The sequence below is a fragment of the Silene latifolia genome, chromosome 8 (assembly GCF_048544455.1).
Source record: "Silene latifolia isolate original U9 population chromosome 8, ASM4854445v1, whole genome shotgun sequence".
NCBI classification, from domain to species: domain Eukaryota; kingdom Viridiplantae; phylum Streptophyta; class Magnoliopsida; order Caryophyllales; family Caryophyllaceae; genus Silene; species Silene latifolia.
The window spans coordinates 96,484,354-96,556,442 of record NC_133533.1 but is presented as its reverse complement, the minus strand read 5'-3'; the positions used below and the strand labels follow the sequence as shown (position 1 = coordinate 96,556,442).

Sequence of the window (72,089 nt, the reverse complement as noted above, 5' to 3'; positions counted from 1 at the left end):
CGAGAAGGCTATAGGTATTTCATCACTTTCACGGACGATTTAAGTAGATATGGCTATGTCTACTTGATGAAGCATAAAAGTGAGTCCTTTGAGAAATTCAAAGAATACCAGAATCGGGTACAGAACCAACTGGGTAGAAATATTAAAACACTACGTTCAGATCGTGGTGGCGAGTATCTTTCTCACGAGTTTGATCAACACCTTAAGGACTGTGGGATTGCCTTACAGTTAACTCCACCTGGAACACCTCAGTTGAATGGTGTGTCCGAACGGAGAAATCGAACACTACTTGATATGGTTCGATCCATGATGAGTCACACCGTGTTGCCTCGACTCATTGTGGTGTTATGCTCTTCTGTCATTTGCTCTAATACTTAACCAAGTCCGTCTAAAGTGTTGACAAGACTCCATATGAACTATGGAAGGAACGGTCCCTAACTTGTCCTTTATACGGGTTTGGGGCTGCGAGGCTTATGTCAAGTGGAGACACGAGGATAAGCTCGGCCCGCGATCGGTCAAGACATACTTTATAGGTTATCCTAAAGGAACGCTTGGTCATTACTTTTATTCGCCAACCGAACAACGTGTATTTGTTGCGGCTAGTGCGACATTCTTAGAGAAGGAATTTCTCGAGAATGCAAAGAGTAATAGAACCTTCGAACTATCGGAGATTCGGAACCAAATACCGAGCAACCATTGGAGGAACCAATTCCTTCAATCCCCATTTGCGGTTAATATTCTGAGGAACCTAGGAGGTCGGGAAGAGTCTCTAATCCTCCGGACAGATACATTGGTATGGTCGAGGAACATGACATAGATGACATTCTACTCTTAACGAGTAGTGAACCCGCAACCTATAAAGGTGCCATGACTAGTTCTGACTCAAAGCTATGGCTTGGGGCCATGCAATCCGAGATGGACTCCATGTATGAGAACAACGTATGGGATCTTGTTGACTTACCTGCTAAGGTTCGTCCCCTTCAATGCAAATGGCTTTACAAGATAAAGCATTCTGTGGAAGGTCAACAAGATATCTATAAAGCACGACTAGTTGCTAAAGGTTTCACCCAAGTGCCAGGTTTGCACTACGATGAAATTTTTGCACCCGTAGTCATGCTGCGTTCCATTCGGATTATCTTAGCGATTGCCGCTTTTCATGACTATGAAATTTGGCAGATGGATGTGAAAACCGCCTTCTTAAACGGTTTTTTGGAGGAAGAGTTGTACATGGTACAACCCGAAGGTTTCATCGATCCTAAACATCCTAAGAAAGTCTGCAAACTTAAGCGTTCCATTTACGGACTGAAGCAAGCTTCTAGGAGTTGGAATCATCGTTTCGACCAAGTGATAAAAGAAAATGGATTTACTCGATCGGTCGAGGAACCATGTCTATATATCAAGTCGAGTGGGAGCAAGATTGTCTTCCTAATATTGTATGTTGATGATGATACCCGTCGCTGTGAGTACTAAAGATAAATTTATATTTCCTATTAAGACTAACCTAGGCTAGTGGTAACAGGGTCGAACCACAAGGAGGCAGTTGTAAATTCTAGTTGTCTAAGTTCAGTCTAAGGTAGCAGATGTGAGGGTTGATTTGAATTGGTCTACAGCTAATAGCGAATAAAGACAATAAACTAAATTAACGATTTAAACAGATAGAAGAAGGGTACTAGGATGATCGGTTCATTATAGCTTCGACGACAGCAAACTAAGTCGGTCTGAATCAAACTCAGGTAAGGCGGGAAATAAAGAGGTCCTCTCGGTCCACTCTTAACAAATAGCATCTCTCGATCTCGCTATAGGTCCCTAATGTCACTAATACTAACTTTCGTCCTGAAAAGTGACTAACGGTCTAAACTATACCTATATTTCGATCTTAGCACAGTTTAGTCGATTTAATTGATGGTCAAATAACTTTCCCTATCTTTCGATCTATTGGGTCAGTCGCAAATTAAGTATCTAACTGGTCGCATGCATTCGATTCGTTAAATACAACATTAAAAACAATTAAAACGAAGGGAAACCTTACAAGGTCAGTCGATCGACCGACAATGTCAGTCGATCGACCAACACGCGGGTTCAGGCCGTGTGTCATCTAATGCCGCCTATGCCATAAATCGCCTACATCCTAGCACTAAAGATTTAGCTACTCATGCTAAGGGTGATAACAACAATAAGATTCATCAATAAATCTACGGAATTCATGATTAAAGCGGTTGAACAAATAGACAACATAAAATAATAAAATCGGCTTTGGGAAAACTAGCTAGCAATTCCTATACTATCATTGCAATCAAAATAAACTGAAATAGAACAGAAGGAATACCGAAATTGCAGAAGAATGATTAAAAGCTCGAACGAAAAATCCTTTGCAAAACAATATTTCCGAACCCTAATTATTGATAAACTAAACTGAATGTGAAACTAGGTAAAAACTTTGATATCTAAACTGAAGGTTTGTGTTACGTTATATAGCAAACAAGCGTAACAATTATTCCAAAACCTAAACTTCACGGGCTTCAAGATTCACGGTCTTTTGATTCACGTCTGGAATAGAAATCTGGTCGATCGACTGATGGGACTGGTCGATCGACTGGTCCTCAGCAAACAGTAGCTTCTGGAACCCGAACATTGGTCGATCGACTGATGGGTCTAGTCGATCGACTGCTTGAGCTGCTACTTGACTTCTTTATTCTCGTGGATTTGTCTTTTGGGCCTTGGACCGCGCACCAAGCTCGTTCCTTAAGTGATTCCTTTACGTCAAATGCAATGCAGATTACTCGGGGACGGATTTAGCTCGATTTCCGCTGAATTCTTCACATTTCTGCAATAATGTACAAAATACGGAAGTATACGGAAATAGGGAGAAATGTAGCATAAACTACAAGAATGAGCTCTGAAATGCGTGTAAAATGGGATGTAAAACATCATATAAAAGACACGCATCAAACTTCCCCAAACCAAACTCTTGCTTGTCCCCAAGCAAGAACTAGACTCGATCTAATGACCTAATGGAACGAGTTCAATCTCAGAGCGAATTGACAACTGTAAAGCCTAAACCAGTTTAATGCATAACCAACAATCAACTAGCAATGTGAATCATGCAAACGAATTATGAAGTCGTTAAAAACTGCCGAACTGTTGACTATAGAGACTTATCAAATTGGACTCTCGCGGGTCGCTCAAATCACTCAATAAGTACAGGTGAATATTTGTAAGATAGAAAGAATTAATTTTGTAGTGACTCTCACCTAACTGCGACCTATGACGACATGCCAGCAATAAAATATGAAAATGATCTCTATAACCGTGCATATGCATTCCAACCAACAAAAGACCATGACACATGCCGAGGTAAATATGGGATATGTGAGGTATGGGTAAGAAGAGGCAAAACATTTTATGGAAAAGTGGAGGTACAGGTGATCAAGTTAGTACCAAAACGGATCCAAATGGCAACATCCAACTTCTTTCTCATAAACAAGTGAAACGGTGCTATAGCAAGCACAAATCTCACAATCTCCAGGTATAAAAGTAATCAACTAACTCCCCATAAGAAATAAAACATGGGAGCAAAAATCGCCAAAAGATAAGGATTAAATTATGCGAATTGATTTCTTCCTCGGATCATCAGTCGATCGACCAAAAGGAGCAGTCGATCGACTGCTTTGAACAGTACAGGACATTTTTTCTTTCTTTTTCGAATCATTTTTTTTTTCATCTTTTTTTTTTTTTTTCTCATTTCTTTCTTTCCTCCTTTATTTCATTTCCCAACCATCATCTCAACAGAGCATATGCCACCAAAAATGAGTAACAACCCCAAGAACACAGACTACTAGCTTGACAAAGGACAGGCTAAATGTAGGATGTAGTAAATGGGACAAAAAGGGATATTTTTGGCAGTGTGAAGCTTATGGGCAAAATAAATAAAGGAAAACCTCCACCACATGTGTCAACAAACCACAGACCGAATGCATATAGGTATTAAGTAGATTAAGTTCATATTTATGCAAATTAAGGAAACATGTCTCATAAGGAGTACTACTCACATTCCTAGATAAACTGGTCATGAATGTCACCAGTTATAGGCTCTAATTCTCAGAATATATGACGTAGCTTGCTAATTTTCAAAGTCAAGTTTCAAGTTCAGCAAGAATGTAACGAAAACTCGTAGATATGCATTTACGATTCTACTAATAACATGTTAATCTAGCAAGGCTCAGGAAAAACAGGTGCAAATGCAAAATCATCCTTGAAATACTACCGTTCCGACTCGACCTATATGCTAAAATAAACGTGCATTTTATGGAAATTTTTGAAATTTTTCAATTTTTTTTTGGATTTTGTATATAAGGGAAAATAAACAACAATGCAAGACAAAATGTAAACGTGAATGCAAGCAAATGAAATGCAACGCAAAACCCTTCCCCAAACCAAATCGCACAATGTCCCCATTGTGCAAAATCATGTAATGAAGAAAAGAGAAATGGGAAATTGCGGGAAAATAAATAAATGAATGCAAGACACAAAGGAAAGATATGGAACTCACAAGACTTTAAGCGCAGCAAAGGAAACCTCCCCAAACCAGCGTGAGCTAGGAGGTTTCAGTAGCTAGCAGTGCTACTAACAAGAGTGCCTGAAAGACAGAAAACACCACGCATAAGACCGAAGAAAACCATTTTTGAGGCGGTAAAAATTGTGCATAAAAGAAAAAATTTGAAGAAATAAGTAAAATGACGGAAAGTAAAGCGGAGTGGAAAACTCCCTTAGGTTCGCATATCGACCAAACACAGCAGGGGAGAGGTCGTTAACGAATATAGCAGCAGCAGTGGTCGATCGACCACTCAACTCAGTCGATCGACCAAGTGAGCGTGAACAGTGGCTCCTGTAAACCTGCAGATCAGTCGATCGACCATATAGGCCAGTCGATTGACTGAAAACACTGCTGCAACGTCTTATTTCTTCGTATTAACTCAATAACTCGAGCTATCGAGGTCTAAAAACCTGCAAATGCACAATAATACGCGCCCAAAATTGCGCAAAACCCACAATAAAGCCTAAAGTGCATAAAAATCCTAAACAAAACGAAATAAAGGCGAAGTTTTTGCGCACACAAAAACAATAAAAAGAAAATAAAATAGTTCGAAAGCAATGAAATGAAGTTTATAACGAACTTGATCAACTAATAGTTGATCAAGAAGGACCATGGTATGGCCCACTTCGTCGGCTTCTGGCTACTAGAGGTAGCCTCATTGGTGCTTATGTTATCAATTGCACCCTTCTTAGCTTCAACAGTCGGAGAGCTCAGCTGATCAACTTCGTCATCTCCCCAATCAAGGACTTCCTTGGAATCGTCAGACTCCAAATCAGACCATCTCACCTTGGCTGGCTCATCTTCCACTTCCTCATCAGTCCCATAGCTTAGGCATCCAAGACCGCCTCTTGAAACAATCTGCTCTGTCGCAGCTGGAGCATCCAACGGCTCTTCCTTCCCCAAACCAGCTCCTGCAATGTTTAAAGCAACAAATTCTTCCTCCTTTTTGCTCCCAGTCTGGGGCGGAGGTGTTAATACAGAAGTAGTAATAGAGACAGGCAATTCAGGAAGCACAAAGTACGATTTCTTTTCAGAAACCGTGTTACAAGTGACAGGCCACATAGGGTCCTTTTTCTTAGCAGGTTGGGCAAAGACAATATAGTGCTTTCCCACTTTGAAAGTCAAGGTTCCTAGACCGACATCTATAACTGCACCAGCAGTGTGCAGAAATGGCCTACCCAAAATAATTGGAATATGGTCATCCTCAGGCATGTCAAGGACAACAAAGTCAACAGGGAAGAAAAACTTCCCTATCTGGACGGGTATGTCCTCTAGGACTCCTATAGGCTCGACCGCAGATCGGTCAGCCATCTGAACTGTCATTTCAGTTATTGCAAACCTGGTCAACTTAAGCTTCCTAGCTAGACTCAAGGGCATGACACTTATGCTAGCTCCTAAGTCACATAATGCCTTTTCGATAGAAAAGGTACCTATCTTTGCAAGGAATGAAAAACTGCCGGGTCTTCTAACTTATGGGGCGCAGTGTGAGACAAGTAGGAGCAAGACTCTTTAGTTAACGCAACAGTGTGAACATGTTCAAGCGATTTTTTCTTTGACAACAACTGTTTCATAAATTTAGTGTATGCTGGCACTTGGTTAACTAACTCAAGGAAGGGTACCTGAACGTTCAAGCTACGAATAACTTTCTCAAACTTACTGAAAGATACCTGTTCCTTTGTCGGCATGAGTCTCTCCAGATATGGGGCTGTAAGGAGTACCTTAGCCCTCTCCTCCAACTCGCGCGCGCCGGCATCCTTGGACTTTGGCTGGAAGTCCGTCACCTTTTCTTTGTTGAAGCTAGACCCTTCCTCAGACCGTCTCAATTGAGAACCATTAACCGTCATTGGATCGAACTTCGGAGCCGGGACTGACCCCTCAACACTCGGGTCTGCCCCCAAAATTTTCGGGACTGTGGTACCCCGAAACAAGTGGTCTCTTAGATTAGTTGGCATTAAAGGACGAAATTCCTCGACATCAGCAGTAATCTTGGTCGATCGACCACCCTCCTCAGTCGATCGACTGGGTTGTACAGTTCCAGAAGCTCCTGAAACCCGTAATTCAGTCGATCGACTAGGTACTTCAGTCGATCGACTGAAATACCTGGCATACGCCTTTTTCTTTGAGTTATTCGTTACAGCTTTGTTTTGACTCGGATCTGCCTCATTCTTTTCAACAGCATCCTCGACCATGGCAGGACCTTCAAGGGTGGACCCGCTCCTCAAAGTAATGGCGTTTAGGGTCTCCTTTTGTTCAGGTTGAGTCGGTAAGTGTCCGGGAGCTCGAGTGTTACTTTTGCTAGCCAATTGAGCAATTTGGCTCTCTAGTAACTTCATCCCGGCCTCTCTTGCTTGGGACTCCTTCAGCAACAGATTCTTTAGCTCGGAAAATTCAGAATTCTGCGATTGTTGCTGCTGCGGCACATAAGGAGGTTTCTGATATTGCTGTTGCGGCGGAGGTTGAGTTGGGTTCAGGACATTCTGGCTTCTCCAACTCAAGTTTGGATGCGGTGGCTCGTAGTAGGTGTTTGTCTGCCTATAGTGTTGAAAGGCAGCACAAGACTCAAAAGGACTGGGACAATTCTTCGAAACGTGTCCCTCAGCTCCACACCTTTCACAGACGAAAGGACCGTCTGAAACCGCATTTACTTGGTATATCCCACCTTTAGAAGCTCCTCCTAGCTCATACTTGTCAAATCTCGCAGTGAGAGCCTCAAGCGCAGCAACAGAGGAAGATTCAGCAGCTCTCCTCTGGTTCCCTCTGGAATTCCCATACTCGGCCTTATGGGTAGCTAGATCGTTAATGATCTTCCACCCCTTTGTTGCTCCCAAATTGTCAGCAAATCGGCCATTAGCTGCAGCATCCAAGATGGCCCTCTGGTCGTCGTACAACCCATTGTAGAAATGATTGCACAAACTCCACTTTTCGAACACATGGTGCGGTATGGTTCGCACCAGTTTCTTAAATCGGACCCATGCCTCGTAGAAGTTCTCATCTGGCCCTTGTTTAAAGCCCGTGATTTGAGCTCTAATAGCAATCGTCCTTGAAGCAGAAAAGTACTTCTTGTAGAATGCCAATGCTAATGAGTTCCAGTCGACGATCCCCTGAGCGGTTCGGTCCAGATCTCTATACCACTCCCTTGCAGCATCACGAAGGGAGAAGATGAACATGGTCTCCTTGATCTGATCTTGGGTCACGCCAGCTGGTGGGGGTATGGAACAACAGTAGTCAATAAAGGTCTCCATGTGCTTAGCTACATCTTCATTTGCAGCTCCCCCGAACTGGTTTCTCTCGACCATAGTGATGTAGGCAGGCTTTGGTTCGAACTTCCTGGCATCCCCTGGTAATTCGAACCCCTTATATAAGTTTTCAGCTGTCGGCTCAGAATAACTAGCTATACTTGCTTCCTCGGCCATGACTGAAATTTCTGGAGAAGTAACTGTCTCGGCTGAAGAAGTGGAAATGGGTGAAGATGGTGGATTATCTTCGAACAGTTCGTTCTCGTAATAGCTTGACAGAGTACTCAGCTCTTCCTCTGTCTGTTGCTCTTGAAATAATCTCCTCTTTACGTGCAAGGATCTTTCAATATCAGGATCGAATGGTAGTAATGGACCACCCTGTGACCTGCGCATAAGAGGAAACTACAACAAAAAATAAGAAGAGTTTAAGGAACGGATGTTCCTTAAACTAAGAAAGACTAAAATTAAAACAACTAAAATTAGGACTATTGCCTCCCCGGCAACGGCGCCAAAATTTGATACCCGTCGCTGTGAGTACCAAAGATAAATTTATATTTCCTATTAAGACTAACCTAGGCTAGTGGTAACAGGGTCGAACCACAAGGAGGCACTTGTAAATTCTAGTTGTCTAAGTTCAGTCTAAGGTAGCAGATGTGAGGGTTGATTTGAATTGGTCTACAGCTAATAGCGAATAAAGACAATAAACTAAATTAACGATTTAAACAGATAGAAGAAGGGTACTAGGATGATCGGTTCATTATAGCTTCGAATTACAAACAAACTAAGTCGGTCGAATCAAACTCGGTAAGGGGGAAATAAAGAGGTCCTCTCGGTCCACTCTTAACAAATAGCATCTCTCGATCTCGCTATAGGTCCCTAATGTCACTAATACTAACTTTCGTCCTGAAAAGTGACTAACGGTCTAAACTATACCTATCTTTCGATCTTAGCACAGTTTAGTCGATTTAATTGATGGTCAAATAACTTTCCCTATCTTTCGATCTATTGGGTCAGTCGCAAATTAAGTATCTAACTGGTCGCATGCATTCGATTCGTTAAATACAACATTAAAAACAATTAAAACGAAGGGAAACCTTACAAGGTCAGTCGATCGACCGACAATGTCGATCGATCGACCAACACGCTGAGTTCAGGCCGTGTGTCATCTAATGCCGCCTATGCCATAAATCGCCTACATCCTAGCACTAAAGATTTAGCTACTCATGCTAAGGGTGATAACAACAATAAGATTCATCAATAAATCTACGGAATTCATGATTAAAGCGGTTGAACAAATAGACAACATAAAATAATAAAATCGGCTTTGGGAAAACTAGCTAGCAATTCCTATACTATCATTGCAATCAAAATAAACTGAAATAGAACAGAAGGAATACCGAAATTGCAGAAGAATGATTAAAAGCTCGAACAAAAAATCCTTTGCAAAACAATATTTCCGAACCCTAATTATTGATAAACTAAACTGAATGTGAAACTAGGTAAAAACTTTGATATCTAAACTGAAGGTTTGTGTTACGTTATATAGCAAACAAGCGTAACAATTATTCCAAAACCTAAACTTCAGGGGCTTCAAGATTCACGGTCTTTTGATTCACGTCTGGAATAGAAATCTGGTCGATCGACTGATGGGACTGGTCGATCGACTGGTCCTCAGCAAACAGTAAGCACGGAACCGAACATTGGTCGATCGACTGATGGGTCTAGTCGATCAACTGCTTGAGCTGCTACTTGACTTCTTTATTCTCGTGGATTTGTCTTTTGGGCCTTGGACTGCGCACCAAGCTCGTTCCTTAAGTGATTCCTTTACGTCAAATGCAATGCAGATTACTCGGGGACGGATTTAGCTCGATTTCCGCTGAATTCTTCACATTTCTGCAATAATGTACAAAATACGGAAGTAGACGGAAATAGGGAGAAATGTAGCATAAACTACAAGAATGAGCTCTGAAATGCGTGTAAAATGGGATGTAAAACATCATATAAAAGACACGCATCAGATGACATACTCCTGATTGGGAATGACATACCTCTCTTAACTTCGGTAAAAGTATGGTTGAAGAACCATTTCCAGATGAAAGATCTGGGTGAGGCACAAAGAATTTTGGGCATCCGTATCTATCGAGATAGATCACGTCGGATGTTATCTCTCGATCAGAGTCTTATATAGACAAGATACTAGAGAGATTCAAAGCATGACTAACTCCAAAAAGGGTTTCTTCCTATGGCTCCAGGGGTGCATTTGAGCAAGTATCGGCACCGAGACACCGGAAGAGAAAGAGCACATGACACGGATTCCTTATGCCTCGGCTATAGGATCAATCATGTATGCCATGATATGCACACGTCCGGACGTGGCATATGCATTGAGTATGACAAGTCGATTCCAACAGCATCCAGGTGAATCACATTGGATGGCTGTCAAGAACATTCTTAAGTACCTACGAAGGACTAAAGATTGGGCATTGACTTATGGAGGCGAACAAAAGCTATGCGCAACCGATTCTGCAGATGCTAGCTTCCAAACGGATCGAGATGACTCGAAATCTCGGTCTGGATTCGTTTTTACTCTTAATGGCGCTGCGATCGGTGGAAGAGTTCCAAACAAAGTGTTACAGCAGATTCTACGACTGAGTCCGAGTACTATGCCGCGTCTGAAGCTGCAAAGGAAGCGATATGGATGCGTCAATTCTTACAACGACTATCTGTAATGCCTAGTTCGAATGACCCGATCACCATCTATTGCGACAATAGAGGTGCTATCTTCCAAGCTAAGGAGCCTAAGTCTAGAAACAAATCTAGACATGTACAATGGAAAGCTCATCTAATCCGCGATTACGTGGAGCAAAAGGAGGTAGTGATAGAAAAGATTGCTACAGATGATAATATAGGAGATCCTCTCACTAAACCATTACGACAAGATAAGCATGAAGGGCATGTTAATTCCATGGGAATTAAACGTGTTCCTGAGTTGTAGTACTCTTTTATGGATTAGATTCATTTTCTTTTGTACTCTATACGACATCATCGTTTTGATATTTATATATTTTGTTTTTCATGTGGATTTGTACGACAATTTTGAACACCACAAAGTGAACTGAACAAACATTATATTTTTGGTCCTTAATTGCCCACATGAGCTGATAACTCTGGCAATTATTTTGTGACGTTGGTTAATGGTGGGTTCAACGAGCCATAAGTCAAACGGTTGACTGACCAATCACAGAGGCGAGTTATACGGATATCTCGTAGGACACAATTGTGACAACGACGTGGAGTCCTAAATGTTTTATAACATTCGGTGCCAGGTCGTGGATAGGACCTCCATGGTGATCCTAAGAGTCGATTCTTTTGACTATCGACTGTCTCTTGAGATTAAGGCAGATTTTGGGTGACTTTGGTTTCTTTCTCACGGTCATCCGTAACAGGGGGCCAAGTAGATTTTTTCTGGGTCATTTCATGCTGTGCTTATATCGGCAGGGGTCGAGTTGAAGGAAATATTCAGCCTTTATCAGGTACTCGATATTTCTCAGGGCCACTCGAGGAGCTGTAACTGAAATGCATGGCCATGCTCGAATACGGATTCGTTTTATCAGTTAAGTTACTCTCTAGTCGGGGAAACCACTCTAGATACAGATCGATTGTAAAATACGACCTTTGCGGATCCGGATCTGCAAATTGTTTTACATTGAGTGGGAGAAATTTTAAATGGATATGAGAATCGGTTATCGCACATACACTTGTACGGACAAGTGGGAGTTTGTTGGAGCTTGTGTCCTCCAGTATAATGCGGATAACGTTATTGCACATACACTTGTACGGACAAGTGGGAGCTTGTTGGGGCTGGTGTCCTCACAGTTAGTGCAATAACATATAAATCTCTAAAAGGATCAAAGGGTATACTTTTGTATTATTATCAGTTGGTCCACGTTTATCAATAACGGTTGGCTTGCTAGATAAGTTTGACGTTATTGTCATATAGATGGCGGTGATCAACTGGTCCTTAAAAGTCACACCTATAGGATACGTTTGAGAGATGTGACGGTATGAAAATACAGTCATGTTGATGCCTAATTTGACTAAGCAGTTAGTCGGAGTTATTGACTAATAATTAGTCAAACGCGATGTTGAGATAATTATTTAATACGGATTAAATAATACGGGCTAAGGCGAATTAAGCGGTTAATTCGTAAATTAAATATAAACGGTTATATTTAATTAATGTATATTGAATTAATTATACAATATTGTCTTTGTCGGACAAGTATTAATATATCGACTGAGTCATGTTACTAGTTGATGTTTTAATAACCGATAACCGATGACAATTTATAATAAAAATCCCGTCATATACATTTTAGCAATTTTAGTCGGACCACGAGTTAAAAATAAGGAGAAAGTGGAAAGCCCACTCCCTCCTTCATGCTAACCCACGGCCGAATGGAACAAAAGGAAGGGATCTCTCCTTTTGTGACCTATTGATCTCATTTGAAAACAAATTAGGGTTTTGAGAGCATTTTTCTCTGAAAATCCTAGATCTCACATCGAAAAACCTCACAACAACTCTCTCAATATTGCAAGTCAATTAGAGAGTAATTCTAGCACAAGGGGCATAGTCTCAGACGGTCTTGGGTGCAACGATTAGGAGGAAATCTCTGTTGATTTCTGTTCTTAGGCCGAATTCTCAAGGACCCGAGGTTGATTCTTCATTCCTTATCGTTTCTCTTGTATTTATGTTTTATGACTATAATCACATGTTAAAAATATGTTATAGTCCTAATATTTAAGGGAATTTTACGGATATTTCCCTACAGCATGTTCTTTAATTTGATATCATGTACCACTAAAATACTTAGCTAAGCAAGATTTTGATTCAACAAACAATTCTTGAGATCGATAAACCACTGCGTTAGTTGAGAAGGTCACTAAAAATGATATATATTGAAATTGATGAACCATTGCGTTGTTAATAAGAAAATAAATAGCTTAAGATGACTATAATCATTAGCAAACCTTGTGGTATATATCGAAATTAATGAACCACTACATTGTTAATAAGAAAATAGTTACCTTAAGATGACTATAATAATTAGCAAACCTCGTATGTCAATCTACCTCGTGTTTATACTTTTATCCACGGAAATTGTACTATGTTTTTGTTTCACACTTTTACCCGACCTCTACGTAAGATGGTCTTATGAAAGAGTAATGATAGGTGTAATAAGTACTTGTCGTTTTTTTTTTTTTTGATAAGGTAAGAAAACTAGGTTGATCCTCTGGGGTAGGACCAACCTATCTCATCCTTTCGAATGAGGGAGGTAAGTTGAAGCCACCGGCTATCAAACCACCTCGAAAGAGTTGGACATGAATGTCCAATAGAAGCCATGAAGTCAGCAACCTTGTTGGCTTCACGAAAGCAATGTTTAATTATCACTTCATCGAAAAAATGAAGGTCTAATTTCACATCCTTAATAATACTAGAAATTTCCCAAGGAATTTGCCAGGTACCTCTAATCGAGTTAATCACACCTAAATTATCACCCTCCACAATTAACTTTGAGATTCCTAAATATTTAGCTGCTAAAATGCCTTCTTTTAAAGCGAGAGCTTCCGCAACAAGAATACTATTGGAACCGCACTTTTTTGCTCCTAACAAAACGACTTTACCATTGTGATCTCTTATTGAATATCCTAAGGCAGCTTTACTACCTTCTATTCTCGATCCGTCAAAATTTAGCTTTAGGAAACCGTTTCTAGTTTTTTCCCACCAAATTTCTTCCTTCCTAGGATTGTTTCTAGCTGACTCTTCTATCTCGGGATTGTTGAGATCCTTAAATCTCGTCACATTCCAGGTCTTAATGCTATTATTACATAAAGTAATAAGTTTGCTGATATTTAAGTTAACATTATTAAAGATAATGTCATTTCTATGAAACCATGCATTCCACCAAATAAAGATAATCTTAGTGAAATCATCTCTTGAAATTAAATCTTTCAGAAAATTAAGTTTCGTTAGAAAACTTTGACTTGTAATATTATCATATTTTGACACAAACTCATTGAAACTAATAATGTTCAGGTCTTGAATGACAGATCCAATCAAGGGACATTTGTAAAAGAAATGATCCTTGCTTTCAATAGGATTGTTGCACAGAACACAATGAGATGGGACATCAATATGACTCTTAAGAAGTCTACTTTTCGTTGGGAGACCGTCAACACAGGTTTTCCAAATAAAAAATTTCAATTTTGGAGGAATATTCAATTTCCAAATCCACTGAAATTCACATTTGTCAAGAGCTTGATCGAACAAACCTTGCGATAACCAAGTTGCTGGCTTGGTAGAGAAAGTTCCGTCACAGAACAACCCCCAAATGAGGGTATCTGGAATATCATTATGTGGTAGCGGAATGTTAGTAATCTGATTAACTATATCGTTATTCACTAAACTGGATAATTTACAAACATCCCATTGTTTGTCTGAGGTTATGAAATATTTAACCAAAAGGTTAGGGTCACGGTTACTATCATCATCAATCATAATGCTTGTAAGTGGGTGTGAAAAAACCCAATTATCAGACCAAAACTTAATGTTGCTACCATCACCTACTTGCCATCTTAGTCCTTTTCTAAAGAGATTTCGAAGACTCATAAGTTTACGCCATTGCCAAGAGGATACTGAGTTTGGCTTATGGTCAAAAAGTGAACAATTTCTCAAGTATTTTTTAGTTATCACTTTGACCCATATATTTTCCTTGTCCATAAGAATTTTCCATAAAAGTTTCATTTGGAGAGCTTTGTTAGCTGCTTCAGACGTTTTAATTCCTAATCCACCCGAAGATTTCGGTAAACAGACTTTTTGCCATCCAATCAAACTAGGGGATCGTTGAGAGGGATTCTTGTTCCAGAGAAAATCTCTGTTAATCTTGTCCAATCTTTTATGGATTTATGAGGGAAGCAAGAAGCTTTGCATTTGAAACGTTCCTTTCGAGGATAAATTTGCATTAATTAGAACTAGTCTACCTGCTTGTGATAAAGAATTCGCTTTCCATTTTGATAGTTGATTATGAGAAGAAAGAATAATACTGTCGAAAGTATTTTTAGTAACTCTACTATCAATTATGGGACAACCTAAGTACTTACCTAGGTGAGCTTCCTCGTTCATATGAAGAATACCTCTAAACGATTCTCGAAGAGGCCGGTCAATATTTCTAGTGCATTGAAAGGTGGATTTGTCAAAATTGATAAATTGTCCTGATATCGTGCAAAAGTTATTTAAAATAGACTTAATGGTTCTACAGCTCTGATTAGATGCTTTAGCGAAAATGATAGTATCATCCGCAAAAGTGAGAAAAGGGATTTTCTCCACCCGAGATCCAATTCTAATACCAATATCACTAGAACTAAGATCACTATTTTTTTGTAGAGATCTTGCTAGAATCTCGGCGCACATAATGAATATATATGACGAGAGTGGGTCTCCCTGTCTAATGCCTCTAGTGGGTGTAAAAACATCACCCGGTGTCCCATTTACTAACATAGAGAACGAGACAGTTTTTATACATTCCATGATCTATGAAATCCAAATATCATTGAAACCCATTTGTCTAAAAGTTTCCTCAATAAAGTTCCATTCTAGTCGGTCATATGCTTTCTCCATATCAAGTTTAATAGCAATCCAGCCACCTTTACCTTTTTTACGCTTAAAAGAGTTGAAAATTTCGTGGGCAAGAAGGATATTATCTTGAATAAAACGATTAGGTGTAAAAGCACCTTGAAAAGGGTGGATAATCTTATGCAAGACACTACGAAGACGAGTGGCCAAGATTTTCGCAATAATTTTATAAATTGTTGAGCAAAGACTAATAGGGCGAAAATGGTTTGCTGTTTGAGGATTATCAATTTTAGGAATTAATGCTATGAAAGTATGATTTATTTCTTTTAATAATTTACCCGAATGGAAAAAAGCTAGAATTGCTTTAGTTACTGAATTTCCTACAATATCCCAATATTTTTGAAATAATTCTATAGGGAAACCATCCGGACCAGGACATTTATTTGCGGCTAAATTAAAAACTGTTTGTTTAACCTCTTCCATACTAACATTACTTGTAAGAAATTCGTTATCTTCGTCAGTAATTAATCCACTAATCGACTTAAAGTCTTCATTTTTGTCGAAAAGACAAAGATTATTTCTTGTGAACCTAATTTTAAATTCGTCAGATATTTCTTGTTTAATGAGTTCTCGGTCAGTAATACAAGCACCGTTCTTATTTATGAACTGTTTAATTCCATTCCTACTACGTCTAATAGTGGCATGGTTTTGAAAATACTTGGTATTATTATCTCCAAACTTTGCTTTATCTATACGAGTTTTCTGTTGCCAATAAATGCGTTTATAGTCAAGAAGGGCATCTCGTTTTTTCAGCCATTTCAATTGCGCAACTTCTAAAACCGTAGCATGGGATGAACCAAGTTGGTTTTGAATATTCTCTAACTTTTTTTCAGCAATTGAAACTTGTCTAAAAATATTTCCAAAGGTAGATTGATTCCATTTCTTAGCCTTTTGCTTTAGTAACTTGCATTTTTGAGAAAGACAGAACATATAAGATCCACGAAATTGGTACTGCCAACTACTTTTAACCATCTTAGTGAAGTCATTTCGAAGGGTCCACATGAGTTCAAAACGAAACGGAGGCGCTTTTTTATGAGCTTGCTCGTGAAATTTCACGGAGATAGGACAATGGTCGGAGCTAGTGAAAGCATGGTGCATAAATTGTAAGTTTGGATAACTATTAATCCAATTTGGAGAGGCTACGGCTCTATCAAGAATTTCAAAAACATTTTCAGAGCCATTTTTCTTTTTTCTCCAAGTAAAAAAATTACCGGAAAAGGGGAGGTCTACACAATTTGTATCGTTTAGGAACTTATTTAGCCTCACACAACGCGCATTGGTAACTTTTGCACCACCTTCTTTTTCACTAGGACTTTTAATCTCGTTGAGATCTTCTAGTAATAAGAAAGGCAAGTCAAGGTTTAGGACAAAATTTTCCAACTCACTCCAAAAATCCGCCTTTTCAGACGGTTGAGCGGGAGCATAAACGAAGATAAGGCAAAAAACCAAGTTATTCTGTAAGTCACATACTTCACAAGCAATGAATCTAATTGACTTAAAAAGGACATTTATCGAAAAAGTCATGGAAATAGACTCTTTCCAAAATAACCAAATACCACCCGATAACCCAATACTCGGAATAAAATCGCAGTTATTAAAGCCAAAGGGCAAAAGCGATCGTATACGGTTCGGGCTTTGATGTTGATTTCGTATCACAAATAGCTAATATTTTAATACCATTGGACGAGCCAAAGAAATTAATCTCCTCGGCAAAATTCTTTCTTTTAGTACCCCTAACATTCCAAAAGGCAATATTCATGAAAAATACACTGAGACGATAAAATTGGTTCTAATTGAGACGACAAGACCCCAATGAGGCATAAGAAAAACAGACAACTGAAAGTCTACCCTGCTCAAAGCAATAAGGCAATGTCTAAGCCAACAAGCAAGACCTGTTTGAAGGACCAACAACTGGTGAAGACTGACAAGTATCGATAAAGATGGCCAATAAAAATAGACAAGATTATCAAAGAGATAGATAATACTTAGAGATGGAGATCTATTACCATACAACAAGCTATTAAACCTTAGATGCGTATAGGTATACATATTAGACAAGAATAAACCTTCAGCTACAATAAACCATCTTGACAAGATAGTTAAATAAGCATAAGACATAATCCGATTGGATTCACAAAGAGTGAGGGAAACAATACCATAACACAGGTGGTAAGTACAATCACCTGATTTGCAAAAAATGTTCTAGACGAAAGTTCTAGCAGAAGCTATGAAACGATTCGAAACTCAAAAATCAAATGCTAAATTTGGTACAACAAAATATACCACCAACTGCTTATCAAAAATAAAATGAAACTTTTCACTAATCAAAATTTCAAGGAACCATCTTGAACAATAAGCTAATCGAGTAAGGTAGAAATCATCAAAGATGATACTAAACTCAAACAAGGGCACAAAATTATACATTTGAGAAACACACATGTATACATAACCAGCCTCAACAATCACCAAGATATAGCAATAAAGGGAAAGTCGAGTAATACAGAATGATACATATAGTTCTTGAGCTAGACAAAACCATCTCAGCTGAAAGGAGAAATTGATGACTAGAGCATTAGGCTGGACAAATTTGTCATAAGAAAAATACATCATGAAGTGAAGGCTCAAACAATTGGTATTGCACACCACAAATAGCTCGGTAATACAAATTAGTACTAAAAAAAAGGTACTAAAAATAGGCTGGACAAAATACTTCTAAGAAAAGCTGACGGACTTGTGACAGAGAGATCCTCTTGATCGACACTTTCATCAAAGCAGACACAATGCTGGATAGAGCTCTCCTTGGCTAAATAGGAGAGCAACCAAGTGTCCACTAAGAAGGAAAGTGATAGATCAAGACCCAAACCGGAATACAACATGAAGATAATCACAAGCACGAAAAAACTAGGAGAAAATTGATTTACCCCAATTGAATCCGATAGCAACGAAGGAGCTGATAGAGGATGCTCGACAGCAGCAAACCCAAAGCAACATTTGGTTTTTAGCTGAGTAAAAAATCCCCAAATACATGGTGAACTACCGAAAGACGGATTCCAACAGACGAAACTCAACTTCTCTACAAAGATCTCCTTAAAAGAGAGAAACTTGTAAGATCTGGAGCGATTAATAGAGATATTAATCAAAGGAAAGTTTTTATCACAAGACTTTTTTTCATAATGAACAACTTCATAATTTTCGTATGGTAAGGAGAAAAGGACTGGAGACGTTTGAGAGTGCACAATCAGGAAACTTGATTCCTGTTTTCTAGAGTTTGGTTTTTTTCTTTTTTGATTTTTCATGGTTTGAGAGAAAATTATCTCTTATATAAGTACTTGTCGTTGGTTTTGTAATAGTTACTCCGCACATTATTTAATCAATTGAAATGAATGGCTTGTTCATCTTACGAAAATTTCTAGTGCTCCACTTAATCATGTTAATTCACATGCTCTATCTCACCCCCCCCTCCTCCATTATGAAGTCCTTGTTGACTTCTTGTTCCCGTTTGTGAGTCTAATTTTCCATGGAATTGGTTATCTGACTTGTCTCTCTTCAGAATGATACTTCTCGCTTTATCTAGTGATAGTACTCCACTATTATTGGCCAATTTATGTTTATAATTGTGATTTCTCATTTAGATCCCCAATTTAATATATTAAATAGTATTTCGAATGTAAGGCGTTTATTTTTGTTGTGCTAAAATTTTAAGACTCACAAAGAGAATTCAACAAAGTATGGATCAAATTAGGGATCATGAGGCAATTCACTCACATATATACGGAGTAAGTTTTATTCTAATAGTGCAATTTTGGATACATACTCTTCGCTCCAGTCTGTTCTCTATGTACACAATTATCAGCTTATCACTGTTAAGCTTTCTTCCCATATTCTATTCTTTTTGTTTTACCATGCACCTGTTAATGTTGTTCTCAGTACAGAGGCAACCTCACAAAAGAATAACTTAGTCCAACGAATAATTTATCTAAAGTTGAACTCGTCGAACAACAAAACAAACATAAACAACTCAATGAGAAAAATAGTCATCAAACCCGTCAAACAACTAAACAAAAATATAAACAACTCGGTGAGAAAGCGACAATAATAAACATACAATAACATGAAACATAAGAAACAATCATTACAACTAACCTTGATTTTCTTTTTATTTAAAAAAAAATTAGTTTGAATGCACAAACCTATACAACATAAAAGAGGTTATTGGATGAACTTTTTTAAAATTTACCTTAAATAGGCAAGCGTAATAACCTTGAGTGCACGACTATTATTATAATATAACCTGCAAAACTTTGAAAAAAAATCATGTAAATATCATAATATTCCATATAATAGAAACTATATAAACACCAAAATTAGTAGGGATAAAAATCACATGTTTTAAATAATAACAATCATTATAGGGGAAGGGGAATGAAATTTAGGGTATACACAAATCATGTGAGGTCAAGATAGTTTTAATTGTAAGATAAATTATAAGGATCATTGTATAGAGTACATACCTTTAGCGGAAGCAGCAGTCGGATCGTGCCCAGATTGTCTCTCGGCTCCCCACAAATTTCATGTAAACTTTTATCCTTCTTTTAATGAAAGTTGTGCGCATCCTTTTTTAACAAAAAAAAATATAATAATAATAATAATAATAATAATAATAATAATAATAATAATAGTGATTGATTAGTATACTAGGATCTTCTCCCCCCCTCTTATAGGTTTTCTTATGATGACAATCAATGGGGCATGTCAACCCAATAACCTATTTATATAGGTTAGAGGTATTCTAGACAGGAAGAGAGACCTAGCCATAATAGAACTGTATTTAGCCCCCCCCCCCCTCCCCCCTTCCCCCCTCCCCATCAGGCTGCCCACTGTATAATAAACAAGTCCTACACTTATCAGTACCATCACACTATGTACTTAACCGTACTGACTGAGACAGACCTAGACCCAATGGATCATAAAACTGTAGTCATACAAGATCTCCCACTTGGGCGACATTTGTTGGTTTTATTAAAAGAGGTTTTATTTTACGAAAATATTTCGAAAAGAGGTTTTATTGTAAAACGACTCTCGGGTTGAACAACATGGCCATAAAAAACATCTCAGTCTACAGAACTCGAAGTCATACAAGATCTTCCATGATCACAACACCAAAAGCTTACCGGCATGAGTCCCAAGTGTGACAAAGTGTAGTGTGGTTTTAACATAATAGATCCAAACTTTAAGATGAGCATGCTTAACCACATTCGGTCACAGTCTCAATTGAGACCCACTTCTAAAGAAGTATTCCCCTTAATTACCTTGAAAGGTAAATACCACTTAAGGTATGTTTATAATCATTAGAGATTAAAGCATCCAATAAAGGGTAAAGACACCAAAACAGGCAATGGCTAAACAGCCAACATCCATTAAAGGATAACTCCACCCACTAATGGGCAAATAAACCACAACTGGCAAGGGCTCAACAGCCAATATCCATTTCAGGATAAATCCACCCACTAAAGGGGAAGAGCTTTAATGCACAACATCTCTTAACGAGACAAGAACTGAACTATAACAATAATCATAAATGCATTAAGCTTATATTTAACATGCATACATTTAGTGAGAATTAAAACATCAACCTTATTACTGAAAACATATATACAGTACCTCAAGTACCAAAATATCTCAATTACAACTCCCACTAATTCAATGCATCATAAAACTCATATCTTTAACATACTTTTCAAAACTCAGTAACCATGAGTGCTTTATTCAATGGGTCTGCAATCATCTCCTTAGATTTGACACATTTCACAATATCTCATATCCTTAGCATGATGAGCAGTTATATATATATAACAAGGTATAATCTTTGTCTCCTTAATATAGGTGGACAGCTGGACAGTACATTATGTTTGACACACTTTCAAGATATAGCACCAACAGCTAACATAAAACCGAATCCTATACCGGATTTCATATCATCAAACATAACCTCCAAGGTCTAGTAAACTTCAGCATACGTCAAATTACCAACAACACTATCATAAGGAATATCCTACATAGTGTTCTCATCAAGTCTACTTTAAGGACGACATTCATTCTTACTTAAATTGTCACTTTTAATTATGAGAGTTACACCAGATTTACTCAACATTTCTCCCTTGAGATAATCCTAACATTCTGTTAGACAAGTCACACACAATCTTAATACCAAGCACAAAACATGCTTCCCCCAAATCGTTCATGTTGAAGACAATGAAAATATTTGCTTTTGTGTTATGCAACAAACCAAGATCATTACTACCAAGTAAAATATCATCAACATAAAGAACAAGGAATATAAATTCAATATCCACCCACTGATCTTGTAATATATGCAAATATCATTAACATTTTCAACAAGTTCATTAGACTTCACAAACTTATAAAACTTCATATACTACTGACAAGAAACTTGTTTCAATTCATAAATTGATTTCTTCAATCTACATATCATATGTTCTTTACCTTCCTCAACAAAATCATTCAAAAAAGAACAATGAGAATATCCATTTTAAGATAACATTAAATCATGGACAATGAAAGACCTAAGAATCCTTTGAAGTAATAGGTGAAACTGTTTCATTTAAATTCACACCTTCTCTTTAGTATAACCCTTTGTCACAAATCTCTCCTTAGGTTTCTTAACAACACTTTTAAAATCCCACTTTATTTTAGAGATTCACTTTACACCCAACTAGATTAAAAAACAAAAACCCACTTGAGTGACAATTAACTCCTAAACTTTATTATGTATCTTATCGATTGCATCTCATCATACATATATAACATCCTTATGATTTATCTGCTTGCACAAAATAAATACCTTGTTTATAGGTTATAATCTTAACTATTTCACTCAAGTCATAATCAACTTCCCCGATATAGACAACAAAATCACCATAGTTAAATGTTTAATGCCTTTTTGAAAACACTTTAAAATGTGCAACAACATAAGGGTTGTGAAATAACATTATTGGTCATCATACTTCCCCCATTAGAAAAAAAAGAATAAATATTTTTCTAATGCATAAATAAAAGACCAACAAACTCATGATGAGTCAAATGGGCCTTCTGTTACAACAACAGGTCTCTAAGCCATTCTCTAGAAATTTAACTGTTATATACTCTACAAATCTTAAACTTTAAAATCTACAGGATAAGTAACAAAGAATTTAGGAGTGGTTTTGAGATCAAAATTTTCCAGAAAGATTATAAATATAAATTCTCAACGTAACTGACAATCCCACACCCTAAACTGTTTAAACTCAATTTTTTTTTTTTTCATCCATAATTCAAAAAACACTTCAAAAAACAAATTAAAGTTGTCAGGTAGGTATTGGGTCCAAGATAATATAAGGCAGATGTAAAAGCTTTACTTTAGCTATAAACTGTTAATTTGTATCTCGAATCAAACTCCTCACCCTATCCTTATAAGTACAATTACAACGCTCAGTCACACCGTTTTGTTCAAGAAGACTTGGCATCGTATATTGTCCAACAATAAGTATAAAACAAAAAACTCATATACAACCACGAATCACCATGTTTAATTTGACATAACAAATTTCCAACTCGGTCTCATCTTTCAGTCTTAACGGTCATACAAAACAAGCTCTAAACCTTGACAATAAATACTTTAAACTTAACAAGAGCCTTAGAGTTACTACTTATAAGGTAAACATAACCACATCTAGAATCACCTTTAATGAATGTCTTTCCACAAATAATAGTGGTTCACTAATGTTAGTGTGAATATACTTTAAGAGTTCCTTAAAAAAAAAGTCCAAATACAATTTCACATTTGACAAGTCCATGAATACGCTCTTTAGAGATCTAACTAAGTCTCTTATGCTATAAAATTATAAATTTTCATAGGTCAATATTCTTTTGGTTCCAAGACTCTCAACATTCAAGAAAACATCACCAGAAATCAAGTCCAATCCAGTTAATACAAATCATCACAAAAGAAATCATTTCCAATCATATGAGAGTTATAAAATAATTCAACCTTTTAATTACAAGTGACCAAATGAAATCCACACATGTCAAATTGCGAAATAGAAATCAAATTTCGTCTCATATAAGACACATACAGAATATTTCTAGAGTCAAAAAAAAAAAAAAAAACTGAACTAGGCTTTAAGACAATTGTTCTTATGAAATCCACATCAATTTTCCCTCCATTCATTGCGGACACGCTGACTATAACCTCACTTAGTGTTTATGTTTATTTATTTTGGAACTCGTTAAGGAAAATACAAATTTAAACAAATGATTCACTCTATAACCATCAAGAATAAGGTGACACATCTAATACTAAACATGATTCAAAATAAACTAAAGCCAATAAATTACATGTCTTTATTATCCTTGCTAACCAGATTTTGTATTTTAAACACTTTCTCAATTTATGGTCAGTCTGGTCGCAAAACCAACAAGTAAGTCCAGTAGTAATACTAGATTCTTTATTACTCTTAAGTATTAACATCAATACTCTTTACAAGTATTCTTGTATAAATGTTACCTGACTACTCTTAAGTCTTAACCTCAAGACCCTATACAAGTATTCTTGTATAAATGTTACCTGACTTCCCCTTCGAAAAAAGTTGCTTAATGAATAAGTTCACTACTTTTTCCTTTATATCATTCCCCTATTTTGTTTTCAATACTCACCCATATAAAATAAGTCCTTGTCGGTCCATGTATCAGTTTGGGGCAGTAAGCTATTTTGAAGTGACTCCTTTCCGGGAAGAGAATTAAGAATTTAACCGACAAGGAATAATCTCAACAACGGGTACTTTGTCTTTAGTAAGATGATATGATATGCACTTCATTACTACTAATCACATCATACATGATTTAAATTAATGAGACAGTCCATTAATTCCTTGAAATTCCCAGACATCGAATTCTTCAATATCAACATACACAATTCATGTACCATTTCCCACCTATATATTAAGGTGAAATATTTTAAACTTGAATCCTCTCATGTACTTGGAGGAGGTTTGTTCTCAGTTAAATCTATATGTACATATCTTAATCAACTAAAACAATGACCACCTGAACAACAATTTCCACTCAACAAAAAATATTCTCATTTAGTCTCTCAATAGAACAAATTTGATTACTCAAAGGAAATTTGTTAACCAGAAATAACAGTTAAGGAAAAATATTAGCATGATATGGGTATGCTTTACTTATAACTTTGCACAAGAATATGCTAGGGGAGTCGCAATATTCTCACAGGAATTCATATTATATTTTATGCATTCCCCTTTGGGCAGAATACACAAAACATAATAACTACCTCCAACAGGAATTCATATTATATCTTATGCATTCCCCTTTGGGCAGAATACACAAGACATAATAACTACCTCCAAGTAAATAGACAAGTAAATTTCTCAAAAATAAATCACCTTTGGGCAAATAAATTTTCAAGAAATCAAATTATTACACTTGTATTTACTCAACCACTTACTTAAATTAACTTATACAACTTCCCCCTTTGGGCAGGAAATTATAGAAACTAATTCAAGAAGCAAAAACATTCCGAAATCCTTACGAATTATTTTAAATATTATTAAACAGCCCGCTTTGGCCAAGCTAACCACCGCAAAATAAAATAGATCACCGGAACCTTACCCGTATATGATACTCATGCTATTTACAATTTTCTGCAATTTATCACTGATATACACGACATATACTTTACCATTAATGATTTGATTACATGTCTTATATTATGGGAGACAAATTGAGTATAAGCTATCACGTTTAATTTCAAAACCCAAGGAAATAAGAAAAACCTACATCTCAACAAAATTTCTTTATGTTAGAAGAATGGTTTACCCATACTATAATCATTAGCGGCAAGAATACATGCGAGTATATGTGCGAGATCGTGGTAGAAGGTATAATGACGATACTATGATACTTAAACGCATGAATGTGCCTAAAAGCAAAACTTATTGATTGATCATGGTTGATTAGTGACAATAATTGCAGTGAAGGGGCAAATAACACACATTCATACAATGCCAAATTGCATGGTCACTGATTAGATTGATAATAAAGGACAAAACTGTAAACATAAATTTAGAGGATCTTGATTGCAGTGATAATTACAGATGAGTACTTACGTGGAGTAGTCATTAGATCTGATAAGGAGATTCCTTGAAATCAACAAGAAGATAAACTCCAATCTTTTGCCTTCTCCTGCCTTCCTTATTCTCTAATTCACTTCTTGTGTGTTTCTCTTAATGAATATAAATTAGGTTAAAACCACAAACAGGTGTAGCTTTTATTATATAGGTGGCAGGAGGGGCATAATTAGATAAGTGGGCCTAATATGTTAATGGCATGTAAACATTAACCGTAATCCACTTAGTCTATTACTCCGACTAAAAACCCGAAACATCATATTTAGCTATTATCTATTAGAGTGACTGACGTCAGTAATTAGGTCCATATAATAGAGAATTAATATGATAATTCTTACATTCTCCCACTTGGACCATATTACTGACCTAAACATAATGTCACGTGCAAACAGAGTCATAAGTCGCGCAGAAAACTAAATGAATACATAATGGGTTTATCTTAATTACCCCGATCATTCCGAACAATTGGTTGAGTCATGGCGGAAACACTACTATACAAGAGAAGTGGTCCTTCCATGTACTACGGACCAATCATTTAGAATAATCGGTTTTGTACAAGAAGCAAACATAATCCCCGATAATGTCCTTGAGGAAAAGGACCGATTACGTTAATCGTGCAATAATAATGTATACAATAACAATAATACGATACAGAAAATCGTTCGGAAACCATCATCATAAGAAAACATAAGTTGATTAATCAAAACATAAGTGTCATCATTACAAAACACTAGCATGATCCAAACACAAACGAAAAGCCTTAATGATTTTCCTCCAGACCCATATCAGTAGCATGCTTTAAAAAGGTCTTTGGAGGTAACCCCTTAGTTAAAGGATCTGCTATATTGGCACTAGTCGTGATGTGCTCAATTGACACAGTGTTTTTCCGAACTTCCTCCTTAACTGATAGGTATTTCATTTCCATGTGTTTTATACCTTTAGAATACCTATCATTCTTCGAAAAAAAGACATTTGCAAAGATTATCACAAGTAAATTTTCAGCGGCCTTGCAAATGTAATTCATAATGCTAATCCCCGAAAGAAAGTTCCGCAACCATAAAGCTTGAATAGTAGCCTCAAAGCACGCTACAAATTCAGCTTCCATAGTGGATGAGGCAATAATTGTCTGTTTAGCACTTTTCCAGGAGATTGCCCCCCCAGCTAAAGCAAACCCATAACCAAAGGTGCTTTTCCTTGAGTCCACACATCCTCCAAAATCTGAGTCAGCATATCCAATAACCTCAAGCTGATCAGTATGTCTATAAGTGAGCATTTTGTCCCTTGTTCCCTTTAAGTACCTTAAAACTTTCTTAGCCGCACTCCAATGACCCATTCCGATTGACCGATATCGACCAAACATACCCACCGCAAAACTTATGTCATGTCTTGTACAGGACACTGCGCATACATTAAGCTTCCAACTAGAGATGCATAAGGAAAGTTTTTCATGGCATTTCGTTCTAGTTCAGTCTTAGGACACATACTTAAGCTGAACTTATCCCCTTTCTGAATAGGAACATCATTGAGATTACATTTTACCATGTTAAATCTTTCTAAGACCTTCATGATATAGGCTTTCTGAGACAACCCTAATGTCCTTTGTGATCTGTCTCGAGATATTTCCACCCCGATCACATAGGACGCCTCTCCCATATCTTTCATCTCAAAGTTGCTTGATAGGAAATCTTTAGTTTGATGTAATAGTCCCAAATCACTGCTTGCGATGAGTATATCATCGACATATAAGACCAAAAATGCAAACTTACTCCCACTGATCTTCAGGTATATACACTGATCAACAGTGTTTTCTTGAAACCCAAAGGAGGTGATGGTGTTATGGAACTTAATATACCATTGCCGAGAAGCTTGCTTAAGCGCATAAATGGACTTCTTTAATATACAAACTTTGTCCTCTTTGTCATCAATAATGAAGCCTTCAGGCTGAGCCATATAGACTTCTTCTTACAAACTCCCATTCAAGAATGCCGTTTTCACATCCATTTGATGTAGCTCTAAGTCAAAATGAGCTACTAAAGCTAAAATGATCCGTAAAGAATCCTTCTTAGAAACTGGAGAGAAGGTTTCATTATAATCAATGCCTTCTTTCTGATTAAAGCCTTTAGCTACCAGTCTGGCTTTATGTCGTTCAATATTACCTAAGGAGTCGCGCTTGGTCTTAAAGACCCACTTGCAGCCGACAGCCTTATGACCTACTGGTAAATTGACCAACTCCCAGACCTCATTCTTAGCCATAGACTCCATCTCTTCTTTCATGGCATTAATCCATTTATCGGAATCATCACTATTCATAGCTTGTGAAAACTTAACCGGATCATTATCCACACTAATGTCAAATTCTCATTGATATACTTCATAGTCATCTGAAATAGCTGGCCTTCTAGGTCTTGTGGACCTTCTTAATGTTATTTCAGGTGCTGTATCAACAACCTCAGTGGCGATGTTATCATTCGGGAGTGGAGGATCATCAACATTAGGTTCCACAATATTGACCGAGTCAACATTATCATTATGTGGAACTTCATCAATAGAAATTGGGGGCAAAGGAACTGGAATTGCCACCCTAACCTCATTGACGACGACATCCCTTACCTGATCACTCCCACTAACTTCGCCATTCTCAAGGAATTTGGCATTTCCGGTTTCAACAATTCTTGTCTTGTGTGTAGGACAGTAAAACCTATACCCTTTGGACTTTTCTGGATAGCCGATAAAGAAACCACTAATGGTTCTAGGATCAAGCTTCCTTTCAAGTGGATTATAAATGCGTGCCTCTGCTGGGCATCCCCATACATGTAAGTGTTGAAGACTCGGTTTCCATCCTTTCCACAGTTCAAATGGTGTCTTTGAAACTGCTTTACTGGGAACCCGATTTCCAACATACACAACAGTCATAAGGGCATGCATCCACAACTTCATGGGTAGATTGGTATTACTCATCATTGTCCTCACAGCCTCTAATAGGGTTCGATTACGCCTCTCAGCTACACCATTCATCCATGGAGAACCAGGAGTTGTGTACTGAGGGACAATACCCAAACTTTCAAGGAGTTTTGCAAAAGGACCAGGATGTTGTCCTGATTCATCATATTTGCCATAATATTCACCACCCCTATCTGACCTTACGATTTTCACTTTCTTTCCCAATTGCCTTTCCACCTCCTTAATGTAAACCTCTAAAGCGTTTACTGATTGAGATTTTTCATGCAAAAGGTAAAGATAACAATAACGTGAATAATCATCAATAAAGGTGATGAAATATTTCTCTCCGCTCATGGAGGGAACATCAAATGGACCACATATGTCTGTATGTATAATTTCTAAAAGAGCAGTGCTTCTTGTGGACCCTTTCTTGGTGTGTTTGGTTTGCTTACCCTTAATGCATTCCACACACGTCCCAAAATCCGTAAAATCAAGAGAAGGTAGTATATTGTCTTTAACCAATATGCTCATTCTTTCTCTTGAAATATGGGCCAAACGTTTATGCCACAAGAAGGAGGAACTTTCATTAGACCTTCCACGTTTCGAACTAACATTATTATGCAGGGAAACATTATGAGAAACACAAAGAGATTCTGAAAACAATTTATCTAAATAAATTCGATACAATCCGTTTTCCAAAATTCCAGAACCAACAAAAATATTGTCTCGAAACATACTGAAACAACCTTGTCCAAAACTTAATTTAAAACCATCATTATCTAACTTAGAAACTGAAATTAAATTGCGTCCGAAGGAGGGAACATAAAGGGTATCCTCCAACTTCAACTTAAATCCAATGCTTAATTCCAAGCTAAACCTTCCAATGGCTTCTACGGAGGCTTTATCTTTATTCCCCATGTATAAGGAGGCCTCATTTGGATTTATGGTTCTTGTCGTAAGGAATCCCGCAAGGAATTGAAACATGTACATTAGAGCCTGAATCTAGCCACCATGTATTAGAAGGAACTTCAACATAATTTGATTCGAAACATACTAAAGCCAAAGGCTTACCCTTCTTTTCGAACCAATTTTTACGCTTTATGCGATCATTCGAAAGTGCCGGGTTTCTTACGGAAAAAACAACTTTCCCGCTTCTTAATATCCTTCTTTATGCCAGATCCAGACAGCTTATCGAAGGGCCGGACTTCATGCCCTTTCGTTTCCAAACTTACCCTTAGATTTCCGCTTACATGATGCACATGATGTGCCGGGATAAGCCAAGATTTTACTTGAGGCATCACCTCATCTTTCTCTTTGATTCTGCACGCTTCTGAACCAGTTTATTGGTCAATTCATTAACACTCCAAATTTCCTTAACAGTGTTGTAATGAAGGTGGAAAGCATCAAACTTATCGTGCAAAGAGTTGATGATAAATCGGGCGAGGAACGGATCCTCAACTTTCATGCCCGTTTTCCCAACTTAGCGCCAGATTCGTCATGTGTAACACATGCCGCCGCATGGTGGTTACACTCTCATTATACTTAGCAGTGGTAAGTTCGGACATAAGCCTTCCGCCTACCGCTTTATCGGTAGTCCGAAAACGTTCTTAATGATTTCCATGTACTGGCCGGTCGTGTTACGATCTGTCTCGAAATGGAGGACTTAATGTTTGGTGCGGTGGTAAGACGCAAAAACTTTAGGCAAAGACTATCAGATTTCTTCCACCAGTTATACTCTTCAAGTACTTCTTTACTCGCATCAGAAGCGGGTTCAGCTGGAGCTGACCCAGTAAGCACTTGATCGAGTTCAAGGATCCCTAAATAGAACTCGAGATGCTCTTTCCATTCTCAGTAATTAGTACCATCAAGTTGTGGAACAGACTTGGACACGATTATTGAGAGAGCTTTGCAACGGATCGCATTATGAACAATGCTCAAAACATTAGGCTTTGAGTTTAACACACAATAGCAATTATGACTAAGACTTGAAACTTAAACGAGTAACTCATAACCATTTATCAGGCAAGTATAGTATCTGTGGACAACCTACACATGCTTAATTACATAATAGAGTATACTCTCCTTAATGAGTGTTTCACTTTAATGTCAGGTTACCTGTGGGTAAAACCTTAATACAAGTTACTTTACCCCATTAGATGCTTAGTCGGAAATTCACTACATAATTTGAGTCCTTTGTGGCTTAACCTCAACCTAATGTTAATGTTCAATATGATTCCATTATGAGATTTGATCGCGTACGAGATGAAATCACTGTGGTGAATTTCAACTTGTCATAATGCGAAAGTCTCTTACATTCGATATCAAATGATATATTTACACAAATAATTATGTAGGCTTACAACAACAATATGATAATTATATTAAATTATGTCCTTAATAACATAAATATCACACGAGCATACATAATCAAACATAAGGTATCGTAAACTATAATGCGAGAAGGAACTTATTCATGCTTAAGAGCTTCGATCGAGTGAAACATTAGCTCGATCGAGAACTATTATGAATAAAACAAAAAAAATCATAATTTTTAACCAAAAACGTCCTGAAACTCAATGAAGACGTAACTTTCTGCGTGAACAATGCTCGTGAATAGTGCTGTCGGTGAACAGTGTAGATGTGCGATTAAGAACCATAAACAATAAAATACAAACATCATACGAATTGAAATAATTCGATTAGGACATCATAAGAATTTAAATAATTCAATTAGGGCATCATAAGAATTGAAATAATTCAATTTGTGCATCATAAGAATTGAAATAATTCAATTAGGGCAGCGGAAACAATCATAATCAAATGAGTAAATAATCAAACATGAATGAAAATAATAACATCATAATTAAACATTAATTTCATTCAAAAGACATAATTGAAACATTAATCAGAACTATAATCGCAATCACAATCCCCGCTCGATACCACATGTAAACATAAATTTAGAGGATCTTGATTGCAGTGATAATTACAGATGAGTACTTACGTGGAGTAGTCATTAGATCTGATAAGGAGATTCCTTGAAATCAACAAGAATATAAACTCCAATCTTTTGCCTTCTCATGCCTTCCTTATTCTCTAATTCACTTCTTGTGTGTTTCTCTTAATGAATATAAATTAGGTTAAAACCACAAACAGGTGTAGCTTTTATTATATAGGTGGCAGGAGGGGCATAATTAGATAAGTGGGCCTAATATGTTAATGGCCTGTAAACATTAACCGTAATCCACTTAGTCTATTACTTCGACTAAAAACCCGAAACATCATATTTAGCTATTATCTATTAGAGTGACTGACGTCAGTAATTAGGTCCACATAATAGAGAATTAATATGATAATTCTTACAAAAACTTGATGAAAGCACATGATCAATCTCAAACAACTGATAACAATATTAAAAGTCCATCTACAAACGCATGTTTCGCCAAAATTGTAATACATGAACAGTCGAGCAAACCAAAACCTACTGTAATATTAGAGCAAGATGGTACTATTATTATCGTTGATCCAACGAAAAAATATTAATTGTATACCCTAATACAATCCTGCTCTGATAACACATGTAAGATAAATTATAAGGATCATTGTATAGGATACATACCTTTAGCGGAAGCAGCAGTCGGATCGTCTGAAGGGCACAATAATAATAATAATAGTGATTGATTAGTATACAAGGATCTTCTCCTCCCTCTTTTAGGTTTCCTTATGATGACAATCAATGGGGCATGTCAACCTAATAACCTATTTATATAGGTTAGAGGTATTGTAGACAGGAAGAGAGACCTAGCCATAATAGAACTGTATTTGCCCCCCCCCCCCCCTCCCCCCACCCTATCAGGCTGCTCACTGTATAATAAACAGGTCCTACACTTATCAGTACCATCACATTATGTACTTAACCGTACTGACTGAAACAAACATAGGCCCAATGGATCATATAACTGTAGTGGGCTTTACCGGTCACATTCAACCCGTTTTCATAAATAAGAAAACCGACTAATGGAAGTACAAATCCAACATTAATATGGGAGATGATTATTTGAAGCTCACGTATATGTATATATACACTAACAGACTTGCATGTGTAGTCTTAAACTCCAACTAAAAGAATGAGGTTATATGTAATTACAATTATACTACAAATAAAATAATGAGGTTGTATGTAATTAAAATTCTTATCATTTTGTTACATTATGTTAGTTGTGTATAACAATGCTACATATATGTGTTTTTTATTATTTAATTTACAGAATATTAAATTAATTTGCATTAAATAAAGTCAAGTATTTTACATTAAAATATCGCTCGAAAGTCTTATAAAAATTGGACTCTCTGTAATCGCTCGAAAAAAGTTTCCTTTATTAATATAGATAGATTAGGAATATTCTACGATGTACACCGTGTTTTCTCAAATTCTACCATATGCCCTCGATTTAGAATGATCTCATAAAGTCATAACCCCTAAACTCCCAGATTCGTTCCTAATATACCCCAAATATCCAAATTCGTGTTTTTAATGGTTAAATATTGTCACAAAAAATGTACATTGATGAGTAAATAAGGTTTATATTGATTGTTCCGCGTATTCTAGATGAGTAATCAATTAAAACCGCCCAAATGTTATATTGAAAACGGAAAATTCACGTGGTACCCTCAAACTTTGCTATTTTTCACGTGGTATCCAACTTTTTTAGTGTGTGCACATGATATCCTTGAAATTTGATTTTCAAGCACAGCATATTCGTTTTATCGTTTTTAAACTTTTTAATTGAGAATAAATTATAGACCAGAAATCGAAATTGACTAATATTTTTTTCAAATTGATTAACTCTTCAAGATCTATAAATTGATAAAACGAAAATGGTCATTCGAAAATTTAAGATCGAAGATATATTTGATTTGAGATTTTCATTAAAAAAACCCTATAAAATGCAGTGGCGGACCCAGGAGTTTAGTAACGGGGTGCACTTTTTTAGAAAAAAATTGCCAAAAATAGACTAAATTTATCAATGAAAATAATTCACCAGCGTCTTAACATTGGAAACATAACGTTTAGAAAATTGAAAATAATGGTTGATTTTTATGTCATTTTTAGCATTTCAAAACGACTATTATTTTGCATTTATTTATCAATCTTATATAAAACCTAACATATATAGCCTATTTGAAATTTTTAAAAACAATACGAAATTAGGGTTCTTAACTTGGTGATTAAAGGTTACCTTAAGATAGACAAAAAAAATAAGAATCCAATTGAAAATTTGAGTTTTTATAATTGACGAAATGAGTTAATACAAAGTAATTAACATTCTTACACACAAATAGACAAGAAAGAGAATTGTCCAAAAAAAATTAGAAAAACATTTACTCGACTGAAAAAGAAATTAAAAGGAAAGGAAAAAAGTCTTTAGAAGTGTTGGTAAAAGAGTGAAAATAACAAAAAAATGAGTCCAAGGAGGATTGAACCCCCGCCTCCCTTCCCGTAGTCAATATTCATGACCACTAGAGCACTGCCTGGTTACTTGCTAGTTGCTACAAGGGCACTCTAATTGTAGAAGTCCTTTATAAGACTTCTTTTTATTAAAAAAATAATTAGAAAACGCAGGGTGCGCACGTGGGGTGTTGTGCGCACCTCTGGTCCGCCCCTGATAAAATGTCGGTTGACAATTTTTTTCCTCAAATCGTAGATTATGACGAGATAATCATATAACGAAAAAAATTGGCCGATTCTGATTCCGAACTAGGAGTTATGTGCAACTTAGTTTTTTTTTTTAGCGACAAAAAGGATATATTGTGCATGAAAATCAAACATGGATGATATAATGTACACAAACTTAAAATGTTGGGTACCATGTGCAAAATGACAAAGTTCGAGGGTACCACATGAATTTTCCGTATTTACTGAGTTTAGGGGTATTTGGTGTGATTTTGAAAAGGCAAGGGTATATTGTAGAATCCGAAAAAATACAGGGGTACATCATAAAAAAATCCAGAATATTATAAAATATAATTTGACCAGAACTTATTATTCACTTGTCATTTAACTTATTATCCACTTGCATTTAAAAACACCATTCCCAAGTAGACCTTACCTAAATAACATGACTCGTACTCGACCCGACACTCAAACTCAAGATTCGGGCTTGACCCGAAATTCGAATTGACCTGACCCAATATACCTAAATCTAATGTTTGATGTTGCAAATTGATTATTATCCCTGAATAACTTGATAATATAAAGTAGACCTGAATCCGAAATAACCCGGCCGAAGCCAACAAACCCGAATTTGAACTGACTCGAGCTGACCTGACTCGAATACAACCCGCTTGACCCGTTTGTCAGCTCTATTTCCAAGTGGTCCCCTCCCCTCTCCTTAACTTTTATGCCAAAAATAAAGGTAAAAAAATGACCAGGATAAATGAATTATTGTTTTTTACTCGCCCGTTTAGCAACATTATTGTATGGTACAGAAAAGAAAAGCATAAAAGCGAAAAAAAAGGATCAAAGCCACCGCTCCTTCACCTCACGTAGCAGCTTTGTCCGCAACATAAAAAAAAATACTTAAATGCTTCAAAATTTCAATTTAAATCAAATATTTATTAGTTATGTTACAGAAATAATCCGAACTATAAGTTTTATTAAAATTTATCGATTTTCATATACGAGTACTCCATAATCTATACAATAACATGAAAAACCTAACTTGAGCATTCTAATACGACATGTGGCATTGCTACAAGCACTTCAAAACTTCCATATACTATGACGTGCTTTATTAAGAAGAGAATTCATTACTAAATTTATGTAAATGGGATAGATGTCCAATTAATCTCATTAAGTTATATGTTTTTTAATAGAGAAAATGAAGAGCTGCTTCAACTAGTATTATTATAATCATTTCAAATACCCCATATACTATGATGTGCTTTATTAAGAAGATAATTCTTTATTGAATTCATGTGCTAGCATAAATGAGAGATAAATGTCCACTTAATTTCATTAACTTCTATGTTTATATTTTTAATAGAGGAGATGAAGAGTTACTTAAATTATTCCTCCGTATCTTTTATAAAAATCCACATTTACCTAATCATGATTTTAGTTTGGAATCTTCAACATACGGTGCATCCATTTTCTGCTAATCTCATAGTATAGTTTATAATTGTTGTTATTTTGATTTTGATTTTACGATGCGTTTATTTACCGCTAATCTCATATAATTTATACTTTTGTGGTTTTGACTTTTAGGATAGTTTCTATATATTTCATTGATTATTGATTTCTAAATAATATTATTGGGTACTTGAGCTCCTGATTTGACTTATTCGAGATTAATATTTGTACGAAATTGTTACTAAAGTATTTCATTTGATTAATTTATATATTTTCGTGTTGAATTCGAAAGCAGGTTAGCATGGCGTTATCAAGAAGATTAAAAATTTATCTCGTAGTATGGTGGTTATAGAGAAGACTTCATCTTATTGCATGATATTTGACAGATGCATAAATATATATTTCCCTATGTTTCTCCCTATTTATCAAATGAATAAGGAGATGTATTTTTCTTAAGCTACTAAAGGTGGTTGACCAAAGTTTCAAAATAAAAGAGGTGATGAAATTGTGGTACATAAAATGTAAAACGACATGTTTACTCCCTTATGAGAATGACTATCCTTTGCATTTGGTAAAGTGAGTATTATCTTTTAAATACGTATTTTATGGGGAGAAAAATTGTGATTTCAAACAACTCTAATTATTCTATATTACTATTCTTGTTGTGATTGTTTGAATATTTAAACAATAACTTATTTGGTATTAATGAATTTCATTTCAGGGTAAAGTGTTCAAACGAATGATTTACAATTTTTTATTTCTCTAAAAGAGTAGAAAATTTATTGTAGTTTTATTTTGTTGGGATATTATCATTATTTTTATATATTGATCTTTACTGAACTTGAATTTCTCATATATATTTATAACCTATAAAAATGAATTGTTGTTAATGCTTGAATATTGAGGAGTTTTGACAAGTCCTAAACTTGAGTGAATTTGTTAAGCCTAAGTGACTAACAAAGGTAATGAGAGTAGCGGTCGTATTTATAATTATTTAATTGTAGCCAACAAATAGGAAAAATTTATTTTATTTATGCTCAAGAGAAAAAAATAAATAAAGAAATTGCTACGATGTGTATTATATTAATGTATAAAAGAGTTTTTGATAGTCTGTGATATTATTATGTACAACAACTCTTCTATAGGACCGTCCTATAGCATAGGACGGCCCAATAGGGAAGGCTAGCCCAAGTAGGATATGATAAACCAAAATGAAATAGAAAAAAAACAGGGTTATTTCACGGAAATAATCCAAACTATACCTCGTCTTCTCAAATTAATCTGAACTTCAATTTAACTCAAAATAAACCATTTTATTACCTTCCTTCTCTCATATTGCACTTGGGTCATTTTTTACCTACAAAATCAAGTTACCCATCCGGTAACCCCATATTTTTCCCCTTTCAACCTCCATCATCCTTCTCCTTTAACCTCCTTCATCAACAACCAGTCCACAACCGCTCCAGTACCCTCAAGTCCTCAACCCAGCTAACCACATTCCCCTTCATCAACCATTTACATTTTACACCACCATACTTAAACTCATATATTCGCAAATCAATTTCAAAAACAAAAACCCGAGTGGCGAAATATTCGAGAACTAGTATAGATCCCGTATAATTTGTACGGTTTTTTTCTAGTCAAAGATTTTAGAAAGTTTAGCAATTATGGTGAATATATAAGACCATTTTATAAAAGTAAACAATCTATTTGCATTAGTCTTGAAAAATAATTAAACAAATTAGTGAATATAATTATAAAATTTAAGATACATGTATTGATGGGGCATATTCTGCACCCGCTGACCGAGTCAACATATTGACCAAGGTCAAAGCTAAAAGACAACAAGTCAAAAGAAAGACGGCCTAGCCGATTTAAGTCGGCCTGTCACTTGGGTCTCGGCTCGGCAACAGCCGGCCGAGAGGCATATCCGTGTACTCACATCCAGTCCCCTCGGCATGGAGTCAACCAGCCCGCCGCCTGTCATGGGTCCCTCGGCCGAGGGTAAGACAGTCTTTTCACCTGCTACGCCACTTGGCAACTACGTGACAAAAGGTGAAAGTCTATAAATACTCCACATCTCTCATTGAGAAACCTAACTGAAATCACAATACTAATCCAATAATCTGGTATAAACTCCCTTATCTCTCTACAATATACTTTGCCAAGTTAACACACAACTTATCTCTCTAAGTTTACTGACTTGAGCGTCGGAGTGAGTACGCTTGGCCCCAAGCCGAGTCCTCAGTTTGTTAATCTTTACAGAAAAGAGTGAAAGGAAGAGACGAGCAACGACATCATTCCACAAGCTCACGTGGTCACAATCCTGCTTCGGAATTACACCCGGAACAATTGGCGCCGTCTGTGGGGAAAGATACTAAAAGCTAGTCACCTCCATTACCAAAACAAAAAAAAACCATTCAGCGAGCTAAGAAGATGTCAAAGCAACTAGAAACTGTGAGTGAAGGAACTACGTTCTTCCAGGATGACACGTTCCCTAATTCTGAGATCGGGCAGTCCCCCACCGGCCGAGTCACTGAACCGGCGTATGGGATGCCGAAAGAGCCAGAAACACCGCTGCCTACCGGCCAAGTCACTGTCATGGGACATGTGGTCGATGCGGCCGAATTAAAGCTATTCCTGGACCTGATGGGTAGTACACCGGTCACTCCTGTCACGACGACGGTGACGGCAGCGCACCCACAGGTGACCAGGGCCCATAGAGTGATTCCGAACAACTTGTCCGGAGCGATACAAGGAGTCGGGCATGCTAGAACGCCAGCAGAGCCCGTGGTGCCAGTGGCAGACCTGAGTCCTTCCCCCACTCGCGGGAGGACAGCGTCGCCGCGGCAACAACGAGGCCTGCCCCGAAGGAATGAAAGTAGTCCGACTCTCCAAAGTCGGACAACAAGAAGCCCTTCCCGCGCAGGGAGGTAAGCCGGACTAAGGGTGCGAGGAGCGATCGCCGCGTGTCATTCGACACGTGGTCGACAAACCCCTCGGTCCCTATGTCCTAGAAGATCCCGTGCCGACTAAACCTAAGCCGCCGCCCTTATCATACAAAGGGGATAGCGACCCGACCGACCATGCCGAGGCTTTCGAGTCGTACATGTCGGTATGGGAGCAGCCCGATGAGGTGTGGTGTCGAGTCTTCCCAACGACCCTGCATGGGATGTCTCAGAGTTGGTACAAGGGGCTACCTAATGGCTCGGTGATATCTTGTTATGCCGACCGAGAGACAATTTCATAGCCCAAGATGCTTACAACAAGAGAAGGGCCGTGGAAACATCGTGAGCTCTTAACTATCCGACAGGGGGAGGACGAGTCCCTCCGAAGCTAAGTCAAAAGATTCGACGCTAAGGTTCAGCAGATCCGTGAGCTGAACACCGAACTGGTGGCCTTCGCGCTGATGAAAGGCCTCCCGAAAGGCGATTTCAAAAACGAGCCGATCAAGTGCGAAGACCTCAACTTAGACTCCGCTTGGAAAAATGGCCGACCGAGCCGTAAAGGTGGAAGACTATCACAAAACCTGGGTAGGCCACGGTGAAGCTGGGCACCCAGAGAGGAAGAGCGCGGGACAACATCGATGAAGATCGCCGTGACGGGAATAGGTCACGCTCGAGAGATTTAATAGGAAACGAGAACTCGGCGGGCGCCGGGGAGTTCGGGACCATACTACCGAAGCGGTACAAAGTAGTCTCACCCCCGGTCGCCTCTATAGCCGAGGTCTTTACCCTAAGCAAGAATGATGGACTGAAGTGGGCAAGGCCCCCCAAGGCGAGGGGGGACGGTGACGCAAGCCAGTTTTGCGAGTACCACGGCCACACCGGCCATAAAACTGACAACTTCCGGCACAAGGAACGCCATCGAGGAGCTAATCCGAAAGGGGAGCCTCAGCAAGTATGTAGCTGGAGGCCCAGGAACAAGCTCCGACGGGGCGAATAGAAAATCCGTTTTTCAACGGATGGGAGTAATCCAGGTTGTCATCGGGGGAAACGAGAATGGTGGGTCAGCTAATGGGCACAAACGGCACCTAAATGAGTTATACCAAGCCATCAACTTTGTGCCTAAAACAGCGATCCCCGCTTCCACCATCCCCGATATAACCATTGGAAAGAAGGACTACGAGGAGTCGTCGCCCGCACAAACGACCGCTTGTCGTCCACCTGGATATAGCCAACCACTTGGTCAAAAGGTGCCTGATTGACACAGCGCCTACACAAACATCATGTTCAGGGAGTGCTTTCTTAATCTCGGTCTGAAGATTGGAGACCGAGCCCTCGCACTAACCCGTCAGATGGCTTCTCCGGGCGCTACTGGTACCCCTGGGGTCAATCGGGGATCATGCCGGTGATGTTCGCCAGGCGGATGCGGCTAAAAATGTTTTATCTGAGTTCGTAGTTATCGATGGTTCGTCTGCCTACAATGTTCTCATAGGCCGGGTCACTTTGAGCAAGGCCGATGCAGTGATGTCCATCTGGGCCCTGACATTGATGTACGTCTCGGACCGGGGGGAAGCACAAAAGCTCGTCTCAAAGGACGAGAATGATGAAATAGTCAACATCCAAGTGTCTGCCAGAGGGTGCAACATGCAATCCCTCAAAGTGGCGAAGAAATCGGAGAAAGGGAAGAGCCCATCCTTGCAGCTGGAGGGCGAACCGATGAATACTGATGTCGGCATGGTCGAAGGAGCCGAGACCGAGGAAGTGGAAATTGACCCATGGCGCACCGTGAATCGCTTCGGTGTCAACGGGAGCCAAAATTCAGGGCCGATCTCCTAGACCTACTGAGGAAGAACAAAGATGTCTTCGCATACTCAGCTGCCGAGATGCCAGGCGTGAGCCGGGAGGTGATCGTTCACAAGCTGAACGTACTCTCCACCGCTTGGCCGGTCAAGCAGAAAATGAGGAACTCCTCGGCCGAGAAGGATGAGGCCATCAAAGCTGAAGTAGACAAATTATTAGCGGCGGGCTTTATCATGCCTTGTACTTACCCTGAGTGGCTAGCAAATGTTGTAATGGTGAGGAAATCGTCAGGGGCGTGGAGGATGTGCGTTGATTTTACCAATCTTAATAAAGCGTGCCCTAAAGATTGCTATCCCTTGCCTCGAATAGATAGTTTAATTGACGCCACAGCAGGCTACACTATGCTAAGCCTGCTAGACGCCTTCTCAGGGTATCATCAGGTATTTATGGCCGAGGAAGACATGCCTAAGTGCGCATTCATCACCAGACACGGCACATTCATGTATAAAATGATGTCGTTCGGTTTGAAGAACGCTGGCGCAACTTACACTAGGCTGGTGGACAAAGTGTTCCAAAATAAAAAAGGGCGAAACATCGAGGCTTACGTCGACGATGCTATTGTAAAAAGCAAGTCTGACAGCGAGCACTTAGCCGATTTAGGCGAGACATTTTGTTCACTAAGGAAATAGCAAATGAAGCTTAACCCAAAGAAATGCAACTTCGGTGTCCCGGGGCGTAAGTTCCTCGGCGTGCTTGTCGGCGCCAGGGAATTGATGCCAATCCGGAGAAAGTCCAAGCAATACTAGACCTGCCGGAGCCGAGAAATCGAAAAGAGGTTATGACGCTGACCGGAAGGATGGCGGCTCTCGCCCGCTTCATCTCTCGGTCGGCCAACAAGAGCACTTCGTTCTTTACAGTGCTGAAAGGGAATAAAAACTTTAGCTGAGGGGAGCAACAGAGCACGGCTTTGTGCAATCGAAAGCCCACCTTCGACACTCGCGACCCTGTCTGTGCCGACGCTGGGGAGACGCTATATCTATACTTAGCGATTACCTCGGCCACGGCCGTCGGTCCGTAATCGTCAGGGAAGAAAATAAGCAGCAATACCCAATTTACTTTATCAGCCATACACTGCTGGACGCCGAAAGAAATTACCCACTAATCGAAAAGGCAGCCCTCGCCGTCATCGTTGCCGCAAGGAAGCTGAAACCCTACTTCGACGTACATCCCGTGACAGTCTTAACCGACCAGCCATTGGAGAAAGCATTAGAAAAATTCGAAAAATCCGGCAGACTTATCAAATGGGCAGTGGAGCTCTCCGGCTTTGGCATTCAGTACAAGCCGAGGCCTTCGATAAAGGGGCAAGCGCTTGCAGACTTCCTGGCCGAGTGCACATATCAAGAAGAATCACATCCCGGCGTGTGGGAAGTGTATACCGACGGGTCCTCCACGACGAACAGCTCAGGAGCCGGCATCCTTATCATCAGCCCTAACGAAAACGAGTTTGAGTACGCCTTGAAGTTTACCTTCTCGGCCTCAAATAACGAATCCGAATACGAGGCGGTGATAACTGGAGTCGAGTTAGCTAGAGCTGCCGGGGCGGAGCATATTGTGTTGAAGACAGACTCGCTCTTAGTAACTAATCAAATCCGAGGAGAGTATGAGACTCAAGACGACGGGATGGTAAGGTACCTGGAGAGGGTAAAAGCTGACACCTCAAAATTGAAATCTTTCCAAATACAGTGCATTCCCAGGTCTGAGAACAACCGAGCCGACGCTCTCTCAAAACTTGCCAGTTCAAGCATCAAGAATGTCAGTCGAACCGTGATGGTGGATATCAGGAATGCTAAAAGCATTACTGAGACCGTCGGCATGGTGGGCGACATCGAAGCCGAGACGACGTGAATGACTCCGATAATGAAATACAAGCTGACAAAAGAGTTGCCGGAGGACCGCAGTCTGTCTCAGAAGATAAGAAGGATCGCTGCAAGGTACTTAGTGTTCGAAGGAGAATTGTATAGAAGGTCCGTAATAAGTCCACTCTTGAAATGTGTCGGCCCAGCCGACGCGGAGCTTATACTGACAGAGATTCACGAAGGCATCTGCGGACATCACATGGGGGCGAGAACGCTAGCCCACAAAGCTCTCCGAGCCGGCTACTTCTGGCCTACCATGCTGAAAGATTCCAGAGCAAAAACCAAGAAGTGCAAGAATTGTCAGATGCATGCTCCGGTAATACATGCACCTTCCCGAGACCTGTAACCGGTACTTAGTCCCCTACCATTTGCACAATGGGGGATGGATTTATTAGGACCATTTCCGACGGCCTCAGGAGGAAGGAAGTACCTGATTGTCGCCGTTGACTACTTCACCAAATGGGTCGAGGCTGTCGCAGTACTGCCAAGACCACGGCCGTAAGAAAGGTGATTTGGGAGAACATCATAACTCGTTTTGGGTTACCCCAAGTCATTGTATTTGACCACGGCCGAGAGTTTTGGAGCGACATGGTGATGAATTGGTTGGAAGAGCTCGGTATCAAATTTGCATACTCCTCCGTCTGCCACCCTCAGAGCAACGGGCAGGCGGAGGCAGCTAATAAGACAATACTAAACAGGTTGAAAAAGAAAGTTGAAGATCTAAAGGGAAGATGGGCTGATGAACTACCCGGCGTCCTGTGGTCCCTTCGAACCACGGAGAAAGAAGCAACAGGGTACAGTCCATTCCACCTAGTCTATGGGTCCGAGGCCGTCCGCTAATTGAAGCGGTCATGCAGGCATTCATTAACGCAAACCTTTAACCCAGTCGAAAATGAAGAAGGCCTGAGAGCCTCCCTAGACCTGGTCGAAGAAAGTCGAGATACGGCACGGCTCAACCTGGCCGTATATCAAAACCGAATGAGAAGAGCCTACAACCGTAGGGTCCACAAAAGGGACTTAAGAGTAGGAGATCTAGTCCTGAGAAAGTCGGCCGCAACCAACAAAGGAAACATCCATGGAAAGATGACGGCCAACTGGGAGGGACCCTACAAGGTGGTTGAAGAAATGAGGCCGGGGACATACCGGCTGACAGACATGGAGGGTGTGCCTCTAATGAGCCACTGGAACACAGACAACCTTAGGAAATATTTCGTATAGCGACGGAGGTGTCCGAGACCGTTGTGGGCACCCCAACGCGTGATGATATCTTATGAAGAGTGATCCAAGTTTTCCATCGAAATGCTTGTCCCCTCCGTAGTCGTACCAGAGTAGACGCCACGGCCGAAGCCGGGCAGTCACTACAAATGCAGTTGATACTCGCGAAAGCGACCAACATGCCCAATGCAGTTGATACTCGTGAAAGCGACCAACATGCCCAATGCAGTTGATACTCGCGAAAGCGACCAACATGCTTAGGAACGTATAAGTACAGTTGAGACGCAAATCTAGTCGCCTCGGCCAATCCGGGAGTGGCAGATTTAAGCGATCAATATGTCTACAGAGATACGAATGCGGTCGAGCAGTAACCTCGATTACCTCGGCCAAAGCCGGGGCGACGGGGAAACGACCGATATGCTAACATGTTTACAAAGATTGGGAAGCGCAAATCGACCGCCTCGGCAAGACCGGGAGTGGAGGAGGAAGCGACCGACATGCCAACATGTTGAAAACGTTTAAGTACAATTGAGATACGCAATCTAACTGCCTCGGCCAAGCCGAAGGTAAAAACGAAAAAAAGCGCTCAATATGTTTAAAAACGTAAGAAGACAACTGAATGAAGGATGAGATCAAAGCCTCGGCCAAGCCGAGGGCAAATAAACAAACTTCATTAAAAATGTTTACAAGTGAGGCAAAACAAAGTCGACGGCCATCCCCATAGGGATAGCCTAAACACAACCTACCAAAAGTTTAACAAAAAATGAAGGAACAACAAAAGATTACAACATTAAGACATGAAGCGCCAAAAGGATGGCAGGGAGGAAAGGCTCAATAGTTGGCCCCCGAACAGCTGAAGCTGTCCGAAGGGCCGGGTGAATCCGGTGACGACCGCCCGTCTCCCTATGCTTGTTGCTGCTCGCCACCGGCAACAGTAGCAGCATCACCAATGGTGGGCGGCCCAGGGGACGACTTGGCAGCTTCACCTGCCTTTGCCCTCTCAGCCTCCTCCCTAGCCTCCTTCACCTTAGCAGCATGGGCCGCCTTGGCCGCTGTAACGCCCCGTAATTTCGGACCGTTAATATATTTCGAAAATAATTTTGTAATCAAATAAAATTTGATATTAATGTATTTAAAGTAAAAATAATTCAAAGAAATATAATTTTATTATATTTTGAGGTAAAGTATTTATTTTGATAAGTTTCGAGATGTTTAAAAATAGTTTAAACCGTGTAAAAACTTTTTATTTCGAAATAAGGGCATTTCGGGGAAAAATGACAATTCTATTGATAATTGGGCAAACGATTTTGGAAATGGGTCGTATGAGTATTCAATTTTCTCGTAATCTCGTGTTTAATAACTTTGGTCTTGTCGGAATTTGCGTTTGACAAGCGGTTCTAATTATTATCGAAACGAGCCGAAACCGACTCGTAAAATCCCGACTTAAACCCGTCTCCCTCCTTTCCTTTCTCCCTTACCCGCGGCACTCCCCCTTCCCCTTTCTTTTTTTTTTCTGATTTTTCCTTTGTTCATCTTCCTCAACCTTCCAAAACATTCCAAACACCATTTTCATCAAATTCAAGCTAAAATTCAACATAACTTCCTCATTTCTTATCGGATTTTCACATAATTTATATTTCCGGAATCCTCTCGTCGAGATCTACAACCTAGTATGTTTTAATTTCAGTTTTCATTAAGTTGTTTTAAGACGAATTTCGGTAATTTCGGTATTTTATACTTATTATTGTGTTTTTATTGTTTATTTAGGTGAAGATTTGGAGGACGAGTTTGGGGACTCGTATATTGTCGAAGATAGCGGCTAGTTGCTTGTTAGGGTTTGGGTTTTAAGGTGCTAATTGCTCATTTTCTAGCTTAAGGTAACATATTTCGAGTTACTCGACGAATAATCGTCACATTCTTTGCTTTTTGTATGTTTTTGTGATTTTTGTTTGAGTAATTAATTTTCACATGATAAAATGGTTGCATGCATGTCTTTTGGTAGCTTAAATTCTCATAATAGTATAAAAATAGAATGGGAATGATTAAGTATTGCTTAAAACTGAGTTTAAATGAACAAAACGGAAAAAAAAAAAAAAAGAGGAGTAGGGGTGGCGGCGTGCCACGGCAGGCCCACGGCGTCCCGGGTTGGTCCGTTGCTTGATTCGCGGTTTTCCATGCAATATTTGTCATTTCGGGTTTATTAATGTCATAGTTAGTATGAGTTACATATGAGTACACTTTTGAGTTAAATCATATTAGTAGTAAAAATTATGTTAAAGGTAAGAATTATGTTTATATTGGTAGTTGCACATGTTAGTATAGGTTAGAAAATGAAATTGTAAAGATTAGGCTCAGAATGAATTATATAGCGATAATTGTAATGTTGGATGATTATGCCGAAAACTGAGCCTTGGTCCCTTTGACTGATTCGATGTCAGTCAATTGTGTGATTGGTCAGCCGCAATTTAACCTGCACTGCGTGGTGGGGTTGCGGGTAAAAATTCGGTTGGATGAAATTTTGAATGAATTAGATAATTGGCCTTTTTCTTGTTTTAGGCCATTTATTATATTTTTATTTCACATATGTAGTTAGTTGGTTTAAGTAGCTTCTTATATTGTAGAAACGGCCCTAGATTCCCTGAAGCCTTTAATATTGCTAATATTGCTAGAAATGGTATTGGTATTAAATACTTTCTTGCAGGTTGTTGTGTTTGTCATAGATAGGTCTTTATAGTCTCTGACGAGTATATGTTCACTGCTTAATAGCCTTTGTGTTCCTGACTAGTGGATTTATATCCAAGTTGGGGCATGACCTCGTTACTTATTTTGATAGTAAGTGGTCAGCTTAAGTACTAGCCAACCCTTTGGTGGACTCCTTAGGGTACTCACTTTGTTTTAGAAAAATTGTGGGTCTTGGGTGCGGTGGTGTGTATCCGCATGTCTAGGTCTGCGCAGATTTTAGGCTAGGGTTGTGTTGTGTCTTGGCCATGTTTTATTAATATTAACCGCTGAGCCAAGATACCGGTTCGATTACCTTCCCTACCTCGTGGTATAGACTCGAGTTACAGAGTGACTATTGACGGTACTAAGAACTTATGCCTGTCTTTGATATATTGCCCTTTCTTGTATGGTGATTTTATGAATTGTAATAGGTGAGATGTAAGCCGGTTACAATTGATAAAGTTTGATTATTGTTTGTTATATGTTTCACATGATAGTTTATTTTGGTCATTAGGGGTCATAGGTTAGAATACTTGATAATTAAATTGTTTATCATGTTGTTTACATGTTTCATTACGTGTTACATTAAATATGACGTTTCGTGGTCGGGAGGACTCGAAGTTACTCCCCACTGAATTGTGGCTTTCGTGTTTGTATAAAATGCGATTGACAGGTTGAAGATTTAGATGGGGTCACAGACGAGCTAGTGAGCATAAGGAACCTTGGACCTAGTTTGGCTATTTTTAGTAGTAAACCTTTTAACTTTTGGTTATGTATATATTTTGAAGGGACATATGTCTCCCTCTTTTATTTTGGTTTGTATCATTATAATTCCCTGTCTTTAGCATAGCTATGTAAATTGGTTTATTAGCTTTTGCAGGTATTGGCACTCTTAAATTTGGAGATGTTTGTGAATGGTTTAGGAAAATTTTAAAAATTACAGGTTTTGTCTAGTTGAACCAATTACAAACATATCCTACCAGTTTTTCTGTAGATTTTACGTGTTTAATTATCGGGTTATTTAAGGGTGTCACAGTTGGTATCAGAGCTTGTTGCTCCCGACGCACGTTTGTGCACCCCACTTAAAAATTACTTGACCTTTAAATAATAAACTTGAGAGATGGGTAGGATGGGTAGAATTAGGATTTTATGTGGTAGTCTGTTTGTGATTGCTAATTGTTAGGTACTAATTAATTTTCTCTTTTGTAAGATGGCTCCGCCAAGAAGAGGAGTTGATGATGCTATTTTATTAGTTCTTACTCAAATTCTCAAAAACCAACAAAATCAGCAGAATCAACAAGCTCCTCCTCCTCCTCCGCCTGCTGAGGGTACTCCAGGCACCTATACTTGGGTGGCTAATCAGTTAACCCGAATCAACACTCCCACTTATGGTGGAGAGATTGATCCAGTTGCTCTTACAGGGTGGTTTCGGGAGTTGGAGAAAAGCTTCACGTTGTATGATGTTAAGGAGGAACATAAAGTGAAGCTGGCATCTCACTTCCTAGTACGAGAAGCAGATCGATGGTGGTCCATGACTGGGCCTACCGTTTCAATTGAACCAGGATTTGATTGGGAACGTTTCAAGGAAGTAGTGGAGGCCCGATTCTATCCGCAAGAACTTAAGCAGCAGAAGTTGAAGGGATTCATGGAGTTAAAGCAGGGAAGCCTTCCTGTTCAGACCTTCACTGATAAATTCAATGAGTTGGCTCATTATTCAACTAGATTGGTGAAGGATGACAACGAAAAAGCTTTCTTTTATCTTGAAAAACTCTCTCCTAAGATCAAAAGTATGGTCCGCCGAGACTCCACTAGCTTTGTTTCAATTTACAACGATGCTTTGTGGGCTGAGAATTCATTGAAAGAGATTGAAAATGAAGCTCGTGCAACTAGTTCTAATCTTGGCAAGAGGCCTTTATATCCATCCTCTAGGCCCTTTACTCCTTCACCTAGGTTCATCTCTTCTCCCTGTGACCCAAACAAGAGGAGATTTATTTCTAATGTTCAAGTTAACCGGGGTGGTCAATCTTCAGCTTTTAATGACAATAAAGGTACTAAAGACCGAGTGTGCTATAACTGCAAGAAACCAGCACATCCTGGTAAATGCTTTGTTGATCCTATCATATGCTTTTCTTGTAACAAACCGGGCCACAAGGCCAATGTTTGCCCGGAGAGGAAGGTGATGACTCCTACTACTCCTGCCGCCCCAGGGAGGCCAGTAAGGCCAGTGAGGCGGAAAGGTCGGATTTTTGTCATGAGCCGAGCAGAAGCTGAGGCACATCCTGATATCATTACTGGTACATTTTCTATTTTTGATGTTCCTTGTTTGGTACTATTTGATACGGGTGCCTCTTTATCATTTATTTCAATGAAACTCTCCGATAAGTTATCACTTGAATCATCACAAGAAGAAAGCACATCTATATCCTTACCCTCTGGTGATGTCTTTTCCTGTTCTAAAATCTATCCGGAAGTCCCTATTTCTATTGTGGGATCTATATTTCCAGCAAATCTTTTCCAATTTCCGCTTGAAGAATTTGATGTCATTTTGGGCATGGATTGGTTACATACTTATCATGCTCGATTTGAATGTCGAGACCAGAAAATAATTCTTACAAGCCCTTCAGGTCACCGTGTGTCTTATCAAATGGTTAAAAGACAACCCGGTACTAAAATAATTTCTGCTATGAAGTTTGTCAATGCGATGAAAAAGGGTCATCAAGCCTTCTTGTGTATGGTGACTCCTTCTGATTCTTCCTCTCTACCTCCTAAAGAGAACATTCCTGTAGTATGTGAATTTCCCGAAGTTTTTCCTGATGAGCTACCGGGAATTCCTCCTGAAAGGGAAGTTGAATTTGCTATTGATTTTATTCCTGGTACCGGCCCTATTGCTAAAGCTCCTTATAGGCTGGCACCGTCTGAAATGAAAGAGTCAAGACTCATTTGGATGATTTGATTGCCAAAGGTTTTATTCAACCTAGCTCTTCGCCTTGGGGTGCTCCTGTTCTCTTTGTAAGAAAGAAGGATGGATATATGCGATTATGCATAGATTATCGTGAACTTAACCGAGTTACTATCAAGAATAAATATCCTCTTCCTAGATTGATGATCTTTTCGACCAACTCCGAGGTGCTTCTACTTTTTCTAAAATTGATCTTCGTTCGGGCTATCATCAAATTCAAGTCCGAGAAGCTGACATTCCTAGAACTGCCTTCAGTACGAGATATGGTCATTTCGAGTTTACGGTGATGCCATTCGGTTTGACCAATGCTCCAGCAGTATTCATGGATCAGATGAACCGTACTTTCAGAGAACACCTTGACAAATGTGTTGTGGTGTTCATTGATGACATCTTGATCTATTCTAAATCTGAAGAAGAACATGTCCAACACCTTCGTGTTATTTTAGAGATTTTGCGCCGTGAAAAATGGTATGCTAAATTCTCTAAATGTGAATTCTGGTTATCTAAAGTGACCTTCCTTGGGCACGTCATTTCAAAAGAGGGCGTTATGGTAGATCCTGCCAAAATTGAAGCCGTTGTTGATTGGAAAAGTCCAACCAATGTTTCTGAAATCCGTAGTTTCCTTGGCTTGGCGGGTTACTATCGGCGATTTGTGAAGGATTTCTCAAAGATTGCTAGGCCGATGACTCGATTCAAGAAAGAGTCTAAATTTGTGTGGTCCGAGGAGTGTGAAAATGCCTTCCAGGAATTGAAAAAGAGGTTGACTACCGCTCAGGTGTTGACCTTACCTGAAGAAGGAGTGGACTTTGATGTTTTTTGTGATGCTTCTAAGCATGGTATAAGTTGTGTCTTGATGCAAAAAGGGAAAGTCATTGCGTATGCCTCTCGATGACCTTAGAGTTCATGAAGTTAACTACCCGACTCATGATCTTGAATTAGCAGCGGTGGTGCATGCTTTGAAGATTTGGAGACACTACCTCATTGGAGTCCATTGCAACATCTACACCGACCACAAGAGCCTGAAATATCTCTTTACCCAAAAAGAGCTGAACATGAGACAAAGAAGATGGTTAGAATTGGTGAATGACTATGATGCCGATCTAATTTATCACGAAGGAAAAGCTAATGTGGTGGTGATGCTCTTAGCGAGAAAATCCTGTCATTCTTTGAATTTTTTTCAGAATTACCTCCCGAACTTGCTTTAGAACTTCAAAAATTAGGAGTAAGCCTTGTAAAAAGGGGCTCTCATCATCTTGATGCCATGTCAGCCGAACCTGACTTCTACCGTGAGATCCGTGCTTGCCTTCCTGATGATCCTACTTTCAAATCCATTCGAGTTAAAATTCAACTTGGGCAAGCTAAGGATTGTAAGATTGATAATGATGGGTATCTTCGTTATCATGGTAGAATCTATGTTCGAAGTGCAAAAATTGATTTGAGAAAAGGAATTCTTGATGAAGCACACTCTCTCCTTACTCCATTCATCCGGAGGTACCAAAATGTACAAAGATTTGAGATTGCAATTCTGGTGGCCTAGGATGAAGATTGAAGTTATGGAGTATGTCAAGTAAATGCCTCTGTCAGAAAGTAAAGATAGAGCATCAAAAGCCCGGGGTTTGCTTCAACCCTTGGATGTTCCTCTTTGGAAATGGGAGTCTATTTCCATGGATTTTGTGATGGCTTTACCCAGGACTTCCACTGGGAAGAATGCTATTTGGGTGGTTGTGGACCGATTGACTAAGTGTGCTCGGTTTATTCCTATCAAAGAGACCTGGAGTTTAGAAGTTCTAGCTGGTGCCTATGTGAATGAAGTAGTGCGCTATCATGGGGTTCCTAAAGATATAGTTTCAGATCGAGACCCTCGATTTTGTTCTCGTTTCTGGATTGCATTACAGGAGGCCTTGGGTAGTAAACTATTGATGAGCACTTTGCCACGCCGCCATCGATGGTCAAACGAGAGAACAATTCAAACTTTAGAGGATCTTCTTCGTGCCTGTGCCTTAGATTTCCAAACTTCCTGGGAGAAATGTTTACCTCTGGTTGAGTTCTCTTATAACAACAGCTATCAAGCCTCCATTAAAATGGCACCATATGAAGCTATGTATGGTAGAAAATGCCGTACTCCAGTCTGTTGGGATCAAACCTAAAATGTTCCAATGTTAGGACCTGATTTGGTGACCGAGTCCATTGAACAAGTTAAGATCATTCGGGAGCGGATGAATGCCGCTCAGGACCGTCAAAAATCATATGCTGATGTCCGTCGTCGACCACTTTCCTTTGAGGTTGATGATCAAGTATTCCTTAAAGTGTCACCTATGAAAGGGGTGAAACGGTTCGGCGTTAAAGGGAAGCTGAGCCCTAAATATATTGGACCTTTCCGGGTGATTGAAAAGATTGGTCCTGCTGCTTACCGCTTAGAATTGCCCCAAATCGAGCAAGGTTCACAACGTCTTCCATGTTTCTCAATTGAGGAAGTACATTAGTGACCCTAGCCATATCATTCAAGAAGAGATTCTTGAATTGGAGCCTAACTTGGTGGTTGAAGAAAGGCCAATTCGGATTCTTGAAAAAGCCAACAAGCAACTTAAGAGCAAAGTTGTACCTCTAGTCCGTGTTCTTTGGCGTTGTGGAAATGTCGAAGAAGAGACTTGGGAAACTGAAGCTTCTATGTTAGCTAAATATCCTGAATTATTCTCGTAAGGTATTCCTTTTCTTACTCTTTTTCCGAGTTACTAAGCCGTGTTTAATCATAATTAGTAAAGATATTATTCTTATTATAGAACTTTAAACTAAAATTTTGAAAATGCTTCTATGATTTTTAATGGTTTTAACATTAGTGAATGTTAAATCTCGTTGTTGGTGACGTCCCAATAATGGGTTTTCTCATTTATTGGTGTAGAAATATTTTTATATCTTGATATGAATGTGGATGTTCTTGTCTGATCAACGAGAGTATCACCGTTTCATTGAAAAGATACTTGTATTTTCTTATAACTATATTATTAAGATGTTGTATACTATGATTTCTCCTTCTGAGTTTCGAGGACGAAACTTTTTAAAAGGAGGGGTGATTGTAACGCCCCGTAATTTCGGACCGTTAATATATTTCGAAAATAATTTTGTAATCAAATAAAATTTGATATTAATGTATTTAAAGTAAAAATAATTCAAAGAAATATAATTTTATTATATTTTGAGGTAAAGTATTTATTTTGATAAGTTTCGAGATGTTTAAAAATAGTTTAAACCGTGTAAAAACTTTTTATTTCGAAATAAGGGCATTTCGGGGGAAAATGACAATTCTATTGAAAATTGGGCAAACGATTTTGGAAATGGGTCGTATGAGTATTCAATTTTCTTGTAATCTCGTGTTTAAGAACTTTGGTCTTGTCGGAATTTGCGTTTGACAAGCGGTTCTAATTATTATCGAAACGAGCCGAAACCGACTCTTAAAATCCCGACTTAAACCCGTCTCCCTCCTTTCCTTTCTCCCTTACCCTTGGCACTCCCCCTTCCCCTTTCTTTTTTTTTCTGATTTTTCCTTTGTTCATCTTCCTCAACCTTCCAAAACATTCCAAACACCATTTTCATCAAATTCAAGCTAAAATTCAACATAACTTCCTCATTTCTTATCGGATTTTCACATAATTTATATTTCCGGAATCCTCTCGTCGAGATCTACAACCTAGTATGTTTTAATTTCAGTTTTCATTAAGTTGTTTTAAGACGAATTTCGGTAATTTCGGTATTTTATACTTATTATTGTGTTTTTATTGTTTATTTAGGTGAAGATTTGGAGGACGAGTTTGGGGACTCGTATATTGTCGAAGATAGCGGCTAGTTGCTTGTTAGGGTTTGGGTTTTAAGGTGCTAATTGCTCATTTTCTAGCTTAAGGTAACATATTTCGAGTTACTCGACGAATAATCGTCACATTCTTTGCTTTTTGTATGTTTTTGTGATTTTTGTTTGAGTAATTAATTTTCACATGATAAAATGGTTGCATGCATGTCTTTTGGTAGCTTAAATTCTCATAATAGTATAGAAATAGAATGGGAATGATTAAGTATTGCTTAAAACTGAGTTTAAATGAACAAAAACGGAAAAAAAAAAAAAAAAGAGGAGTAGGGGTGGCGGCAGCAGCCCACGGCAGGCCCACGGCTGGCCCGGGTTGGTCCGTTGCTTGATTCGCGGTTTTCCATGCAATATTTGTCATTTCGGGTTTATTAATGTCATAGTTAGTATGAGTTACATATGAGTACACTTTTGAGTTAAATCATATTAGTAGTAAAAATTATGTTAAAGGTAAGAATTATGTTTATATTGGTAGTTGCACATGTTAGTATAAGTTAGAAAATGAAATTGTAAAGATTAGGCTCAGAATGAATTATATAGCGATAATTGTAATGTTGGATGATTATGCCGAAAATCGAGCCTTGGTCCCTTTGATCGATTCGATGTCATCAATGTGTGTGATTGGTCACCGTAATTTAACCGCACTGTCGCAGGTGGGGTTGCGGGTAAAAATTCGGTTGGATGAAATTTTGAATGAATTAGATGATTGGCCTTTTTCTTGTTTTAGGCCATTTATTATATTTTTATTTCACATATGTAGTTAGTTGGTTTAAGTAGCTTCTTATATTGTAGAAACGGCCCTAGATTCCCTGAAGCCTTTAATATTGTTAATATTGCTAGAAATGGTATTGGTATTAAATACTTTCTTGCAGGTTGTTGTGTTTGTCATAGATAGGTCTTTATAGTCTCTGACGAGTATATGTTCACTGCTTAATAGCCTTTGTGTTCCTGACTAGTGGATTTATATCCAAGTTGGGGCATGACCTCGTTACTTATTTTGATAGTAAGTGGTCAGCTTAAGTACTAGCCAACCCTTTGGTGGACTCCTTAGGGTACTCACTTTGTTTTAGAAAAATTGTGGGTCTTGGGTGCGGTGGTGTGTATCCGCATGTCTAGGTCTGCATAGATTTTAGGCTAGGGTTGTGTTGTGTCTTGGCCATGTTTTATTAATATTAACCGCCGAGCCAAGATACTGGTTCGATTACCTTCCCTACCTCGTGGTATAGACTCGAGTTCTGAGTGACTATTGACGGTACTAAGAACTTATGCATGTCTTTGATATATTGCCCTTTCTTGTATGGTGATTTTATGAATTGTAATAGGTGAGATGTAAGCCGGTTACAATTGATAAAGTTTGGATTACTGTTTGTTATATGTTTCACATGATAGTTTATTTTGGTCAGTTAGGGGGTCATAGGTTAGAATACTTGATAATTAAATTGTTTATCATGTTGTTTACATGTTTCATTACGTGTTCCATTAAATATGACGTTTCGTGACTGAGAGGACTCGAAGTTACTCCCCACTGAATTGTGGCTTTCGTGTTTGTATAAAATGTGATTGACAGGTTGAAGATTTAGATGGGGTCACAGACGAGCTAGTGAGCATAAGGAACCTTGGACCTAGTTTGGCTATTTTTAGTAGTAAACCTTTTAACTTTTGGTTATGTATATATTTTGAAGGGACATATGTCTCCTTCTTTTATTTTGGTTTGTATCATTATAATTCCCTGTCTTTAGCATAGCTATGTAAACTGGTTTATTAGCTTTTGCAGGTATTGGCACTCTTAAATTTGGAGATGTTTGTGAATGGTTTAGGAAAATTTTATAAAATTACAGGTTTTGTCTAGTTGAATCAATTACAAACATATCCTACCAGTTTTTCTGTACATTTTACGTGTTTAATTATCGGGTTAGTTAAGGGTGTCACAGCCGCAGCTTCCTGAGCAGCCTTCGCCGCCTTCGCCTCGGCCACGGCCTTGGCCTCCGCAGCAGTCGCCTTCTCATCCAGAAGCCTGTCAAAATCCTGCCACGGAAAAGTGCCTTCAGGAAGGAGCTCCTTAATCGCATCCCTTGTGGCATCTTCAGCTTGGTCCCTGTACCGGGCACACATATCAGGGATGATGACAGTTTTCAGCGTCTCAATGTCCTTCTCCCTCTGAGCAAGGATATCCTTGGTGTTCTTATGTTCCTTCGCCTCGGCCGAATGCAGGGTCTTCCATCTTTCCCCCTGCTCAACCATGGCCTTATAGCCGCCCTCAAATTTGTCTTTCTCCTCCCGCAGCTTGGCGACATCAGCCAACGCAGACTCAACCTTGGTTCTCTTGGCCAGGACCACCTTTTCAGCGTCCTCCTTAAGCTTTCGCTCAGCGAGGAAGTCCTTCATGGTTGCCAGGAAGTCCTTCTTTGTCCTCTCGGCCTCCTTCCTAGAAGCGGCAAGCTCAAGCCTAAGCCGTTCGAGCGTAGGGGCAGTTTGAGCCACGAGCTTTTCTTGCTCGATAATATGAGTGCCGGCAGCTTCAGCCCACTTCACCAGCCTTTTGGCCAACCTTATGCCGTCCGCCCTGATCTGAACGGAGGAAGCCTTCTGGGACGAGGCATCGGCGGAGATACTTTTGTCGCCCGTCTGCACAGGCTGCTTCTCCAATTGCCGTTCGGTGAAAACAACACCTGGCGACGGCTGATCTACAAAAAACCCAGACAAGGCGTCCATGTCAACATTCATCGACATATCAGAAAGCCTGTCATCAGGAATGCACAAGGAACCTGCTAAATCCGAGCCATGGGTTAGATCCGTACCAGTCTTGGCCTTCTTGGATAGAGGGCCGGCTGACCCCTTCTTTTCCCCTGCCTCGGTAACAGCAGCAGCAGGCGTTGTTTCTTTTCTCTTATTTGAAGGAGGAGGACCCTCCAGAACGGTGAGGTCCTCGTCAACATCGACGACCTGCTTATCTTCTTGGACTATGGGGGTTGGAGTTGATGTCGTAGCCGCCGAAGACATTGCTTTTGGTCTCCGGCGCGGCACGTTACCGCCAATCTCTGCCTGAGTCGCCCCCACGTCCATTGCTTTCAACGCCTGCTCCATCAGTTCGTGCGGGGCCGGCCTACGATCACGCGACGCGGCCTTAGGGTGCAGCTCAACAACTCTCCTGTCCTGGTCAAGTCCCAACTTGCGTAGGATGGAGACAGAGAGATCCTGGCCAAATCGATCTGCAAGAAACAAAGCAAGAGTTAAGCGAAAGAAGTAAACCGGGGCTAAAACATCGAAGCATAAAAGCAAAGAGGGGCCTCACACCGACCCTACTCACCCTGGTTGAGGGCCGGTATGAGGCCGACGTGACAAAGCGGCTCGTCTTGAAGGACGATCTGCGTCGGAGGCATCCATCCCTTCGGCGTGCCATCCTTCGTCGCCTCGAACATGCTCATTGCCCGCACTTCGTCATCTTTAAGATAGACCTTCTTGGCGTCCATCTTAATTTTATTACGGGAGACGTATCTTTCATGCTCCCCCTGACTCTCACACCGCAAATTGACGCGTATTTGGAAGGACCGGGCGGTGGATAGTCCTCCGGAACCTCGACGTATACCCACCGCCCCTTCCGATCTTTGCAAGATGTCGGCTTGGAGACGGTCACATAACCCGGCTCGGTCGCACGCACGTACCACCCCGTGCCGCCTAGGGTAGTCTGCCGAAGATGGTGGAGCCGGCGGAAAAGGTTCACCGTTGGGGCCTCCCCCTTAAAGAGACAGAACCATACGAAGCCAATAATCGTCCTGATGGCCAACGAATGCAGTTGTGCCACGGCGACATTCATGGCTTTAATTATGGCCGCGACGTGTTCATTAAGAGGAAACCGGAGCCCATACTCCAGGTGTCTAATATACACGCCGATACAACCTTCGGGAGGGCAACAGACTGCCTGATCACCCTCAGGGACAATAATTATATACCCCCTGCCGAAGGAGTAATGGTCTTCAAAAAGTTCAGGCCCGGAGACACTAGCGAACTTGTTCGTCCAAACACGATCGGGTTTAATCGAGCAGGCTTCGCCGTGCCACAAGTAATGCGGCCTCTCGGAATCAGATTGGGTCTTTTCATCATCGTCATCATCAAAATCCTCCAAAAATTTCTCATCAATTTCAGGAGAAGGCGACTTGCGGCCCCCGAACCCTATCGGGGTGACAACCAGTGGCTCCTGTTCATCAGGACGCGACGGTTCGCCCCCCGGAGTTGAGGTACTAGGCAGAGCATCAGCAGAAGACATGGTGGCAACAATTAATCAACAAATAAAAGTTGGGGAAGAATTTGTTTGTTTACCTTGAAAGAAAGTGTTACGCCGAGTAACGCTTCGAAAATTAGAGAGAAGACGCTTCGAAAACTAGAGATAGGAAATTTTTTGAGAAAAAGAAGTTTGCAGGTCAAAATGAGGGGCATACTGCTCTATTTATAGAGCAAAGCCCATTCAGTGGACCAATCAGAGCAAAGCCCATGAAGCGTCCACCAATCAATACCAGGCCACGTGTCAAGCATGCAGCCACGGAATGTCAATCGACATAACAGTAACCAATCTTCTTTGACACGCTCCTTGGTATCTACTTGCCAACGGCCAGCTGATCAACCAAGCTTGGCAAAGACGTACGGGGCAATCAAAAGCACACGGCACTCTCAACCTTGGTCTCGGCCAGCGCCATTTCCTTTTCCACATTCGATGTCCATTACACAACAATGTGGAGGGGGGATATGGTACGGTCTGAACAGAACCAAGCCGAGGAAGAAGTTCGACATGCGCAGAATACGCTCAACACGCATCGGAGTCCATACCACGGCATAGACTACGCTGGGGGCAAATTGATGGGGCATATTCTGCACCCGCTGACCGAGTCAACATATTGACCAAGGTCAAAGCTAAAAGACAACAAGTCAAAAGAAAGACGGCCTATCCGACGAAGCCTGTCGGCCTTTCACTTGGGTCTCGGCTCGGCAACTAGCCGGCCGAGAGGCATATCCGTGTACTCACATCCAGTCCCCTCGGCATGGAGTCAACCAGGCCTGCCGGCCTGTCATGGGTCCCTCGGCCGAGGGTAAGACAGTCTTTTCACCTGCTACGCCACTTGGCAACTACGTGACAAAAGGTGAAAGTCTATAAATACTCCACATCTCTCATTGAGAAACTTAACTGAAATCACAATACTAATCCAATAATCTGGTATAAACTCCCTTATCTCTCTACAATATACTTTGCCAAGTTAACACACAACTTATCTCTCTAAGTTTACTGACTTGAGCGTCGGAGTGAGTACGCTTGGCCCCAAGCCGAGTCCTCAGTTTGTTAATCTTTACAGGAAAGAGTGAAAGGAAGAGACGAGCAACGACATCATTTCACAAGCTCACGTGGTCACAATCCTGCTTCGGAATTACACCCGGAACATGTATGTAAAATGTTAATAATACAATGCGTAAGTTGATAACAACTAAATCTTTTAAGAATCAAATTTGGTACTCCGTATATTTTATGTAAGAGGAATATTGTGCTACATAATTTGGCATATTTCAATCTTATTTCGCATAATAGTGTAGAAAGATACTTCAATTAAGATTTTATATTCATTTGTTAGGCCCAATTTCTATAGAATAGCCTAATATAGAAGGCCCAATTCCTTACTAAAATATTTGAGCGGGAAATTTTTTAGAATTGCTTATTCTTTTAGTTAAAGGGGGATGCTAGATTTACTAATACCATGTTTGAGACAAAGTTGTTTCCAGAATTTCATTCTCATTTGATTTCCGCACTGTCCTACTTTCAATGTTATGATTTCACTCGACATTTTTGGGGGTTTAGGGTTTAATTAATTTTTTTCTTGAATTGTATTTTTGGGTTCTGATTTGGGGGTTTGCGATATTCAAAGCGGTATTAAGTAATCATTTTGTTTGCCAACCTGATTTGCTAATTCAATTTCTAGGGTATAATTATAATTATGATTATGATTTCTCTTAGCATTTCCAGTAGAAAGAATGACATCTATTGTTTTTGGTTTTCAAATTGTAAGGGGTCATGATTTTTGTCAAATTGGGTTGGTGATGATGAATGATGAATGATGAAGAAGTTAAATGGGTGATGAACACGAACACGGGAGAAACTTGGTTTAATGATTTTAGATTTTTTTTTAAAGTGCGACCTGATCAATAAGTAGCCGGTTACTGGATGCATTGTAAGAAAATATGAGGGCATACTCCAGATTATTCTGAGTTAAAATATAGTTCGGATTAATAGGAAAAGGGGAGGTATAGTTTGGATTATTCACATGAAATAACCCAAAAAAAAATATATAAAAACACTACCCCCAGTTCCCCACTACCCTTTCCAGCAACGTCATCCATCTCCTTGAAAACCCGCGATTCATCACGGCAACTCCTCCATCTCCGTTGCAGCCCACGCCCCCACTAACACTACCTTCTGTGATGCCACATCAAGTCGCTTCCTAAGTACCGTCGCGGTTTATTACTCGATCTTCCACCGATTATAACTCAAAGGTTAAGATCTCCATCCCCGACGGCTCCTCGACGCCAACCACCAACAACAAGGGTTATTACTCGATCTTCGAATTTCCAGATTTTAGAGTGGAAACTTGTGTTTTTAAATGGAAAACTTTGAGTTTTAATTTGAAAATTATGGTTGTGATTTATGCTTAAATAAATTTATTTAGCTGCCCCATGTTTATATTTTAATATCTTATGATTTTAATTTCAAAACTCACAATTTGAACTTAAGAACTTCATATAATTATAATTAAGACTCAATTAAGCATTTTAAAATGAGTTTGAAACTTAATGTTATATGTTAAAAAATTTGAACTCACGCCTCTTTTCTTTAAAAATGAGTATGCTTTATTAAGTAAGGTTTTAGTTTAATGAGTACTAAATTTAGTTTGAAAACTTAATGTTATATGTTAAAAATTGAAGGATTTGAGTTTAATATTTGTGGTAGAGGTGTTGAGTTGGTTGCGCGTCGTCGGTTTCTCAGGCCAAAGTGGAAATTGACCAGGTCGTCGTTGGTGGCATTATGACTGGCTGGGACTTCGTCGGTTTAGATATGTTAATTTTCTATTTGAAGAAGATGACAGTTATCATTCTGCTGAACTTGTATTTTTTTCCCTATATAAATTATTAGTTTTTTTGGACTTTTAGTTAATGGGCTGGTCTTATACTAAGAGTCCGCCTTATTGAACAATTTGTGTATTATGTATTATATTAACATGAATGATTATTTATCATCGTAAGATGTATGACAACTATTGACAAGCTATATCAAACCATGTATAATGAACATAATAATTTGGAGTTTGGAGAATTATGCAATAAGTTTAGAGTTCGGTAAATTTGCTTTAAAAAATAAATGAGATTTAAATTAGGGGAGTAGAGAGTACGGTCTACGGAGTAGCGTTTTACATATATACTTAGATATGTTCAATCTCATGATTCACAAACTACTTTATCATACGCAAAATTAAAAAATATATATTGCTTTCAAATAAGTTTTATGTTTATACATGAAGTATTAATCAATAATGAAAACCTACACAGGACCCGTGACTTTTCACAGGTTTCAAAACTAGTTGTATTTGATACTTTTTTTATCCATATTGATATTGCACGTGATTGAATATGACGTTTTTAAAAGAGTGGTCTCATAGAGGATCGTAATATAGCATTATAGTCGATGCCTTTATATCAATCAAAGTTCACAAGTCATTGGTAGTTGATTTTAACTAACTCGACTTGGTGCGACTCATATAGGAACGGGAACACGCTAAATGTGACCCAAGACCGGAACTATCCGAAACGATATTACGATTTACGATACAACCTGAACTTTTATTGCAATGAACCGATCCAAACCAGACTCAATAATTGTAACACCCCTTATTTTCGGCTAACTAAAATCAACTTTTACATGTAAAACTCGTCGAAAACAGAGATATTATAATTAATATACAAAGTCTCTTATTACAAATGTTTAAAATAAAATATACAATGATAGAAAATGAAATAAAACTTCCGTAAGGTCTTTTAATTAAATTCTTGACTTGAAAACAAATCATTTTGAAGAGCAGCGGAAGTCACCTGAAAATAAAATCAGAAGACAGAAAGGACTACCCCATGACGAGTAGTCCAGAAGGGAGAAAACATGTCAGCCGAGGAGTGAGTAACAGATAATACCTCAATATAAGCAGCGTAGTTTTGGTCATGGCGTAGAAACATACACACGTAAAAAGAAAAATAAACACAAAGTATAATAAAAACACTCCCCGTTAATAATCTGAACCTCAAACAAAGTCCTTCTAATTCCATAATATATATACTACACTCTTTAATCCAATAATTAACCAAGTATCAGATCATTACTCCGTCTCACTCATTACTCCTTCTCATATTATAATACTCCAAAGTAATAATACTCCAAAGTAGCCAGACATCGTATTCTCATCGTCGACCCTAAGCCAAGGACAAGGGGTAAATGAACTGTTGTGCGGAAGCGATACGGAGTAGATGCAAAAATAAAAGACACGCAATATTTACGTGGTTCACTATCAATGCGATAGCTACATCCACCAGAGCGAGGGAGAATATTTCACTATGTCGGGAGAATTACAGATTACAAAAGATGAGCACAGAGTTTTTCTAGATCTGCCTCTTAAAACTCTCAATATTTGCCTCACAATTTCTCTCCTTAAAAGAATAACTAAGTTAGGGTAGAGTTTATATATTAAGCTATCCTAACAAAGATTAATCTAATTAGGAAATAAAATAATACAAAACAATCAAATAAACTAGTGACGGAAATCTACGTAACCACAATGGCTAAATAGATTAGAAAAGTGGCTGGACCCATAACTTCCTAATACTAACCCAAAAGTCACGTAGCAACAATGTAGCTCCATTATTACGCACGACTCACAGATACTAGTCTGCGACACACGCACTACTCGGACTTTGCTTCATCATTATTTTCTTTCTTAGTCTATTTTTCATATTTAATCTTACTCCGACATATTCCGTATGCGACATACGAGTCACATACTTACAATTCTCCACCTTGACTCGGACAGTCGCATTTAGCAAACGACTTCCAAATCACTCGACCACTATACAAGTCACTCACAGGTAGACTTATATCTGCCATGTTCTAGCAAATTGAGCTCTCACACTAGAACACCATAGACTCCACCTTGAGTCTATAACCATCCAATATACCATGGACTGGGTCTGCCGTCCAATAAGCCCTGGACTAGGCGAGCGTCCATTTAGCCTTGGACCGGGCCGCTCAAGGATGCTCTACCTTAAGCTCAGCACCCCGAAGGGTCAGGGACTTCTTTTGTTTTATGAACACTCTTGCTAAATTTAAATCTGTGTTTCTTACCAAACACACGCTGCTCATTAAACTCAAGGTTACTCACCTTGACACCATTAAGAAGATCTCTCTTGCACAATTGTTGTATCCCTCTATCACCCATATGACTAAGCCGCTTATGCCAAACCTTAGTCTTCTTCTTGTGATTTACGGATGCACAACTTGCAAAATTAGTCAGTGTTTCACCTTGCAATACATACAAGGAATTTTGTTTGACACCTTTCAGCACCAAACTAGAACCCTTTGTGACAGACAAAATCTCCCCTTTATTCTGGAACTCATATCCTAAATCACTTAATGAACCAAGTGACATAAGATTCTTTCCTAAAGCTGGAACATGTCTCACATTAGTCAAAGTACACTTTTTACCCTCAGCAGTCTTCACCTTGATTGATCCAATACCCACTACCTCACAAGTAGCATTGTTACCAACCACAACGCGACCTTCATTAAAGGACTCATAAGTATTAAACCAATGCTTGTGTGGACACATATGATAAGAACACCCAGAATCTAGAATCCAACGATCAATAGGACGAACAGAATCAACCACAAGTGCATAGTCCGCCTCAGAATCGTACTCCAAATTCTTACTTTGAACTACAGCTGCATTAGACTTAGCTTTCAACTTAGGACAACTAGGTCTTTTATGCCCGGGTTCCTTACATAGATAACAGATAACAGAATTATCAGCAGTATTGGTGTCTGGAATCTTAGCCTTAGCCTTTTTCTTCCGAACTCCATCCTCTTTAGTATTATCAACAACTAAACCTGCCCCTGGTCCGTTTTCTAAGTCAACAGTTGCTTTTTGTCGCAACTCCCTAGTGCAAAGTGTTGACTTCACTTCCTCTAGAGTCAATGTTTCTTTACCAAGAACAAAAGGATCCACAAAATTCTCATACGACGCAGGTAAAGAAACCAGCAGAATTAAAGCAGCATCTTCATCCTCAATCTTAACATCTATATTACGCAGATCTAGTAATATAGTATTATATTTGTCTAGATGATCACGAAGTGACATACTTATTTGCATCTTGAAAGAGAACAGGCGTTGTTTCAATAACAACTTATTGGTGAGCGACTTTGTCATGTACAAACTCTCCAATTTCAGCCATAACCCCATTGCAGTCGACTCATCGGCCACCTCAGTTAGGACATCGTTTGACAAACTCAACAAGATCAATGAATGAGCCCTCTCCTCCATTGTTAACAAGGCAAGATCTTCCGTCTCACTCACCCTACGTTCAACACCCGCAGCCGAAGCTTCAGTCTTCGTCACCTTCGTGGAGAAACCCGGCGTCAAGGGTTTCCAGATGCACCGCTCCTTTAGCAAAGCCCTCATCTTTATATGCCATAGTGCAAAACTATTTCTCCCGTCGAACTTCTCAATCCTTATAGTGTCAGTTGCCATCTTCTCCTTCCTGGATCCAAAAAACTTAAGCTCTCGTGCCAATTGTTGTGCGGAAGCGATACAGAGTAGATGCAAAAATAAAATACACACACGATTTACGTGGTTCACTATCAATGCGATAGCTACATCCACCAGAGCGAGGGAGAATATTTCACTATGTCGGGAGAATTACAGATTACAAAAGATGAGCACAGAGTTTTTCTAGATCTGCCTCTTAAAACTCTCAATATTTGCCTCACAATTTCTCTCCTTAAAAGAATAACTAAGTTAGGGTAGAGTTTATATATTAAGCTATCCTAACAAAGATTAATCTAATTAGGAAATAAAATAATACAAAACAATCAAATAAACTAGTGACGGAAATCTACGTAACCACAATGGCTAAATAGATTAGAAAAGTGGCAGGACCCATAACTTCCTAATACTAACCCAAAAGTCATGTAGCAACAATGTAGCTCCATTATTACGCACGACTCACGGATACTAGTCTGCGACGCACGCACTACTCGGACTTTGCTTCATCATTATTTTCTTTCTTAGTCAATTTTTCATCTTTAATCTTACTCCGACATATTCCTTATGCGACATACGAGTCACATACTAACAATTATCTTGTTTTGCGGAAGCGTGAATATCCCGTGTTGGGCCTCTGCTGCATCTGTGTCCACATACCATAAATAGTACAATATTGTCCGCTTTTGGCCAAGTCCTCACGGATTTACTCTTGGGCTCCTTCCCAAAAGGCCTCGTACTATTATATTTTGTACACTTATAAAGATGATCTTATATCTTTATTCTACCGATGTGGGACAAGGGTTTGCACCCTAACAATCCTCCCCTCAAACCAAGGACCATCATCTTGACTCGGACCTTGACCTCCATGGAGAACTCCCACACTCAACAGCCCCAACTTCTAGACACCTGCATCACCAAGTCTTGATAACATCCCCTTAAACAACACACCATGTGTCTCAGAGGGCTTGTGCTACACTTGCGTACCAAACTCCTCTGCATCCAATATACCCTGGACTGGTCCGAATCCACTGCCTGAGCGCGTCACACTGGACTGCCTTTGGACTTATCATGGACCGCTTTTGTTGCCTCCATTAAACCTCAGCCCACCTCGTCGGGTCGCTGACGATCTTCTCTTGGACGGCCTGCCGTCTCAACGTCGTGAGACCATGTCGCTTCTCGCGAACATATTAGCTCCCCCTCGAGCTATAGGAGTTCCACGCCTTATAGTGTACGTCCACCTTCAAGTCTTGGCCTGATGAATCTCTATGTCTATCCCAAGTCAAACCTTGGGCTCTGATACCACTTGTTGTGCGGAAGCGTGAATATCCCGTGTTGGGCCTCTGCTGCATCTGTGTCCACATACCATAAATAGTACAATATTGTCCGCTTTGGGCCAAGCCCTCACGGATTTACTCTTAGGCTCCTTCCCAAAAGGCCTCGTATACTATTATATTTTGTAGACACTTATAAAGATGATCTTCTATCTTTATTCTACCGATGTGGGACAAGGGTTTGCACCCTAACATGAACTGGCGGAACAAAACCGCAAAACAATATTTCCATCTAAATATCGATCTCAAACTCAAATAACTTAATAACCATGGTCATGCTGGACCGTAAAATATAACTCGGCTCAAAGGCCCCATAACTCAATACCGGTAACAATTTCAATGTCATACTGTCAAAGGTCCAACAATGAACCATGTTCAACACTTATAGTAAAATTCTATGCTACTTACCTACAAATCTTGGACAAAGAGAACAATAATAAAAATACACTACCAAACAAAAAGATAACTATCGACATAATTCAACCTCAATAATTTGTGTAAAAATTTCCAATATTCTAATGTGAATCATTGATCTCTCATTGCAAATCTCAAATCCATGTAACCATTCTCTTTTCCATCTCTCGATTAAGTACTGAACAATTCACCCGTATATTGCCAACTACACCCAATTCCATCTCAGATTCCTAAACCATTCTCAATATCAAGCACAGAAAAATAACCCATCTCGCAATTACTTAACAATAGAAAATATAATAGCTAGTATATTATAAATAATACGAGTAACAATAATCACGCTACAAATAATCAGTTCAAGTAACGTATATCATGAATAAATAACACGTAAGCATATAACCCCAAACAATAATACCGAGGGACGGTAAAATCGTGTTACCTTAAATTCAACTAAGATTAATGGTAAAATAAACCCTCAAAAGTTGATGTATTGATGCAAGGACAGAATTGTGTAACCCGGACTGATAAAAATCAAGGCCAAAATATAGAGCAAGTACTCGATATAACCAAAAGAAATTAAAGGAGAAAGTAGTTGGGACAAAGGATTAATAGGAAAAGGTGGTGCTTCATGAGATTATGTTTGATAAGAACTAAGGGGGCGTTTGGTTGGAGGTTGATAGAATATCGTACACCTATGCAAAAATAAATACCCTAGACATAAATGAATGTGGTACATATGGGTCGAATCCACAGAGAGACGGTAGTTGTTAATTAGTTGTTATGGGGTGAATTCTATCAAGGTCGGTTATCATATGATTGGTTGGTTGGATAATAGAGGAAAACAATAATGATAAAGAAATAGTCTAGGGAGGTCGGATCACACATGCAAATTATGTAAATGCTTAAATTAAACATAGGAGTTGATGAATTGTTAATGGTTTAGGCTTAGAGACACCCACCTCTCGATATTAGTGTCAACCATAGACCAGGTCCTAGAGAAACTCTCGTTTATGACTAGGTCGTCCTACTACACATGCTTAGTCTAATCCGATTCCGTGCCTCTCGACTTATAGAACGAATTAACAAACTTAGTCAATGAATAAGACCTTTAAGCAAAGATCAAACGTGGTGGTGCAAACATGTGATAGAAACAATTGGACAATATTATAACATCCTAGTTTATCATGTTACAAATATTTTTTATGCATGACTCCCTTCATTCCCTAGACAAGGTAGACTACTCTAGCATAATGTAAATGTAAATTAAACTAATGACAGTTGAAATGATAAACATAATGAAAATAGGAATAGAATTACCTTGAAATGGAAATGGAAATGGATTTGAAGAACAATGCAAATATAAATAACTTGAATATAACTTGAAATGGAAATTGTAATATAAATTGAAATGTTTAAAGGAAATTGTTTCTAGTAAATCTAATCTAAACTAAACTAAGAACTAAACTAAGAACATGAAAGTAGTGTAGAAAATACTAAGAAAAATGGTGTGTAAAAGAAGATATCCCTAATGATGGATTAAGGCCCCTATTTATAAGAAAATAGGGGCATAACGTAAAATCCAAAGAAGGGGTCAACCCCGATCGGGGTTGCCAGCCCCGATCGGGGGCGTGGTTTTCCGAGTATTCTTCCTCAACTCTTGCTTTAATGCTCCAAGGAATCCCATGCAACGTAATTAAGCCTCCTTAATCACCCGGTTAAATGTGATAATTAACACCTTAAGACCTTCCAAAGAGCATCCTAAGTTGAGCATCCTATGTAGAATTTTGTGGACTTGATATGTGGGCTTCAAATTAGCATTCAACACTTCACATCTCTTCATGCGTGGCCTTGTGATTTCTTCCATGGTCCATTTAGCTTTCATACTTAGCCATATATTCTAGTGCTTGCAATTGTGATAGGAAAAAGCTTCTAAATGCTTAGATTCCTACAAAATGTAACAAATACAAACAATACACTTAGAACACAAGATTAGCTCACAAATATACTAATTAAAGTATGATATGCAATCAAAACCGAGCTAAAATGAGGGGTAAAATTATATATAAAATGAACACATCAGAGGTCTACAAGAAAGGGAAAGGAAAACAAAGTTATTGATTTCCTTTGTTGGTGTTTGTTTGACACAAACAAAGAGAGTGAAAATCACTTCCTTACCCCCACCCCCCAAGGTATGAGATTTCATTACCTTTGTTACCCTTCAACCACCCTATTTACCTATCACCACACTTGCGACTCCCACCACACTAGTCACCATCAACACGTCATCGCCACCACCACCACCAAAACCACCACCACCACTCCACATAAACCACCACCACAACACCACCGCCACAACCACCATGACGCCACCACCACCACCATCACCACAACCACAGCCACCCCACTGCCGCCACCACCACCACAACCACGTCACCTAAACTACCACCCGCACACCAAACAAACCACAACCCACCACACTTTATTTTCTTGATGTAACCAAACAACTAGTTAAGTTTTAGGTAATCTCTTACTTTTCCCCCTCTTACCATTCCTAATTTCATTTCGCTTTCCCTTTCTCTAACCAAACGCCCCCTAAGTTGATCTTAGTCAGGTGAACAATTGGGGAATCTAATTGCAAGAGGCAGAATTAAGGAAGATGGTGAGGACATACGACAACCTAGCATACAATGCAAGCCTTATTAAAAAACCAAATAAGGGTTTAGGCCCCTTTATATAATAAATCATCTTTCGTTTCATTAAAAATAAAAACGTGAAATCCAAAAATTTGTTTGATAAAATTCTTAAACGTTAACATGTTAAAACAAGTAAGAAACCGTAAAATAAATGGGTTATTACAATCTTTCTCTCTTAAAAGAAATTTCGTTCCCGAAGTTCGAGCTTAGAAAATTAAAACAAAGTTAAAATATTAGTGGTATTACACTAATAATATACCAGAACTTAAAAATTGATCCAACTACCCCCTCACCTGAACTTATAATTACCTTAAATACAATGCAAAATTAACCTTTGCACAAATCTAAAAATAATATAAAAAGGCTAGCTTGAGCATGTGACATGACATCTTCTTAAGCCATCTAAAACATATGTGATATCTCTTAAGCAAATTCCACTTTAATACCCTATTAAATTTAATTAGAGATTTTTATATCTATGTTTGATTCTTAAATGTCAAAACAAATAATTGAGCAGTTTAATTAAAAAAAATTATCAACATTCTATCATTGACTCATACCATTTGAAATTCCCCCGTTTATTCCACTTATCTATAAGTCTTATTTATTTTATCATTTAAATTATTGAAATCAATAGATGAACACCTTTACATGTCATATCCACCCTTACTCTACCAATTACATAGTAGTTGCTTATTGGTTTTATTCAAACCAAACAATTTGTTTCGCATATAGAAGTTTGGTAGATTTTAAATGATGTCTTCAACATTACCTGCCAATTGCATTATGTGGCGCAAATTGTTACCAAGTTGAGTGTTTATTGGAATTTCTTTACTTCAATCGTAAAATTATCTTAACTTTTACTTCATTATTTACTTTGTAGGTTGTCTTTGATGAGAATTCAAATACACCAATATATTATCTTTTAACTCAGGAGATTTAAGAAATAAGTAGTATATACGTTCTATTTTGATATGATTTTTGTTTGGGTTTTTTTAGCAAGTAAGATTAACTTATTGATACATTACTTTCGATGATTGTGCCTTTTATTATGTCATTCCATGTCTTAATATGGTTTCTTATTTTCCTGGTTTATATGCTTTGAGATGTTCAATGGTCGCTTCTTAAATCACCAAAACCTCGACTCTTTAAGTAATTTATGTATATTGTTACCAGGTGTTTAGCGGAATTTGCTTGCCCCAATCGTAAAATTTTCTTAACTTTTACTTCATTATTTATTTTGTAGAATTTTTTTTATGGGAATTCAAATACATTGATCTATTGTCTTCTAATGGAGAAGATTTGAGATGTAAGCAGTATGCATGTTCTATCTTGACATGATTTTTGTTTGCGTTTTTAACAAGTAAGATTAACTTATTAATATATTACTCTAGATTATTGTTCCTTTAATTATGTCATGCCATGTCCTTATATGGTTTTCTTATTTTGTCAGTTGTATATGTTTTGAGATATTCGGATGAAAATAATCGCTTCCTAAATCAGCAAACCCCTGACTACGTAATTTGTGTGATTTTTTAACACTTAATCCTTTTGGTTGAATACATTATCGATAGACGAAAACTTTTAGACTACTAGCTACCAAAGTGAGTTCAAGAATGAATGACAAAATTGTAATCTTTATTTTTTAATAATATAATTTGTCTTATTGGAATTCCATCGTTCTTCGTATTTACTCTCAATAGCTTTTTTGGTATGTAGTTTTTAAATGCTAATAGATCCTTTTTTTAGGTACGTTGTTAAAATTGTTGCTTTTCTTTTAGTAACAAAATTTTCTATTGATCAATGTTAATAATGTGACATCCAAGATATTAAAGAGGAATCATTGCAATATAAACAAACCACTAGCTTAAAGATTGTTTACTCCGTAATATAGATATGAGACGATTCATTTGCGTTAACAAAAATTATTTATTGGTGATAAATAAGATGTTTTTTTTGACAATAGGACCGTCTCAATTATTATAATATTTATATAAGAAATTTTTTGTAATTAATCTTCGCATTAATTTCAACAATTTATTACAGGGAAGAAAAAAGATTTTGTAAATGAAAGGGAAGCTAAAAAATATGGTAACATAAATACGAAGAATAATATTGTTGAAGGAAAACAAAAAGGTCATCCCATTAAATAAAAGAAATAAAGGTTAAATAAATAGGGTAGTTTAATAATGAAAGGAGAGGAAAATAAAAAAGTTTGTTTTAAATTAATTTTTTTTATGTTTGCAACTAATATTTCTAAAAAAAATTCTACTTATTTGTGAAAACTTTAAATAAGCAAATAAATGTGTAATTTTTAAGTAGTACGATTTTTGAACAATTAAGTTTAACAATTATCAAAGAAGAAAGATAACATTTTCAACCAATATTTTATCACATGAAAGCAGTTAAAAAAATTAGTATGAAAAACCTAAATCAATTCACTAAGACGTTCAATTATGAAACTTTAATTAAAATGTCAATTTTAATTATAAAATATGAAACTTAGATATGATTTCTAGAGTTTACATCACTCTTGGAATTTTTTAACTCATGAAAATTTTAATGTACACAATTAATTTAATATAGATATAATGACATTTTGGTAAGGGATTTTAAATTAGGATTATTATAATATTTATAGAAGAAATTTTTTTGTAATTAATCTTTGCATTAATTTCAACAATTTATTACAGGGAAGAAAAAAAATTTGTGAATGAAGGGGAAGATAAAAAATAATTATGCTAACATAAATACGAAGTATAATATTGTTGAAGGAAATAAAAAAGGTCATCCCATTAAATAAAAGAAATAAAGGTTAAATAAATAGGGTAGTAAAAGTTTGTTTTAATTTAATTTTTTTTTGTGTTTGCAGTTAATATTTCTAAAAAAAATTCTACTTATTTGTTAAAATTTTAAATAAATAAATAAATGTGTAATTTTTAAGTAGTACGGTTTTTGAACAATTAAGTAACAATTATCAAAGAAAAAAGATATAACATTTTCAACCAATATTTTATCATATGAAAGCAGTTAAAAAAATTAGTATGAGAGACCTTAATCGATTCACTAACACGTTCAATTATGAAACTTTAATTAAAATGTCAATATTAATTATAAAATATTAAACTTAGATGTGATCTGTAGAGTTTACATCACTTTTGGAACTTTTTAACTCATGAAAATTTTAATGTACACAAGTAATTTAATATAAATATAATGACATTCTGGTAAGGAATACATTGTACACATGACATCAAACATCAATCAATACTATATATTAATTCCAGAAACTAAGGAACTTTAATGTAATTAAATAAATTTATACAAATTAATTACTGTATATAGTTTTAATCAATAGCATTGTGCGATGAACCTGGACAAGGAACTTCAACGTAAATATTATATAGTTTTGGTTGAAGTATAAATTTAGAGAACACAGAATATGGTAATTATTTTAATAAAAAAAAAATATAATATAAGTATATTATATTTTGGAAACTATTAAAAAGTAAATAAATCATGCTAGATTTCCAAAAAATATAATATTCCATAATTATTTCGACTTAATTAATTTAATGTATGTAATATATTTAATGCATATATGTAA

The 72,089-nt window shown here is 38.4% G+C and overlaps 1 protein-coding gene across 1 annotated transcript; it reads right to left on the bottom strand.

Moving 5' to 3' along the window:
* Positions 1–27,690: 27,690 nt before the first annotated feature.
* LOC141595549 (putative mitochondrial protein AtMg00820) lies at positions 27,691–28,038 on the bottom strand. Its single transcript, XM_074415515.1, has one exon. It carries the CDS (start codon positions 28,036–28,038, stop codon positions 27,691–27,693), a length of 348 nt encoding a protein of 115 aa, XP_074271616.1.
* Positions 28,039–72,089: the final 44,051 nt, after the last annotated feature.

Coding starts and splice junctions, on each gene's coding strand:
- LOC141595549 (XM_074415515.1), bottom strand. CDS start 28,038: ATGAATAGTGATGATTCCGATAAATGGATTAATGCCATGAAAGAAGAG.